At 50.4% G+C, this 71,216-nt stretch overlaps 3 protein-coding genes across 3 annotated transcripts in view; 2 read left to right on the forward strand and 1 right to left on the reverse strand.

Moving 5' to 3' along the window:
* Positions 1-2,387: 2,387 nt before the first annotated feature.
* LOC131207370 (uncharacterized) lies at positions 2,388-57,461 on the forward strand. The gene is made up of 13 exons (XM_058199982.1): positions 2,388-2,471; positions 51,260-51,364; positions 51,435-51,559; positions 51,626-51,723; positions 51,785-51,993; positions 52,065-52,217; positions 52,291-52,436; positions 52,502-52,693; positions 52,877-53,736; positions 53,878-54,034; positions 54,099-54,245; positions 54,311-55,382; positions 57,204-57,461. The coding sequence occupies exons 1-13, from the start codon at positions 2,388-2,390 to the stop codon at positions 57,459-57,461; spliced, it is 3,606 nt and encodes a 1,201-aa protein (XP_058055965.1).
* A 7,762-nt stretch (positions 57,462-65,223) lies between these two features.
* On the forward strand, positions 65,224-69,260 carry LOC131207372 (pickpocket protein 28). Its single transcript, XM_058199983.1, has 6 exons — positions 65,224-65,781; positions 65,847-65,998; positions 66,472-66,596; positions 66,713-66,915; positions 68,445-68,649; positions 68,812-69,260. The coding sequence occupies exons 1-6, from the start codon at positions 65,224-65,226 to the stop codon at positions 69,258-69,260; spliced, it is 1,692 nt and encodes a 563-aa protein (XP_058055966.1).
* A 1,558-nt stretch (positions 69,261-70,818) lies between these two features.
* The window catches only part of LOC131207373 (prolyl 4-hydroxylase subunit alpha-1-like), a 940-nt gene continuing 542 nt past the window's right edge, over positions 70,819-71,216 (reverse strand). Inside the window, exons 1-2 of the mRNA XM_058199984.1 lie at positions 71,153-71,216; positions 70,819-71,082 (exon numbers count right to left, since the gene is read on the reverse strand). The exon at positions 71,153-71,216 is cut by the window's right edge and continues 542 nt beyond it. Of these exons, the coding sequence (XP_058055967.1) occupies positions 70,819-71,082; positions 71,153-71,216 (328 nt within the window). The remainder of the gene's footprint in view (positions 71,083-71,152) is intronic.

The following is a 71,216-nucleotide window of genomic DNA, read 5'->3' on the forward strand; positions in this document are numbered from 1 at the left end:
GGAGTCGCGGAGTTTCTTTGAAATCCGAAACCTGCTTAGCCTCGGACTCGGTGGCCGCCAAAGCTGACACCGCCGACCACGGTGCAGGGCGGGGAGTTTATTTTCTCCAGACCGTGGTCCCTCGGCCTGTAGTCCAGCGATGCTACCGTATCTGGCCCGTCGCGGGGCCGGTATCGAGCAGCATCTCGGGGCTTGCTGATAATTTATTTCAATTACTCGTTACGTTTTTTCTCACTTTCGTACTCACGGCGAGGGTCCGTCGGATGTGTGGATATTAGTCCCGCTACGAGCCGCGGCCGGGGCGCTTCGGTCTCGCGGGCAGCTGTCTGATTGGCGTGTCCGATCCACCGTGGAGATCTGCGGGCGCTGGTTGCTATCGACGTTGCGGCATCGGCAACGGAGTCATCCTTTTCGCCGCTTTTTTTTCAGACGAAGCGTGATAAACGGAACCAACGACCGTAGCCTGGCGATGATTGAGGCACTCCCGCCCGGTGTGTGTGGGGCTGCACCACCCACCGACCGGCGGCGGACGGTGTGCGGACAGGCTGTGCTCCTGACTGCACAGCGAACCGGTGACACCGGCTAAGAGTCCTTTCGCATAATTGCTGTATGATATCGTTTATTTGAAGTCGCTGACAGACTGTCATCGTCGTCGACGTCGGCAAAGTCGTGGGGTTCGGTAGTTTTGCTGTTTGGTTCTTTTCTTTTTTTGCTTCGTCCCGCAGATCGTTAGGGCAGCGCAGGTACGGTACGTAAGGTCGCCAGGATCGCTGGCCCTAGCCATGGTGGCGTCGCTGGAGCGTTTGTTTTATGCTTTTTCTCCGCACCGATGTGAACGCGGATTAATCACGAGTGCAGCAATGCAAGTATGTTGCGGAGGCCTAAAACCATGATGGTTATGGCTTAGCTTTGCTGCTTGTTAGAATCTGCAAAAAATCAACAAAAAATCATTATGTGAAAGGAAATAAAAATTAATGACCATTACAAAAAGTATTAACTTCCTACACCATCGATGCGTTAAGTTTGACAGCTTAAACGCTCGACTGATTCATACCTTCTGACAGCTCCACAAATTATTGTAAAATAATCGAACGTGAATGTCGCGGGAATGTGGAGCGTGACTAGAATTCCCAACCAACCGTTTCACACGATCCATCGATCGATCGCCAAAAGTTATGCAATGGGTCATGCAGTAGTATGTTCTCCTGTTACTTTTGCTTAATTTTTTGTTCACATTTTGCGAATGAGATTCTTTCGAAATCTTTTTTATTGATTGATGGTTCGAAACTTGTCACACTCAACAAAGCACGACGGATTGGAAGAACACTGTACCGAAACGGTATAATGACCGTGGAAACCGTTTTCAGCGCAGTTCGGGCAATTTTGGACTCAATTCTTAGAGTACGATCGCTGGATGCAATTATTTTGGGCTGGGTCGTCGTTAAAATTGGAATGTTTTATTTCGGTACCGCAAACGGGGCTCGGCTGGAAGCGAATACCAAGCCATGGCCTGCGACCAAGGCCGGGCCTTTCAGCAGACCTGAGTGGGGCGAAGCATGAAATAATTGGGTGTGCTACAAATTCCTGCCGCAACAGGTGGTAACAGCCGTGTCAATCATCGGGCAGACATCCTTGCGGTATTGTCTAACAACTCTCCAGAAGCACTCCTTAACACACCGCGCGATAATGGCACGCAGTAGTACTTTTCATTCCGCAACAATTTGCCAGCCTTCGCAGTAACCTCTTCACTCTCGGAACCGATTGCTTTTTTTCCGAGTCCCATTCCCCAACCTGGTGTTTGGTTTTCCTGGTTCCAGGATTGTTTTTTTTTTGGTTCACTTCGCGCGGTTTGTTTTCATTCGGTATGCCATCCAACACTCCATCCAGCTCATGCTTGTTGCTTCCATTTCGATTTCTTTGCAGAGTGGCGAGCGAGATAATTACGCGAGAGTTCCTGGTTAATCGGACGCAGCGCAGCATTCCGGTGTATAATTTATCAGCCACAGCCCACCACCACCGATCGATCGATCAATCAATCAATCAAGCAAGCGGCGGATCGATGCTCGGCTCGCCAAAACCGGGCGGCATAAATCCACGGCCTCGGCGAAGCATTGCCCAGCAGATCGCGCATCATAACAGTCGAGATCCCGTCGAGCCTGTTGACGCCAGGCTGAGCTCCAGGTGGTCCCGGTTCTGAGCCACCGTGTGGCCAAGGTTAAGATGGTGCTAAGCGGACCCACTCGTGATTGAAGGCCGTGCGAACGGGCGGACCTTTCGGTGCGGGTACCCAGTAGTGCCAAGGTGCGCTTGACTGTTTGCTGGAAGCAAGTGAGTGAGAGTGGTTTGTTTGTAGGTGTCCGAAAAGTGGCCACACAACGCAACGCAACATGTACTGCCTCTGCCGATCGTCGAAAACCATCACCGTGCGGATCGTGCTGCTGGACGAGACGGAATTTCTTCACGAACTCCAGGTAAGCCGACTGGGGATGCTCATTAATTCGACCGCGCGGGAGCTGTTCCGGAAGTTGGATAATTTGACCTTCCCCCAATCGCCCCCGCCCCATCCTCGGGGTGGCCCGTTCCGTGGCCGAGGTCCGGGTGGCAGCTGTGGCTGGGCTGGCCTTAAGACGATTCGAAAATTGAATGGAAATTGAGCTCGTTAACAATCGGCACCTGTGCCGCCGGTGGCCACGCCAAGAGCACCTCGTCCCGTTCCTCCCTCCCAAAAGGGGGCCTCCTCGATCGGAACGTCGTGCGTCGGGGTGGACCCGAGACAGGGTAGTCTTGCGCGCCCCCGTTTAATCGGGATACGATCTTTTGCGACCGACCGTGGGCCGAGCCTCATCGGCCCACGGCTTCCCAGAGAGAGAGAGAGAGAGGGGCAATGAGAAAGAGAGAGAGAGGGATGAGGGATGCCACAGAATCGCGGCGCTGCACCGTGGCCAGCGGCACCTGTGGGATGGAGCGAAATTTATTCGAATTGAAAATCAAATTTATTCAATTCCACACAATAGTTATATTATCGCCTCATTGTTCTAGCCAAGATGGCGGCCCCCGGGCAGGCTCCGGACTGCGGTATTCGATCGTAATTTCCGTGCTCCCCGCCGCCGTTCTAGGCCTTCGAGGCAGAGCAAGGCTTGCCGGGGAGCCGGGTTTTGCTGTTCGTCGAAGGAGCCCAGAACGAAGCCTACTTTGCCCGATGGCACTCGGCATTGAATTCAATTGTAAATCCTTATCGCTGACCAGTCCCCCGCGGGGCGCTCAGCCCAACGGTTGGCCCCTCGCGTTGGCCGCCCCAGTGGGCAGCGTAGTATTTTTAATGAGATTTTTGTTTTTCCAGTTTAACGACTTTTTTCTCTCTGGGATGTTGTTATTTTAGAAGCACTAAAATAGTGTACTCCTTTCCCGGTGTCCGATGTCTTGAAGCCGCCACGGTATAGTTCGTCCGAATCGACACACGGCGATGGGCGTTTTACGCCACAAAGAAAGGAGTCGCACCACCAGCGTCTTCGTTGCACAATCGTTACCGATCTTTACGACAAACCCAGGGGGCTCTGGATCCGGTGTGGCTAGTAGAGCCACGGAAGGGCTCCCCGTAATGGACGATGGGCCACGGTCCTTGACCAGCGTGGTCCGGTTGCGAGGACGCCCGATAAGCGGCCAGAAAATCATTGCCAATTGTAATTGTAAAACAAAATTGTCCATCTTGGCCATTGATTCTCTCGTTCTGCGTGCTTCCGTGTCGGGCAGGCGGCTGCGGGGTGGTGCGGGGTGTGAGAATTATGTATCTTAAATTCCAGCATAAAATGGAATCGTTGGCCGCCGGCGCACACCGTCCAGGCTACCCGGCCAAGGTTGGGGCGGGTAGCTTCGAGCGATCCGGTGTATGATAAGAATTTACGGTCAATGTTTTAACCGGAAAATATGCCGCCGAAGAGCGGGTTGCCTCCGACGAGAGGAGTTGTGACTTCCGGAGGCACGCAACGCGGCGACGGCGGCACCCCAACCCGCTATAAATTTGACGTTTTGCTCTCCCGAAAAAGTTCTGCTTTAAAGTTATGATCGAAGCTAGACATTAATTTCATGTGGCTTCCTGGCCTGGTCTGGCCGTTCAGTGGCTTCAGCCCGGGAAGCCTTCAAAAACGTCCCAAAATCTCCCTGGGCCAGGCTCCGGACTATTGTTTCACACCCCGTTGTTGGATCGGGGTTACTATTTACTGATTCATTACGGAACTGCTGTTGCATCAATCCGAGCGTATCCTTCAGGCGCCAAACTCCTCCCGGTGGAAGAAGCATGGCCGCGGGAGCCGTTCTGGGGAGCTTCTTCCGTGTCTTTGTTCTTATTTATGTAGGCGGAGGTCTGTTATCAGGCCCGAGGCAACCTGCAGCGCAATTATAGGCCGACCAGAAACTTTTTGCCCCGAACGCTCGGATTCGCTTTGGCGCGGGACCCGTATGGAAACGGGTCGACCCGGGAAGATGAATAGTCCCGGCGGAGTTCGGCCACCGAGCCCTTCGCTTCCCGTGCCCAGTTCTCACCTCTTTAAACGGAGGGGATGGGATGGGAAGAATTATGTTGTTGATCCTCGGATGGCCCAGAACTTTCGCTAGGTCGCGTGTTGGAGATTGGGATTCTGGGTATATCTGCCACTGGAGCATCAGTCACCGAGGAAACATTATCCGGCATGGTTCAAATGGTGTATGCGTGTTTATGTACAACCGTTCTAATAAAGCAGAAAAGGGTGGACTGTTTATAGAGTTCCCGATCGATAGGTTTCAGATAGCCGGCGCAACTCGAGCCCTATTTTATAGCCAGAAACCTCTTGCTGTAGGTCCGTAAAGTGAAGACGTCTTCTTATCTGGCCTTGCTCCTTCGTTTGTGGAAAAACGTCGTGGCTCGTGGCACCTACCCTTGGGAGTCCTTGGCCCTCACATGACCCCCAACAGCGGTCGGGTCTCCAGTTTATTGCAGCAAAAATAACACTCTTTGTAATCACTTAATCGGATCGAGCGAACATCGTGCTGTAGTAGCGCACAGTGCGAAAGTAGTCCAAATTAATGACAGCCATAGAAAAAGCCATCTTTTCCGCCGGATAAACGCTGTACGGTTTGCGCCGGTGCTCCAGATTATTTTCTACGGGACCGGCACCGGCTTCGGGAGCTAATTAACTTCCGGATTATGGGTTTGCCCATGCTGTCTTATTCACCGACCGAAGTGCAAAGAAGCGAAAAGTATACGCGGGCGGCACCGACCTTAGCAGGTGGCCTATCGTGGGGAAATATGGGGAAAAGTAGGTCCGATCCGAAAGCCGTCGGTGAGAGAGTTGGGGACACCCGTGCGGCGGCAGCCGGTGCTGTCGTCTTAGAAACAATGGCTAAGCCAGATTTCGACAATAGCACCATAATTAGAGGATCGCGGGTGAAGGCGGTGGATAGCGGCGGGATCAAGATGTGCTCAATGTTGGGGTGGCGGCACCAGGCGGGGGAAAATATGACCCCTTTTCGGGGCGAGATAGGTAAAGTAATGGGCGGGAAAATAGGAAATAAGCACCTTGCTAATGCACTGGTTTAGACGGGGCTTCTCGGCACACTGTTTACGAGTCTGTCTCTCGGTAGTCCCATTTCTGGTTAAATCTAGCGATAAAATATGCAAAACAACATCGGAAACCGTTTCGGAATGGCGATGCACACCGGAACAGGCGGACGTGGGAAAAGCTTTTTCCATGCTTTCGAATTCGGCCGCAACCACTTGGGAATAAATCGGTGCCAGGTACCAGGTAAAGAGTTATTAGCGAAAATACTGTCGTCCTAGATTAGAGAGCTTCTTTGTAGTGTAAAAGCCTTAAACATTTGGTTAAAACAACGGAAACCATAAGCATTGGCTGTGATCCTTAAATAGGAATTTTAATTTCAAAACTAATGAACCATTCACGGTTTGTGGGCCATTTTTTACAGAAGTCCAAATATTTCAACTGAGTAAATCTTTCAAACGCAATCTGCTTAGTATGCCGCTTAAAACAGGACTACTGCAAGCCTCGAGTCGACAAATTTGCATTGTAATTTGTTGGTTTGTTGGTGCTTAAATGCACGCTACAGTACATACCGGTTATACTTGAAGTTTGCGAAAGTAAAACCTTGACATAACGTTTCCCCGTTAATGGTGCCAATCTTTTCGAGTAAGTGATTGGCCCTACACGGTGTACTATTTCTCCACTTTTATGGAGATCGCATAAATAAAATTTCTCTTTAACCACCTCGAAAAAAATCGAGGCAGATCGTAAAAGATCAATCATCGCATGCACCGGATTGTGGCCGGGCAAGTGCTTAGCTATCCACTGACTCGTACCACCGTCGTTTATTAAATGACCGTAAACCGATGCAGCTGAATGGGCCAAATGGGCCAAAAGTTAATTATGCACGTACGGATCGTTTAATAAAACTCTTCAATCATAAATGACGCGCGGGGCCGAGTGCACCGGACTAATGGGAAATTATCGCCATTTTAATGAACAATGCCCGAAGCCGGACCGGGGCCGAGACCGCGTGTGCCGCGATTGTTGGCGAAAGCCGACAACCGGAGCGTTATTAATCTACGGTATTTCAGCTTTAAGCCAAACACGCACCACTTCAAATACCGCCAGGCACAGGAAGACCGGGTGCAACGGGGCTGCTGCACCGCATAGAGGTGTGGCTGTTATGGCTTCGATGACGAATCGATCGATTTTTCAATAATTGCTGTGCCGAATCGAGCTTTCTTCTTCCCGGCCGCGGACGAGGCTGACAAGATTTTAAAAATCATTACCTCGTTTATTATGCAAATTTCATTTTTGATCGGAAAAGTCATAGGCCGGGCCGAAAGGAGGGGTGCTCGGCATTGCGAACGGTCACCGCACATTTGCACCCAATTGCAGGAAATTGCATTCCACCGTGCGGTGATGGTGGTGATGGTGGTGGCGATGGTCGCGGAAGGACACACCATAATGTGGTGTCGTCGGTGAAACCGTGTCTCGCCCCGTCCGTGGGTGGGATGCTGCGGTTAATGTTGTGTGATGAGCTAGAGCATTACCGGTGGCCGGGCCGAGGGCACGGGGCGCCAAGAGAACAGAAACGCAAATAATTAAATCATATTTATTTTACCACGCGGTTTTGGAGGCCTTTCTACACCGGAAACGCGTTCCGCGGGAGGGTTCGCTCTCGCCGTATTGAGGACACGATGAATTAAACAGCACGCATTGTTCTCTTTTTGCGTTTCATTTTCATAAAGAGCCTACGAAAATGAGGAATTGCAAAATATATCAAGCGCTTGTTGATGAGCATTTGCGGAATGAAAGCTCTGATCTCTGTTTATCTATTATATTATGATTTTATTGCATATTGATCCATTTTCCTTTTTAAACGAGATAAAAAACTTCAAAGAAAAATGACGAAAAACAATAGGTTTCGCTGCACTAATCAATTTCTGAAAATCATTATGCTTTTTTTAAATGAATTTTTCTGTGTTGACTAACTTTCATGTTGGAGAAATGAACATACGGCAAATTACCACAAACAACTCATATCAAATACTACAGAATTTAAGAATTTAATTATGATTTAATCCCACACTTTGGTGCCCCCAGCATCATCGTAATTCATCGATGGTGGATTTTCGGGGGCCCCGCCATATGACCTTGTGCTGTCGCCGATCGTTCGCGCGAGCATACGTTTCGTCCGTCCGCCGCGGCCGATCGCGGGAATTTGCATATTTTATCGCGCGCCGCTTCGTTGACCTTCACTCATCAATCAGCGGCGATGGGTTACGTGAGCCCATTTTAAAAGCCTCTTGTAAGCTACTCGCCGCCGCACTGCTGTTGCGCTACCATTCGCCCGCGTTGGCGTCCGGTCTTATGTTGAGCTCTGTGGCTGCTTCTTCTCCTTCGTCTTCTTTTTCTTCTTTTTGCTGCCTTGCTTTTTTCCTCGTTTCGTCGAACCCTCGGAGAGCGAGTGGCGGCCAAGGTGTCGATCCGATTGCCGCGCGCGCGGCTTAAAATCGAGCCCGTTCTGGTGAGAGGATAATCGATTTTCGTTCATCCACCCAAAATGCCACGGGCGATGGCGGAAGGGGCGCTGGCCGGCCGGCGGGTGGCAGGTGCGCCGGGTGGCGCGGGCGTCTTGAGCAAAGATCGATGACCATGGCATTGAGGAAAGGAAACCGGCAGCAGAAAAAAAAATGATGCTGCGGCCAGAAATGAGTGCTAGGCTAGGGTAGTGAAGACAAAATATTTACCGATCGCTCAGCCGCTGGCTGGATCGGATCACCGGCGTTTGCATTGAAGCGTTTAATGTTGAATCGTATCGAGCGATCAGCCGGATGGACACAGCGTGATTAAGTGATTGAAACGTTCGCCAACTCGCCAGCGCTCTAGTATGTCGGACAGGGAATGGCGTAATAGCGACTGTAGGTGGACGTTTTTATCGCCTTCACAAATCTCTAGGTCCCGCGCAGGTCCCAAAAAGTTGTGCGTCATTTGGTGGGTGGGGGGGGACGGCGGCTCTTCGGCGCGCAAGGACTCGAGCGCAGGATGCGCAGAGTCCGGCCGAAGCGGATATTGCGGCCACCAGCCATCGACATCGAGACAATAAATTTAAAACTTTAAGAGCCCCCATTTTATTGCGGCCTTTCTTACCTTCAACCCGCCAAGTAGTAGGTCTCCGTGTCCACTTTTTTCTCTTTGGCTAGCCACGGTGCGGCTCATTTGCGTGCAAGAAACCGATCGGCCATGATTACCTTTTGTGTGTGTCTATTTATGACTTGCATGTTTATTTTACTCCTTTTTTCCGGGGGAGTTATGTAGCTTCCAATGGACCTAATGCTGTAGGGGGGACTGCCAGTCAAAAAAAGACCCCCTTTTTCACAACTAAACGACCGTCGGGGTTCGAGTGGCGTCAAATGTCAACACTCTAGCGATGAGTAGCTGCTCAATTTCTTTTGTGCTCGGTGCTGGTCTTCGTTTTCGAACGCATAGAATGTGAATGTTTTTTGAGCATGGTTTAAACAAAACCTTAAAGGTCACGGGCGCCTTGTAAATCCGGTTAGAATTGCGCAAATCGGATAATTATTTGTTACTTGTGTCAGACGTTTTTGTACCGTTGGCAGAAAACAGTGAAACCAATCAATACGGACGTGATGCGATGGAATTTCTAAGCGGAAAGGCTAATTTGATTGTCCGTGTAACTCTTTGGATAAATCAAACATAAAAAGTGTTATTACACACTGATAGGCAAATAATAAGTGGTAGGAAAATAATGAGTCAATGTCAAATGAGTCAGTCAGAATCTTGTGCACTTCCAACTCTAGGATAGACTGTTTTAAACAAAAACTTTTATTCCGCCTTTTACTTTAGAAGTAGATGCAAATTTTTCCAGCGATTCGAACTTGCGTATTTTTCTATCTAAACACTAATATTCGTAGTTTAAAGAATTTTTTCAGTAGGTTTAATTTTGTCTCCAAATGAGCTGAAAGTTTTTTTTTCTTTTGTATTATAGAGGCTTTGGGCTATAATGCCTAACGTTCGTCTCTAAAATACGCTGAAAGTGTCCCTTCTTCTCTGTATCGGATGGCCTTTGACTTTTTTTGTTTCCTCCCTGCAGGTGCTGAAAAGAATTGCATATCATGGGTTAAAGATATTTGATGAAATTCAAAGTTTTCTTTCTATATTTTGTGACCCGTTGCGATGTTGTTTATAAATTTATGAAGTCATTGTTGATTTTGGGACCAAGCTGGTGTAACATGCCCGTACGCACAAGCCAGATTTAAATTGTCAAATAAACCTTAATGTCTACTTTTCGGCAGCTTACAGCTAACTCTATCATCTAACAATTCAATTGAAAAATGCTCCATCGGCAGGTAGCTTCCCTTCTCTTTCTTAAGACCAGAATTCGATCAACTAAATGTCGCCTATTTAGTTCTAACTTACACAAAAGTCCGAGACAATTTTTCACCACCACTAGTTATAAACTCAACTACTCTAATTGACCGACGAAACAGTTATGACGTTTCAGTTTGTAGTTTTATTTATTTTTTTCGACCATGTCTACAACATAACAACGTTAGCTATTTAATTAGCCCCCACTTCCATGCCAACGTATCACAGCATAAATTAATTAATTAAATTTTCCCAAGCTGGCACTGCCGGGAACTCGAACGGTCACACTGCGAATGTATGAGCTGTGAGTCTGAGCCACTCAAACGTCTAGGGAGTGAAGCCCACAAAAAAAAATGCGCAAAAAGCCCACACACTCGAGCCCTGTTTCCATCAACATCAACAACACCGGACACGTGAATCAGCTCATAGGTCAAGCTCGTTATGTGAAGCACGTTGCAGCGCCGTTGGGCGTGGGGCGCGATGCCTGGATGCAACTTTTATCGTTATTTTTATTTCCACCACAACTGGCTGCGCTTTCCGGTCATTGTGCAATTGTGTCGCCAACTCGCTCGGCCCGGCGTTCCGTGTCCCATGTCCTGTCAGCGGCATCTGTTGGACCGGTGGCCTCCAGACCTGCCCAGCGCAGTTCGCAGCGCCACGAGCACAAACGATCAAAACACGGCTGTCCCAACAACGTTGTAGTCGTTCAGCGGTTCAGCCTCAACCCGCCAGTTTGTGTTTATTCTTTCTTATGGCCCATCGGCGCGAGTGGGTCTCTATGCAAAGCAGCAGCACCCGCGGTACCGGTCGGCAAGGCGGGACTGAGCCACCGTGGCCGCGGGTTGTGACCGGAGGTGAGAGAAGAAAGTCGCCCTGGGAATGTGTGCGCGATGGGCCAAGAACCGCCGTGGTCGTCGGTCGTGCCGGAACACTCTAGCATCGCGAGAGTTAGTTGGCACACACAAAAAAGGTACATCTGTCCGGCATAATGGTCGCCGTCCTGGTGTGTCGTCCTCGTCCATTAGCGGCGGCGACGGGCTGTACGGATGCTGTACGGACCCCGCCAGCTTCTGCGCATCCTTCCCACCCGAACCCCCGGGTCGATGGCTGACTGATGCTGGGAAGATATGTTTTTCGCCGAGATTGCAATCTTGCTCGATTGCGCAGCACCGGTGGCGCCGGTCGGTTTCCCTCTTTTTCTTTTCGGTTTGGCACACCATCAAGGGCCGTGGAAATTCGTACAACATTTTCCGCCGGTTTGTTCCGTTTTTTTTTGCGACTCGCTGTGACCCTCCTCCGGTGGGGGAAACAAAGAAATGCATCGTTCATATCATTGTTTGGCTGTGGCATTTTTCCACCACGCCACGCCGCGGAATCGCAGAAACGGATGAAATAAAACCATCAACACTAACATCTCTGCTGCAGCGATTCGGAGCCTCCATATTCATGGTCGGCCCGGGAGTTGGTTCTGCGGACGCGGAAGACCTCCTCAGACGGCAGGCATTTGCCTCCGCTTCGCTTGGGAACGGGCCGAGCTGAAACAATAGCGAGCGAGGAAGATAGGACCTAATGATTATTTAATTTTCTCCACTGTTTATCGACTTTGAGGCTTGATTCGAGTGTGTGTGACTGTGTGCTGCGTGTGCGATCAGTTACGACCCGTTCTGGAAAAGGCGCAACTCCGCCCGTGCCCGAATCTTCGGTGCCCGAAGAGAGAGAATATTGAATATAAATAATGTATTAAATCACTCGTGCGTGAAAAGCGCCGATGAGGCAGATATTTACGACCGGTAGGTAAACCCAAGCCCCTCGCTCGGGACGATTTTCCGGCATCAGGCTCATCATGGGTCGGTTGAGAATTTCCACCTGACTGAAGGAGGCCGCTGTCGACGGCTTGTCGTGTTTGCGTGTGCCGGACGTGCTGCTTTTTCCAGCAAAAATCTCTAAATCACTGAAATATTAGGATACCCGGGGGCTATCAGCAACCGAAAGGTTCGTGCCGTAATACCTGTTGCCTGCGCTTCGCGATGATTTATTTGATAACAGGGTCGTTTAACTAAAAGATTTGAAATTGAAATAACCCCTTGAGCGAGCTCGTAAAAATTGCTCATGATTTTATGGAACATTACTAATTATTTACATACTATCATGGGTAATTAGGCGATAGAATCGAGTCATAGGTGAGGGTGAACACTATTCAGTGCTTTTTTTTTCTATTCGAGAACGATTAAACTAAGGCTGCATTTTGGCCCCACTAACAAGGCTAGCATCTTACGTCTAGCGTATTTTGAATTATTCAACTTGCTTTTCGTGTCACGCTGAGTAGCATTTGCATCATTACGTCGTTTGTCTGACACACAACAGATCCCGTAAAGCTATCCAAACAAAGTCGACGTAAAGCCCCACACCACACTGGCCACAACGAAGGGCGGTGCACCATGGCTCGGCGGGCGGTTGAAATAATTGACTTCGGTAAGAAAGTCGGTGGCAGATTTTCCGCCCCCGAATCGGAACCAACCGCTAGCCCGGCGCGCTACCGTGGGATTGTTTTCAGGAGGCGTAGGAAGATGGCTCCCTCCAATGACACGGGAGTCAAGTGAGCAAAACACGGCTCCCCATCGAAGGGCTCCGGCAAAGTTCGCCCTCCGAATGAACGGGCGGCGGGCCCACGGGCGAGCTCGCGCGGTGCTCGGTGGATAGTGTTACCTTTTTTCATAAATAATCATTAACAATTCAAAACAACTACATAAATTATTTCGCAAAATGACAAGCCGGCGCGCCCTCTGTGATGGGCCGCCGTCCTGTGGTCGCTTGGCCCACAGTGTGGCAGTGCCAATGGTACATGTGAATAAATCGTGCCCCGGGGGTTGTAAAACAACGGAAGCACCGCTGCCGGTGCGCGAGGATGTTGAACGAATTCAGATCTTGGCGCTTTTTCATGATGTATGACGAGTCTCGCCGGCCGCAGAACGATGCGACTCCATTAGCCTCGATTGTCGGGCGTCTGGGAGACTGGGACGTGGACCTCTGCGCTCCACTCTGTGTGCCGGCCCGGTACTGGTCTGGTTTTGGGGAAAAAGTAAAACCCCCGTCATGCAGTAATGTGTCGGGGAGACACACGGTTCCAAAGTCGGCCAAATGAAGGCCGACATGTCGACGACGACGACGACGGTGTCGAGTGTCAACTTGTAGTGCAGTCGCAGACGTGTTTGCCCGTGAGCATTGCCGCACTCCAGTTTTTCCTCCTTTTTTGTAGGTATGCTTAACTTAACAAATACCCGAGTGTGCTTTGATCGTGTGGAACAGCTCGGTAGGGTAATGACATGAAAACATCTTCAAGCTTTCGCGCTCAGCGAATAAGACAACCAGAGGAGGGAGCTTACCTTTCGGGATCTCTTCGCGAACAGCATCATCAGCATACGGCACGTATCCCAGAATTGGGACAAATTATGGTGGTTTTCCATAACAATAACTCCTCGGCACAGCAAATCGATGTGAATAAATCGAAATACTGAAGAAATGGTTACGTTGAGAGAACTACAAAATCGCTTAGGTCATGCGTTGGTAAGTGTAGAAAGTTCATGCAGTGTAGAAACTCAAAATTGGATCTTTATTATACAGAAATGTTTGATTACATAAGAGTACAGAGATACTCCACAATAGGATTGCAGCTATGTAATAATTCTAAAGTATCAAAATGATTGAAATGAAAATATTTCGATTAAAATCTATTTAGATTACATGTTATGCCACGTGGCATTGAGTCATTATATCATACTTATAACTAATAACTAATAAGTACAAACATCTTACAACTAGTTAACTTTAAAAACATCAGATAACTAGGTCTTGTATTGTTGGGTGGATAGAATTATTGCATCTATTGATTAGGCCTTCTTTTAGTTTGTTAATTTCTAACGATAGTCTAAAACTTTACATTTAAAAAATAATCATTCATTCAGAATGGCGATTTTGACTTAACAAGTAAAGAACGTTGGAGGACTCCAAAAAATGACTTTCTGATGGAACAGAAAGGTGTGGTGTATCACAAGCTCAAGAACCTGTTGAAACCCTTAATTCAGATCGCTACTGACAACGAACGACGAAGAATTATTTTGATTTGGATTACACGATTTATCAGAGAGATAGGAGATATTCATAGCAATAGACCTGATAGTTTCAGTTTGTTCGTTTCAGTTTGTTCTTAACACTACGACGTTTGGCGATAGTGTCTGAGCGGTTACAAAATCTTGTTTTACAGCTTGGATATTGTTGATGTTTTAAATCACTAAACACAGCTTTTTTGTTACAATGTAGCAATAGTTCCATTTACAGAACGTATGAGATGTGTTTGCTTACCTTTGATAACTTTTGAGTTAAAAAAGTTACAATTCTTTCTCGTATTTTATTTAATCAAACTCTTCGTTGATGAACTATTTCAAGTGCGCCCCAAGTATTCGGAGTGGTATTTTTGTTAAGTCCTAGTCCGAGAAGAATCCCACTATGGCTTTGGTTCGCTTTCAGACCTTAGTTGATGTATTAGTATAAGCTCATGTTGCTAAAACAATCCTAGCTGTAGCCGTCCAGATAATCCTCCATAACCAGCAGACCAACATCATCGAACCCGCAGCGTAACTCGTGGGCTTAATAGGGCTATGTAAATAGCGTTAGCATCCCCCCGGCAGGCGGCGGGCTGGAGAGTCCCTTTCGGTTCTCGGAGTCCTAGCACTTACTTCCCGACCGACTGGCGGGCGCACGAGGTCGTAATAAAATGGTATAAACAGCGATAATGGCCGTCGATTATATGCGATTTCGTATAACTTAATATCGGCAATTATCATTCGTAATTATGGTAGAACACATGCGCGCCCCAAAACCGGATACCGCGAGGGGTGCGCTGGTGGAGACCAGTTCAAGAATCGGCCCCCGACGGCCTTTCGTGCACCGAAATGTGCGCACTGCAACTCCGACTCCTAGAACCTAGCGTCGTCGTCGTCGTCGTCGATGTCTGGGGCTGTCCCTTGTGGCTGGGCGGCACAATCACCCCCCTCCGATGCCAAAGTTATGTTCTGAGGCCCGCAATTGCAGTTGCATATTAAACAAGACAAGAAGCAATTCTTCGCGCCCCGGCGACACTCCAATATGTACGACCGCGACCGCAGCCGTCGACGTCGCGGGTGAATAAAGTGCGGATAATGAGCTATAATTACACCCTCTGCACCTTCCCCCTCTGCCCTGTTACTCTCTGCGCGGACAGACTTGATTAAACGCTCGGGTCTCGGGCGGGTGGACCTGATTGCCGGCCGACCAGTGTGGGGCACACCATTCCCCGCGAAACCAGGGTTTTTCGGCATTCCTAAACTCTAGCCATCGGCAGTCGGAGGTGTGTGTGGGTGGTAGCACGGTGGACTCGTCAGGAGCAGTCGCGCCGGGGATGAATAGCATTATTATCGGCGGGAAATTGATGTTGAAAGCTAATGGGATAATCATTAGCACGAAGAAGGTGTTGCTCCCAGGATCGGCCTCGGCGGGAAGAAGTGTTTAATTAAGTTTAAGGCGCATTCACTCACACCCACAACAGGCCCGCTTCGTAGCAGGTGCCCCGCGTTCTGCCCACCGGAAGTGGAGTAATCCTGTGCGCCCTAATTGGATCGTTTGGCACAACTGGCGGCCACCCCCCGGGGGAGGGCGGTTTACAGACAAATGGGTCACGTTTTGGTGCTCCTTTGGAGAATCGCGATACTATCAACACTTTCGCCCGCCGTGGCCGTGTCTCTGAAGCCTCGCAGCCGTGCCTCGCTAGGCTGCTGCCGGAAAGGTTACAAAGTGCCCTGTTCCCTGTTGTGGACTCTTTCTCCTGGGGCTCTTCTAGGGAGTCCCCCCGGGGGGGCCAGCTTTTGTAGTTCTGTGCGAATGCGTTTTGGTCACGTGGCGAAACCATTGGCCATGGGGGGGTCGTATACCGAAGGTCAAGGGTTATGCGATCGTCTGGCGTGTGACCTTTTTTTCTGTTGCGCTCCCTCTTTGAAGTCTTTGAAGTCCCTTCGGGGAGATCGAACACGTACGGCGTGCAGGCAAGCGTCATCGTCAACCCCACGATGCAAATCTCACGACCCATCTCGAGAGCCAGGGCGGCCGAGTTCGTGGCGTGCCGCGGAACAAAAAGCGCAACCATGGGCACCACCAACCCCTCAGCGTGGCTCTGCGGTAACTGAAACCACCCATAGCTCATTGTGGCCGGAGTGCATCGCGTACGTACGCGAGAGGCCCGCGTCCCCGTCCGCGTCCGTGGCAGTGATGTCTTAATTATGGCACTGACTGCGATCCCACGGCGCCGGTGGCGGCTCGGGACTCGGTTATGAGTCGCGGGCAGCGACACGGCACGATGGAGCCATTGATAGTAGTGTGGAGTGCAATCGTCGGGCCCGTGTAATTTCATGCTGTGTTCTGTTTCCCTTATTTATTTATGTCCGTTTTTTTACGTTCCCTTCGCTCTAGCCCTTTTTTTTGTTTCCAGCTCGTATTTGGGAACGTAAACTGACGACGATCGCCGCCCCCCGGGTGGGGAACCGCATCCATGAAAGACTTGAAGTGCACAAAGCCATCGGCGGACGAACAAAAAAAAAAGGGAGGAAATACAGAAATATGCCTCCGGGGTGGGGGCGTGTAGGCATAAGCATGCGATAGGGTGACCATGGCATCAGCGGAGCCTGTTGAATGCAGCTGCCATTCGCCGGCCGATGGTGCCGAGAAGGACGCAAGGAAGGACTCGGTACACACTACTTCCGTTTCGCACCAAATCTCGCCATTTGTCGGCCTCTCGGATTCGATCCGGCCGTCCTTTCTGGGTGGAAGCGGTGGAGTGCCGTAATGTTTTTCCGACAACCCATTGGCACCTCCAAACAATGACACCACTTCCGGCCACGGTTTATGTGGCCTTCATTGCTGGCGCGAAAGGGGGGCCCTTCAACGCCGCCACCGCTGGGTCTAATTTTCCGTTAATAGCATTAGATCTTCGTAAGGATCGGTGGCGGATGTAGGATGCCGTACGTGTAGGGCATACGAGATGCCGAAGGACGAGATCCCTCACGAGATCCAGTGTGTGTGTGGCATACACAAACAAATCAAGCGCTTTTTGCATTTCGCGAGTTGTTAAATGTTTTCGTCCTCGCGTTCCGGGGGGTGGTCGTCGGATTTTTATGCTTCATGGGGCGGCCTCGTTTGCCCGCTTGGTGTCGCTGGGGCGTTTCGAATGTTTCCACGGGAGGGTTTATTTTAATTAAACGACACTTTGGGGGGGAGGCTGTGACGGGCGAGGTTGTAAATTATACATAACATAGCGCGGTGAAAACGAAGTTACATTTGATCGTGTTGATCGCTGTCACAACCCTACGAGTCTAAACTGTTCCCAGTGATTGTTTAAATTGGAACACAACTCGGTTTATTCAGTTCACTTCTTCTGTGTTTTAATAAATTTAACCATTCCTTTTGTTACATGTACGATACGTTAAATTTAAATTAAATCTTCTCATTTGTGTGTATTTTTCTTCGACGTCACGGTAATCTTGTTAAATGCTGAAAAGTTTACATAATAGCGTCTGTAACAGTGTCATATTAATGTCTGTAGGCGAATAATTTTATTTTTATCTCAAGGAACTATGATCCATTTTTGAATAGTTCCTATAATGTATGTTAACGCAGCTGTGAGATCAAACAGGGTAAGATCTTGGAGCTGAATGGTGTTCCTACTTGAGTCAATATCTGCTTAAAAACAGTTTTTTTTAAATATTTTCAACATTTCAATACTACAGCACTACTTGGCAGGGAGCTTTTTGGGTCCGAAATTGTGACCAATGTGACCTCCAATGACACTAACGGCCCCAAAAAGGTCTTGGTTTGATAACACAATTTGAGACCAAAAGGACCACGGAGAGAGAGAGAGAGACAGCTTGGCCACCGAAACACGTGCCACATTGATCGATGGTTTGTGTGTACTTCTGACAACACTCGCCCCAAACGGTCACCCGTCGGAGATGCTGGCCGGACTGGAAGTTTGGTCTCTGGTCCTTCTGGGCTGCTAAACGCGTTACGCGTTTCGAAGCTGTCAGTTTGACAAACAAGTTCGATCACTCACCTCACTTTATGACAGGCACCGCCGCCTGATCGTGCTTGGCCCAAATGCGTCGTTTCACCTTCACTTTCATCGTGCGGACCGCTGCCGCTCAGATCCCCGCGGTCCTGTCCCCCAGAAGCATCCGATACGTTGGTTTGTTGCTTTTTTTATCACCCCTGCCGGTGGACACATCCGTCCGTGGTTGCGGAGAGAACGCACGCCGATCGCGAGTCGATCCGATGCTTGAAAGCTTTAGCCTATATGGTTCAAGGCTCCTTGGGTTTTGGGAATCGCGGAACGGGTTCACGAGCCCGAGCCCCGTCAATCGCACAATTTATTATCCAAGAGCTACGTCGCCATGTGGGTGTGGGTGTGTGTACGTGTATGGCCCATGGAAAACATGGCCGGGCGGCGATGCGGATGACGGATCACTGACAGGCTTTTCCGCGTTCGCCGACCAGCTGCGCGCTGCGATTAGCTGCGGGGCATAAATTAGCTGCGATCGGTTGTGAAACCAACCGGAGCTGGCCAGGCGTCCGATCGGCCGGTAAGCACACCGCCAGCGCGCGTCGTAATCGCGGCCGGCGATCAGATTCTGTGACTGCTCGAGGGGTGACTCCGTTTTGGAAGAGTATCGCGATTAGAAGCGATCATTACACAGGACTTTGACGGGCAGACGTTGGTGGACGTTACGGAAACCTAGCCGCGCACGGAACCAGATCAGTGCCGCCATGTAGCTCGCAGGCAGGCAGGTCGGCCGCGATGCCTATCTGGTGCGCCAAGGATAGGTGCGCGGAGTCTCGTGCGACTTGATTGATGTCTAGCATTTGCGAGAACAGTTGTTGAATTAATTATTGAATACCCACCGGCGGCCGTCCCTCGGCAACAACATTCTTGTAGCGGCCAAGATTGAAGTGTCATTTAGCCGCCACTCGCCACGGGTTGACAGTCCTGCGCCATATTAGCTCCCCCCACCCCCATTCCATCAGACCTATGCAAAATGACACCCTAGTTCCGTTCGTCGTCACTTGACTCAAGGACACTGCCGACGCGCAGTGAAAGCTTTCATCCCCTTCAAGTCCGTCGGCAATATTTATGGCTGTCGGGCTCCGATAAGTCCGGCTCAAGTCCGCAACACTTTTATTGAGGAAATGAGCCAAATCTTATCGCGGCCACCAGAAACTGCCAACGGCGAGACGGCGAGTTGAGGCCGGGCGGCTGTTCAAGGATTGGTGAAGTTCAGCTCAGCTTTAACACCAGAGTCACCGGAGCATTCTGTTTGACCGGTTGTGTAATTTCAACTCGAAATTACCACTACATATGAAATTCGATGAAGTGAAGTTATTACTTTCGTAGCTATAAGTAGAGAACACATTTTATGCACTTAATGTTACTTATGGTATTAAAATAATAAATATATTTTAATGTTAGGGACATTTATACGAGTAGCGCCAAGGCGTCTTTCGTTCGTTGCGTAATCGACTCAATGCGCAATACGAAAAAAATACTTTTAGGCTTCAATATTTATGGAACAGCAAGTGGGGTCCATCATTTTTCTCCGGTGATATGAGTACACGTGATTTTACTGAGATTCTGCGATAAATTCGTTTCGACAAAAGAAATCAGAGGGTTCAACGTTTGCAGACAAACAAATTCGGCGTAGTCTCAGCATTTTGGCACAAATTATTTAAAAACAGTCACAATTCATCAAAATATTCAGCTTATATTTGTAGAGACGAAATACGAGGTAAATGTCTCTCAGTGTTAAGGAAAGGCGAGGCACGAAATGCATTAACCACCTTTAACGAATTTGTCGTAATGGTAGCTTCTTGAACCGTGTACCATGAAAGGTAGAACTGTAACAACTAGAAATACTTCGTTGCTTTAAACAATACTTCAAAATTGATAAAACTGCTTAAGAAATTACCTGGAACGAACCTGCATCGTTTTATAATAGAACTAAATTTAGCGTTGATATCACTGATCAAACAGTACGAAAAATCTCACGACAAGACTTTATGTTTCGATTAGCAAAAGAACTTGCTCCAGAAACCCCACGAAGCTGGTATATCAACCTTAAATGACACTTCAAAACATTCAAAATCTACCTACCAGTGGAAGAAAATATGTAGAAATTTTGACCGACTTTTAACTGTATACTATTAGGTGTTATATTATTTGACAATGTCTATAAATCATTTAATTTTTACGCATAATAATGTTCAATTTTTTTAAATTTTTTTCTTAGAGCGAATAAAGACTGGAAGTCATAATAAGCCTTTTCTGCGTATACAGCAGTCATTTTGACTGGTTTGGGTAGAAAAAGGTCTACATGGGCCGGTGAATCTAGTGTTACACGGCGATCGGTTGAAGCCATTACCTTGGCGGCCAAATTATGGCTTTGGGTTCGGTTTTATTACTCCTAACGGCGGTAGCGCGCGAACCAGTCGGGATTGTGACCATTTTTGGGTAGTGCGGCGCATACGTTTTGATAACGAAGTGCGATTTGGCGGTTTTATGGTGGCTCCACTATACGGCGCGTAGCTCTCTCTCTTGTGCCGCTACCAAATCTTAATGTTTGCTTAGTCTTTTAGATTTTTATTGCCCTAACGGGGCGCACGGGACTGGTTCCAAGTGGGTTCCACACACTTGCCTAACGCGGAGTCTCGTTTCGGAAGATTTTATTGGGATGCAGAAAAACAGTGTTAGCGTTCGATCACTGTTCGCCTCGGGACCTCGTTGACCTTCATCGCCCGGTTCGGGCCGATAAAGGATGTTACCGACGGTCTAACCAATAATCACATAACAGTTGGCCCGGGTTGAAACAGGAGCAGGTCCTGTGTTCTTTTGGATGTTTCTACTGGTTTTTGGGCTTACAAACGGGGTAGCTCAGATTAAGACAACTTTCCCAAAGAAGCATCACCTGTAGAGCGACTTCTTTCCATCCCACCCCGTCCCGGGTTCGATTCCCGAGCTCCCCAGGCCAGAGGTGATAAATGAAAGAATGTCGGACCGGACGTACACACACCTTCGATAATTTAACAAATCTACTTGTCGTGTCCGGTCCGCCCTCGAGAGGATGTGCACCACTTCGGTCTGCTGCTGGCGGTGGGCAGACGCGCTACATGACACAAAAACGCACATTACCGCCCGAACGGCGTCGGTCGGACATTAACTAAATTAGTCAACCGCAGGCGAAGGCGCGATCGTCCTCTCGACGCACCGTACCGTTTGTTCCGTCGTCCGCTCCCGGCCGCTCGTTAAGCCTTTCTCGCCGAATGCAACTCTCAACTCGGATCTTAAGTACGTAAGAAATGAGTGTTCCACCCACCTCGAATACATTATCCCGCCGAAAGCCGACCGCTGCTCCGCGCCGGCGGCCCAGCCGAAAGACAAATGTCTCGCCATTTCTTCTGCGCGCTGCGGTTCGTTGAACGCGGCGCAGCTCGACACACGCGTATCCGTGTTGCGGGTGCGTGCGAGGAGGGGTGACGCTGGGGCGATCATCACTCTGCCGGGCCGAAAATGGGCCGGGCCAAGGGTTGATAATTCGTTTGTTGGGAACGGAATTAATTACACCATTAATCAGCTTCCAGTGTTGTCGATTGGCCGGGGCTGGCGGTGGCGGTGGCGGGGAAGGCGGCGGGATGCTGGAACAGATTTTTGGCCGCGCAGTAGCCGCGCTCGCACGTGCTCTCTGCGGTTGCCTTATCGTTTATGTTCGATCGGTTGTCGTCCCGGCTGCGTGTGGGTCCAAGTCCCAAGTCCGGCCGGCCCACACTGACCGGACCTGTGTTCGGTTCGAAGCGCTAATAAAGCGGTTTCCGCTTGCTCCGCCCCCGTCACCCGTCGCCTCGAGGTGGCTTGTCGGACAAGATTGTCAAAGGCCGGCCAAAGGCACAGGAGAACGCCGCCGCGTGAAGGCCGACGCGAACGTTCCGCAACACAGAATACTTGCGGTGGTGCGGTTTGCAACCCGTCCGAAAATCATGACCCGCCGTCGGCGAGAGACAGAGAGAGAGAGAGAGAGCGGGGAGTCCATTTTCTGTGCGAGAGTGATACTCGACAGAATCAATACTGACAGCTGGTCATAAATACTCATTAGCATTTTCGGCGGCAGCTCTGGACGCGAATCCATTGGCAGCCCACATGAAGTCCCGGACGTGTTGCTCTTGGACCTCCGAGCCCGGGCCGCCGGCTACAACAAAGTTACCCAGGAATTCTAAGAACCACCAGCTAGGACTCTCTCCCCTTTTCTTCCTCTCTCTCTCTCTCTCCTTCTCTCTCCCCCCCAAGTGCCTCACTTGCAAGCTGGGTGTATAAAGTTTGCCGACAATTTCCACTTCCTCGCCAGCCCGAGGGGCCCGGTTCGATAAGCTGCCCCGGGCCTGGCTTTGTTTACAATGTTTTATCAATCTGTCGGGCCGTCGAAAAGGGGTGGTGAGACGGACGGGAAGTATGCTCATCTGGGCGGGCGAACGGACCTGCACTTTGGCCGCTCGACGACCGGCTGCGCGCGCAAAAGCAATGCATAATTTATGGGCGAACCTTTTACGACGAGCGCGGTGTCTCGGTCTGCAGTCCAGTCCGAGAACGCTTTGTGGCGGCATTCCGGACGGAATTCTTGGACTACGCAAACTCGCTGGGGCCGGCGGAAACCGCCACCGCCGGTGGCCACCTGTGGGATGCGAGAAAAACCCACCTTCGCTCGCCGGCACCGGATGCCGGTGCACCTGCGGGATAAGGATCGGGGTTGTGCGTGCCTTACTCTGGCTCCCTCGCTCCGGCCTCTTTGGCCAATGGTCCTGGTTGTGGAGCCGCGTGCCGCACTATCTCTCGCGGTCGGCCGGGTTCATAGGGGAACACGGACAACAAGTTTATTAGTGGTGCGCTGTGGCTGGCCATTTTTAAGCCTCGGTTCCACACGAAATAAGTCCGGCTTGCCGAGATGTATTGGGTCCTTTTCGTGATTAGGGACAAGGGGCATACACATATTCCGGCCTATTAGCGGTGTAAAAAAAAAAACATATCGATCGCGAGAACCGGGTAATCACAACAAGTTTACAATGTTGGCGAATCGCTAGAGCTCAGTAAATATGGTCCAGCGAAAACTCGTGTGCCGGAGATTCTCCCCAAAGCACAATGGGTGGCTGGCGCAAAACCAGTAGGTGAGAAGTAGATTTAAATTACAAACAGTCGAATAAAATACAGTCTGAAAATACGAACAAGCTACTAGAGAATTTTGATTTTGATTTTAAATTTGTTTATGATTCCGATAGTGACAAATGTTTTCATTTCTATGTTGGCATCAGTGTCACCAATATCTGTGGTAAATTCTACGTCAAAATACTAATTAGTGTCCTGTTAATACGATACCGGTCCTTTAGTGAATTCTTAATTTTTTATGATGTCTAAACAACGCAGTTCCAATGAATGTTGAATGCGCAATGAACTTTCTGCTGCCAAAAAGGCTGAAAATGTTGCGAAAGACCTTCGGTGAGCAAGCTCTATCGAAAACGAGAGTTTATAAGTACAAAATGTTTAAAGACGGTCGGGAAAGTGTTCAAAACGAGCTACAGCCAGGCCGTTCGCAAAATCGACTGATGAGATACAAGTCAATACAATCGAAAAATTAGTGCTTCAAAATTCAATCGATCAACAGTGAGAGATCTTACTGACCTTGTTTGGAATATCGAAAGGAACAGTGGAATCCATTTTGAGTGACCATTTGGGGCTCAGAAAAGTGAAATGTCTACTGGAGCCAAAAGTGTGATGTGTTCGCATCACTTTTTCGTGATCATTTCGTCACAACTTTAGAGGCCGTTCCATGGACATCGTTTTGTATCTTTAAAAAATATAGAAACCCTAACGAAGGGGAATGAAAAGAGTTTAGAAGAATTAGATGATTTTGAATTATAAGAAAATTTAGTTAATTTCTAGTCACAGTAGTGTTTTTTGCAACGAACTTAAACGTGTTTGCGCAATTTTCGGCTGCAGAAATTAACCTAAAAATTTTAGTCAAAATCTGCAGTGTTCTCCCAAAATACTCATTTTCTACTACACCTATCACTGCTCACATGGCACACCACTCTGCCAGACAGGCCTACGGTCGCTTGAGTATTTAAGATCATGACTTGATATTGACTCGCCGATGCTCCTAGCCCAATTTCCCTTTTTCGTTTTTTTGCGATGTTCTGGTTGACGCCCTGACCTGAAACTTCGAATTGCAGCGCGGTATAATGAACCGCTATTAGATTAGTTTTGTCTCTTCAACTACGATTAGTTGTGCTAATACCTCTAAGCTCTTCCTCCAAGTTGTTCCTGACAGGTTCAGGTTTCCGGTTTTACCGCCTGTTGAATCTTTGAATAAATAAATAAAACAACGCCCCATTCGGTACCAAACAAAGAGAGGTTATAAAAACGGTTGTTACGCTACTTTTGTTACCATCTCACCGTCCCATAGTGACTGACCACGCCGGGCTCGGCGGTTGTTGGTGGGCCGTGAACCGAGCCGCCCCGCGAACTCGCCTTGTTGCACGTCCACCGACGCGCGCGCCAGGAACCGCGAGCACATTCGCGGGCTATCGTGATTTATTGTTTTCCACTCGCTGTTTATAAATAAAAGCGATGCAAGCGATATTTTATTGGCTTCTTATTATTTTTTGTTAATAAATCCCACAATGCACTGATTGTTCGCGGCGCACGATGGTCAAGAGCTGGACGGGTGGAGCTGGCGTGTTGTTTTTTTTTCACTCTCCCGAGGTTTGTTAGCCAAACGCCTAGGCCGGACTTGTAACTAGTTTCGCGGGTGGCACGGCCGTGATCGTGGCGTCGTCCATCGCGCGCCCGTTGGAAGCCTTAGGGAAAGGATTTATGGGCCCATAAGAGGCGGCCCGCCATGAACCGCGCCCGTCGCGGACTACGAGGCGTTCGGTGCGCTGGACTGTTGTGAACAACTCGCCCAGGTCTTCGGGGCTCGAGGGAGGACCTCTCCCGACCGGTGCGGTCCACCAGACTTTGACTTTATTATCTTATTACGCTAATCAATTTGACTTATAATTGCAAATTGGAGTAATTGTTCAATGTCCGCCCGGAACGATGCCCGTCCCCGGCGAGAGCATTGTGTTTGTCTGGGTCCAGGGGTGCTGGGGGGCTTCGCTTTTTCCCACCGGCGGAAAAGTAACAAATTCATTAAAACCCTTAAACAGTGATTTATGAACCCGTGTGGGAGCCGGACTGCCGTCGAACGTGGAACGCGGATCCCCGTGTGTTGATCGATACGCCGAGCCACCGAGCTGCGCCCGGTAGGCAAGGGGGGGTACCACTACTCCCGGCTCTCCAGCCGAGAGAGTAATTAATACTTACACTGAGTGGCTGCGCTTCGAGCTGCACTTGGCGAAGATTTGCATTTCCGCAGCGCCCGCCTGTCTTGCGCCCGTCTCCTTGAGCCGGCAGCAGCAAAGACGAAGACGAACGAGAGAAAAAAAAACACACCCTATCCAGGCATATGGAAAAGGAATCTGCTGCCTGGGAGGAGTGGGCCTGGCGGCAAACTAGAGCCCAACACAGAATCAAACGTAGATAAAACAAAGTTCCTCCTCGTTGCCCCGGTGCCGCTCACTTTTATCTTTCGTTCCGCCCGGTTTGGCTTCCAGTCTTCTTCAATTTATGATAAAATTGTTTAAATAGTTTTAATTAATACCCCGACCGAGCCGCCACTGACGCCGCCGCCGTCGCCGTCGCCGCCGCGAAGGATGCAACAGGGGCGTATCTTCGCTGGCACTTGAGACCGCGCTCCAGTAGCACCAGACCTGCTTGCGGGAGTCGCTTTTATCTCCGGCTTTTATTTAGCCGAAAGCTCCTCCTTTATGCAGTTTGCACACGGGCCAGGACCACCGGGGGGGATCTGGGATCGGGTGGGGCCCTCTATGCTACCGGGGCCCTTATGAGGGGCATGGTCGATGACCGTTTGCTTGAGTTGTTTAAGACGTTCGCTTCGGACGGCGGGACCAAGTCACGTGGCTCTGAGTGCTGTGCGGGGTCGACTGGTCCTTGGCCAGGGTTCACCGAGCCGCCCGGACTGTTTGAGGAGCATCGGGCGCTCGGTTCGAGCCATGTTGGCACGGCAAACGGGCTGGACAAATGTTGACCAATTTACAGAGTTCCACGGATCACCGAGCGAGCAGCGTTAGTGGGAGGATTAATGTTTAATTCCAGCTGAATCAATAACTTGTGGCCATGTCTGAGTGATTCTGATCCGGTGGTGATGATAGCAAATTGCTATCGATCACGATGCTACGACTTGGATCCGCGAAAAGTTTTGTTTTATCGATTTATTTTATGATTTTTTCTCAGCGTGTAATGAATGTTGCATCAGCAGCTCAATTTTATGAAAAGCACAAATCTTTTAGCGGTGTAAAATAATTTTAAAATGGTCGTCTATTGTCTTATAAAAAGCTTCCGGTTGTTATGGTAAGTTTGGACGCAAATTCAACTAAAATATGTCGATTGCACTGAAAAGGTGAATCTGAACAATAAACGTGACTTACTTGGGAGAGTAGAATAGAAGTTTTGAAGGATGATTTGATTATTTTTTTTGAAAATTCCGGTAGTTTATCTATTTATAAGCATCGTCCTTAGTGATCCTTATTGATTGAATTTAAAAGATTGCCTTAAGCATTATACAAATATGCAGATTTACAAATCACTAAGCCTTCTACACGGCGTCTACAGGAATTTGAGTGAGGACCCAAGGAATTTCCTGGGAATTCTGGCAACTAACTTGCGGGCGAATTTGACTCTAAATTATCTACCCGCTTATTAACACGCTCTCCGATTGACTATGTTGAAAGCAGTGTTCACCGGCATTAGCCGGCCGATTATTACCGGGAACCATGTTCAATCAAATAGCGTGCTCTTTCCGAGAACGTCGATTGTAGTACACCTTTTATATCCCTCCCAGCGATAGTTTCTCTTCGGTAAGCTGGGTCCGATTTCAAAACCCAAACCCACGCCAAGCGGAAACTCATTGGCGCGCTGTAATACACTCGACGGCAAGCGTATTGTAGCGGACAACAACATCAGGACACAACACCGTATTATCTCCCCATTAATATATATATATGTGCGTACGTGATATATATATTTTTTTACCCATTGTCCAGAATTCAATAGTTGGTTGGTCCTGGGGCCAGGAACTGCGCCTGTCCCCCCTCACTGATCGATTGAAATCGTATCGACCGGATCTACCCGGCGCCGTCACTCCGCGTACGGAGGTGAAACAACGTTTTTCCACCCCAGCGACCAGACTCAAATGGGATATTCTCTGGGTGGGAGCGGGTGGCTCCACCGCCACGGGAAACAGTAATTTGTATTCATCGGCGCCGATGAAAATGTACGTTTTAATAATACGCACCCCATTCACGGTCGAATTCACGGGTTCGCCGAATGGCAAGAATGTGGTGGTCCGAATGTGGTTTTGAACTCGTGATTAAAACGGGGAAAGGACTCACCTTGCCTTGCGCGTATCCTCGTATCCATAACGCTCTGATACTCGATATCCGTAGCAGCAGCGCGCGTAACGGCGATTTTGACGCTCCGGGTGTAACGATTCGTTAAATTTTCGCTAGCCAGGAAGTCGTTTTGTTTCACCGGACTCGTTTAGGAGTCGATTTTGCACATCGTAACACAGAGTTGACTTAATGAGTGATTCGGATTAGCTTCGCCGCACTGCTCGACGCTGACAATTTTCATATTTTAAGCGTTAGAAGTTCGCTGTCAACTTTCGGGCACTTTCGTCCTTGCTCGCACAAACTCCTGCTCAAGAAGCCGGCACACGGTTCTGGATTATAATCCCCTTTATCGATACTTCACTTTCATGCGGTCCATATTTCACGTGAAAATGCTCTACTTTATAGGTGTATTGGGGCCAAAAGTTTGGCTCCGGGTTTGCGCGTGCAAGCAAACCTCCGCTCCGGACCCGGAACCCCGGACGTCGTCCTTTAGCACACCGGCAAATCCTACTTTATGACGCATCTTTCGGGGCGCTGTGCCCCTGTCGCCAAACATCGCCAATTGCCGCTGAAATAACAGAGCCGAAATGTCGCAATAAAAATTCATGAATTATTTTATGCTTGCCGGAGCCGGCACCCAGAATGTAGCAAGGAACCGACCTATAGGAGTGAAGTTAGTGGAGGGCGGCGAGAGGGGTGCGTTGATGTGAACCAGAAACGCAGCGCAATTCGGGTCCCGACCGCACCAAACCCACAATAATCGTTAAGTTTAATTTCACTCCCGCACCGGCAATGTTTTCTGGCTCCGAATGGCCGTCGGAAGAAGGACGTGGTACTTCGAGGCTCAGTTGCTGTGTTTTTTTTTGTGTGTTCTAGTTGAACTAGTTGAAGTACTACAAACCGGAGTTACGGGAAGCTTTTTCGCCCGTCAGGTTTGTTAAACCGTGTTCCGAACAACTGGAAGTTGGACTAACTTTGTTTTGTTGCTGGGTTCGCCTCAGCTCGGCCGCCATTGCGAGCCCTTGTCACGGCTTACGTGTCGTGCCACTGAGCAGGACTCGTGTAAGCGCGTGGGCTAAATACTGGCGGAAGGAGCCGCGCTAATGCATTAGAGCACGGTCACTAGTCGTGCGGCACTTTAATCAAGAGCTGGTGGCCGCACCTTTTTTTCAGGCTGCAGCACGGACCCGGAGTTTTATGGGCACAGAGAGAGGGTCGTGGACCGGCAGTTGGGTTCCCCTTGCTTGACGACGTACCATTTTTCGCCCGTTACGTCGGTGCGATATGCTGCGCCATGTGTACCGCGGGCGCGAAGATTGATTTGAAAACTGATTAAACCAGCTCGGTTGGCCACCGGGATTGTAACCACTTCATTTCGCTGAAGCATCATGCGGGGAGCGTAGTGCTAAATGGGGGCCACAAATAAGTGATAAGACACTTACTCGGTGTGATGGAGAGAGCTTCAAACAACGGGCCAACGGGGGTGGGCTCTTGAAAACCTCGGCGAAGTGCTACCGAAAACATCGCCACCGGTTAGTGGACTTCGGCCGGACGGGTTTTCCACTCGACCGGCTGCAATAAAACCGTACCGGAGCGTGCAGTAAGGGCTTCTTAATAAATAATTTGCCAGCACGACGACGGAGGCAACCATTTGGTTCCTCGAACGTCACTGAGTAACAGGAAAAATATAAACACAAACACGTGCGCATGTGTGTGCGTTGGCAAAGTAATTGAGTAACCGAACGGGAGCGAACCGGTACGGGACCGAAAATAGGCCAAACGGAAAAACAGGCGCACAGCTCGGATTGAGCATCGAAAAGGAAATCTTTCCCCCAGGAGTTGTTGCCAACCCCCCGGCACACGTTCCGTTCCCTTCGCAATCAACTCAGAATGTTCCTTCTAGAAGGTCCTTCGGAAAACCTGGGCCACAGCCCAACCACCAAAAAGGGTGCGGCGTCCATCAGCCGGCCGGAAGTGAACATAAAATTTCCTTATGTGCAGCAATGTGCGTCGTCGTCGTCCGCCCTTATCTTATCTTGCCCGGAACACGTGCGCTGCCTGTGGGGAGTGTTCCGACTTCCCGCCACAAAATGACGCCGACGAACGAGAAAGTGTTATCCAACAACAAATTGAAACTTATTGCGGTCAACCTTCGGAGGGAGAAGGCGCTCACGCACCGGCAGTTGACGTGACCGTTGGTTTGACATTTTGAAACAAGTTGACGCCACGAACGGCGCCGGTCGTAGGCTGGAAAAATCCTTTCCGATCGACCTTCTCCCGGCCCCGGTAAAGCCACAAGACGTTCGACGTAAACTTTGCCAACCGCCCCCCAGGGCTAGGCCGAACTCTGACGGTCGACTGGACTCCGAACAGAAGTTGGGCTGAGGAATGAGGGTGTCTCCTGAAACGCTCGGTGAAAACCTTTTCAATTAACGGCCATTTCCTGAGTAACTCGGTGCTCCGCAGGAATCCTCGAGCCGTCCTCGGGTCGGGACTCTTTTTCCATTACTTTCGATTTTTTTTTTGTAATGCCGCGTGCGAATGTGAGAGGGCGTTTGATGGCCACTCGGAACGATTATGATGAATCGTGTCGATAATAAAATCAAGTGTAATTACGAAATGGGCGTTTGCTTAATTACTCGCTCGATTGCCGGCTGTCCGCACGCCGAGCCTCGGCCATCAGTGGGGCTGTGCCGGTTTGGATTTCCTTTCCGCGCAAAGTCCGCGCTTTCCAATGCGGATCGAGTCTGGCACGAACGTGATAATCTGGTTTCCGTTGTTTTTTTGTGCTTTAAATCGGTTCATTTCCTTTATATTGACCATCAATTTCGCGCCAAGAGCAACTGGTTTCGATTTGTTTTTATTGTTATGCTGTTCCATTTTGCACGATCTTCATTTGTAATCCGAAGAAGAAATCAAATTGTTTCAACTCTGGCCATCTACCGAGTTGTTGATAACGATATAGTGAATTTCCTTCATTTGATTAATTTGGCAAATACTCGTCGCAAACATGTAGAAGAAAAAACCATAAACTTTAAGGATTACCTGATCCCCGGCCAAAGCACTGGTCGACCGACAGCCGTGAACAGCACTCCCTGACAGGCCGGTCGGCGGGTAGCCATCGTCCTTCGGCCATCGTACCGACTCTCGAGTGCTCCCTCGTTCGGATGTAAATATTTCTCACTTTGACAGCTGGTACAACACTGACTCCCCGGCTGTCAGAGTGACTTCAGTGAACCGCGTACAAAGCAACGAACACCCATTAAACCCCCGGTTTGATCGGTCCGTCGAGAATCGAGGGACCGATCGAAGTTTATGGCGGCAGCGCCGGACAGCGAAATACATGCACCACGCGAACCACGGGCCAATCCACGAACCCATAAATTTCGCACCCTCAAACCCTCGCGCGGATTGTGGCGCGGGCCAGACGCCAGCTTCCCGTTCCCGGGGCTGCAATGGCCGTGTGTAACGTGTCGAAACTGCTTCGATTACAATTAACCTTGTTTGTCGATCCCCTGAGCGCCATCATTGGAATTGTCTACACTGCTGGCCCGGCCCCTCCCGGTGGCCCACCGCTTGCTTTCTTGCTGGCCTCGCCGCTCCTCCCGCGGTATCGGCACTTTTTCTTTCCTGTGCCTGTGCTTTTATTTCACACCGGCCGGATCCAAATTTATGTCGCCCATAAAACGGTGAGGCGGTGCTCCGGTTGCTTTGCGAACGGCCAAACTTTTGAGCGAAATCCCCCGAGCGCGACCCTGGCATGTTTTGATGGTGATAGAAAATGGTGCTGATGGTGGCCGATGGTAATGAGGTGATGGTAATCAGGTAAAACCGGAAAAACTGGCCATCAACTGGCTCAGAAGTGCCGCCGCCTGATGTGAAAATGCAGCAAAGACAGGGACCGGGGCGGGGTTTGGGTTTTTGGAGAGTTTCATAAATTAATGTAAACATATTTTACAGCAACCAAACAGTGAAGTTTATAATCCCGGTAAAGACGAAAACCTCTGTGGCGCGTCCGAGAGGAAGTTGCTCAGATTGATTTTTGGCCCCATATTCGTAGAGCCCGTATGCCTCGGCAGGCTCCGGTGGGCTGGTCATGTCATGAGAATGGCGGTTGAGACTGCACCGACTGAACGAAGGTGCTCGATCGCGAGCAGTGGAAGAATCTTCTATTAAAGGCCACGACCGCACGCCGGTTGTGATGCCGGATAAATGAAATAAATGAAGTAGGGCCAAAATCAAACTCAACTTGAGTCGGTGAAATACTCCTAGAATTGGACGCTAACATCAAATCACTTGCTCCTAGAATTGTCTAGTTTTCCAATATGTGCACAAACATTCTAAAATCGAAAGCAACCATTCACCAATTTGTGAGATGTTGCCAGGTTTCCAGGACTGCAACCGTGCAGCCTCGAACGTGTGCTCGTTATGAAATGACGTTCGACATGATATGGGCAATATGGGTGCAACTTTCGAGCGTATTAAAATTTAAACCCATAATGTTCGCCTCTTGAGCTGCGGCTCCAAGGTGCAACATTGTCGGCGGTGCTCGGTAGCCATGGAGCCATGGCACCGGCCGACCTGGTTGTCAATCACATGCATGTTACATGGTCGGAGTTACCTGCCCATCAACTCTCAACATCAATGGTTCGGCGTCGCTGGCACTGGTAATTCCAGAATTAATTATTTGCTTCCCACCGCTCAAACAACATCCCGAATTCGTCGTCCCGGCGCGCCCCACAGGACCCGGGGAGCTTAGATGAAAGTAATCCTACGCGCCATTTTGCAAACGGCAAACAGGAAACGCGACTGCGGTTACCGTGTGGACGGCGGTAAACCACATTAAATACGTTTCATCATGCCAGGCACACCGGGGCCAGGCCCCACTCATTGTCTCAAGACCATCGACAGCGGATGTCCTGGAACCTCGGGGTTCCGGGCTCCGAGTTGGTCTTTGATTTGGATTTTGAATTCGAAAACGAGCCAGGGAGCAAAATTGATGGCAAACGGGACGGAACGGGATGCGCTGCGACTGCGGTCGCTGCGCACCCCCGGGGCTAGTAGCTCACCATGCCCAGCCGAGCCGAGCTCAAGGACCGCGCAATGTTGAATGTCCCAAGACCCGCGCACGCGCGTGGCTAGCGGAAGCGGTGCGAAACTGCACCTGCGAGAAGTCTGGGTTTCGGAATTCGAATAACTCACAATACGCATGATATTGTGGCGCGGAAAACTGCGACCACCAGCAATCAGCAACACGCCCATCAACAGGTTCGCTCGGCAAAACGGATGAAAAGGTAAAATGGACTAATGAAAATTATATTACAGCGTTGTTTGCGCGCGCCGCAAAAGGGACACGCTTGCCGCGGGCCCACTTTCCTGCCCTGGCTTTTGGCTGGTCGGTTATTGAATTACTGTTGCGCCTCCATTCCACCGCTGCCCGGCGGCGCCAGCGGGCCCGGGTCTGGCCGGGTCTGAAAGCTTTGATGTAAATAACCGTTCCCGTGGGATGTCTGGTCCCACGGAAAACCCCCGCGGGCGGAACGGGAAAAAGAATGAACCGAATAAAAACACAGACTCAACTTCTTTCAATAAATTCACTTTATTACCTTTATGCCGGGGCGCGCTTGCCGCTTCGGAAGGGCCCGTTTGCCGGTTCGTCTGTAAATTACTAATACGAAAAAGAAGGGATCTGTTGAGGGAGAAAAAATTTGCTTCTGAAATGGGCAAAGGAGAATAACAGAAAAGCAACCAGAGTGCCACTCGAGACCCACGGCAAAGGATCTGAGTTTTCTTTTTTCCGGTGGAAGACTCGGACACCACGGAAGGATAAGCGCCGGGATCCCCCGAGGCCCCAGCAAGGATCCCATCTGGGTGCGTGGTTGACCGTTCCGTGAACCGCTGAACCTGACAGCGTTCAAAGCGGGCAGCGGTGACCTAACTTTCAATTAAATATCATAATCTAAACGGTAATTCTAACCAAACCCGGGCGGTGTTGTTGGAGAAAATATTAAAAAAACATTAACCGCGCTCTCCGTTTGGGGACCGCCTTCCACGGTTTGTTTGTGTTTTCGTGCTTAAAAACAAAACTCAAGAAAGTTTTGTCAATTTCTTTCACGCTCCGCTTGGAGTGTTACCTGCAGTGGCTTCTCGAGCAGCTCGAGCGCCTCGAGAAACCTCACCGCGGCCGTTTCACCGAGACTGTTTGTTAATAAGGACGAAAAAAGGACACACCGATTCAACCGCCATCGAAGACAAGCGCGACACAGTGGGATTGAGGAATGAAAATAAATATTTACTAAAACTGGCAGCAACACCTAGAGAGAAGCTGATTCGGCTGAGTGGCTCGGGAATGCTGACCCTTTGAGTGCGCCCTACAAAAACTGACAACCGGAGAGTGGAACGGAAACGGAGCACAAATGCCGCGGGAAATTGAATGCATTTTCATCGTTTTCTTCAAACCCTTCGGGCCACGTCCGGGCGCTCAAGTAGCCAACGTTCGCGGGGGAAAACACAGCGAAAACCGAGAACACAAACTGGCGAAGGTGAACCGTCAAGTCCACGGACGCAAAGAGTCTCGGCACGGGCCACGGATAAATAGCAAAACAGTGGATGAAATAAACGTAGCAACAATAACGGAATGAATACTGAACGTGGGCCTACAAAGCGTAGCACTAGCGGAACCAGTAGACCGGAGAATGGCAAGTAGCAGAGCGCGCTTCGCAGGACTCTGCGGACAGGATAATGCCCGATGTTAACGTAGCTAGCATCCGGCCTTCTCCAGGCCATCTGCTTTGCCACTCGACAGCGTCAGCTTCCGTTTCGACGTTCCGCTCAGTTCTTCGCGGGGACATGCACCACGCTAGGTCCGTTACGCCGAGGGTCCCCGGGTTGCTTTGTGACGTTGCACCGCTGGCACTGAAGTGCCCGGGGCTCACCGGGGATCGTCGGCTGGCAGAACTGCACAGAATAAGCCCCAGGAACCGGGAATGGATGTCACCGCACGTTGCGGATCGTCACGCCACGTGTTGCATACATGCGAGTTTAAATGCTTGGCTGGGCCGGGATGAGCCGTAACAAGTATTTACTCGAACCCATCTCGCTTGCAGGTGAATTTAATCCATTTAGATGTCCCCGTTCGTTGACTGGCGGATGGATCATTATGCTTTGAGGCTGGAAAGCCAACATCTGCTTTAAAATATTGCAGTACAGTCGATTGTGTTGGATGGAAGCTTCGTCCAATAAGGAACGAATGGTAATATGGTTTGAGTTCGTCCCGTTACTACCTACGAAACACTGCTTCGTGGCTGCTCTACTTTTTAGTAAGATTAAAATAAAGTGCGACTAAAACAGTAACATGGCCATGGTATGACAGCATCCTTTTCCAGCATCCATTTGATGGTAAAAATCCAATACCCTTAACATCCAAACTTGTCGCACCGCGATACGAATTCTGTATTGTATATTAAAATAGTAAATTCCGAAACTGTCCAATCGAGAAATCGGTGCTTTCGGTGCAACAAAAGCGAACGAACTCGAACGTTCGGAGCTGAACCATCGATACGAGGATGCATTTCGGGCCAAGTGCGCTGGCGTAAGATGTGAAGAAACCTGTCTCTCATTACCATAAATTCGACGACAAAGAACCAAACCGAACCAAACCACTAAGCACCGAGAGAGAGAGAGAAAGAGGGTTCCGGCTCTCTGGTTGCGGTACGGAACGTCGTCCGGAGGCTGGGTTGGGTGGCGCAGTCCCACAATTTATGCCCGAACAATGCAGACATCCGGTGGCCCCCGCCGGTGTCACGTATTCCGGGACCGGGTGAACCGGCAACCTTTCTCGATCGGGGCCGTACGCAATCGTACGGCACAACCGCAGCATTATTGGGGCGGTATGACGCCAATCTGGTGCGGATGGTCTGTGGATACATGGGCGATGCCATCGATACGCCGACATTCGACCTCCCTGAGAGCGCCGAGCTTCGAGCGGTGCATGCTTCGTAGTTCCGGCGAAAGGATTAAAGAGCCCGTTGAGAAGCAGCATGTGGGCGCTTCTCGTCTTGGGCGATTATTGTCCTGGCGAAAAATGGACCCATCGAACCGAGTTCGGTGCGACGACAGCTTGGGCCAACGATCCACACACATTGTGGAAGTATCGCATTAAATTGAGACCAATAAATTTTCGCTCCTGAGGACCTCCTGGCGTTCTTTGTGTCCCCCCTGTCTGTCACCCGTCGCAGTTTACAACTTGATCAGATGTCCAAGCCGGCCAGCCATTCAAGATTCCTGCCAATGAGACAGAATGTAAGTAAGCACACGTAAGCTCCACACTGGATATAAATGTCCATTGTTGTTTGGCTTCCTGTTGTTTGGGGCTCAGAGCTCAGACATGCTGCAAACCACAAAGCCCGTCCAGGGCCGTCCAGCAATAGATTCGAACCTACAAAGGAAATTCGATTGGGCTCCGGCACCGGGCCAGGCCGGGCCGGAAAGCCGTTCGACAATGGCATTACAACAACGGTCGCTGTTGTCACCCTGTGTCAGGTGATACCCGCCGATGTGTGCTAACAAGGTACAGTTCCTGTTTTGTGGTCACCTCCTGGGGCTCCTGGGGAATCTTGGATTGGTGCCCAATTCCCGGACCACCGAGTACAGCAATTCAGAGAGGGAGACGGGCGGGGAAACCGTTGGCGTTGTGGTCCCCAACATCAAATATCCAATTGATGCCGTTTGACGTTCGCCAGCTGGGGGCGCTGCATGCTAAGGGCACGCAAGTGGCGTTCCGATTCGGTGACCGTGAACGAATCCGAGGGCCGGATGAAGATGTAACGGATCTTGAGAAGTTTTCGTTGGGGACCCACGGTGGACCTGTTCCGGATTCGGGGCGTTCGAAGATTTATTTCCTGTTTGTGCGCTGGATAAATCAGATGGGGAATCACAGAGAGCTCCACAGTCTCCGGCCCTCCCGGGGGTTATGCCGGAAGAATTATGTTACCGCATGCTACTACGGGGCAATCGGATCGATAAATCGGGTGCGTAACAAGAGAGCATTCTCCAAGCAGTGCGCTAATTCAGCATCATAACGATTTCCGTTCCGTAGTGGCTGCCGGTAAGCCGAGTTTGAAGAGGGGCACTCCGGTGCGCTGAATCTTAACAGCCTGCACCATTATTTGGGTGCTCGGTCAAATATGGCGCCAAATGAATTTGATGCCAGCGAAAACAATAGCGCACCGGACGCTAGTCTTAAAACTCTCATCTGCTGATGACAGCAGATCGTTTGGCCGGCGTTCTAATTAGTCCACGGCAGAGTTGGGAGGCAGAGTTTTGCGAATTGTCCTACAATTATTTCCCCGCCCAAACCGTGTCATCAATGTCAAGTACAGGACACCACCTTATGTTCCCGGAAGCCCGTCTGGCCCCTCATTTAATATTATCTCACAATTCTTTAGGAAACGTTACGTTGCGAGTATTGATTATGTTTTCCTGTTTTGTTGCTCTCTTTTGCAGGTAAGCTGTCGGAGGCAGACGGAGAAGGACTACTGCACCAATATGCTTGAAGGCTCGGCCACGCTCGGCAGCTGAGTAAAAATGGCAACATTATTATCAATACGTTCTAAAACTACACTCGTTTTAACTAAAAGAGGCTAAGAAGATATTTTCCGCTCTTGCCCAATTTTTATTTATCAACAACCTATAGAGAGACAAAAAAGCTTTCTGTTCATTGTTGATAATATAATCGCCGAAAGGTTTCGATCTCAGATCTCGATCTTCGATCTACACGGCTCCAGACATTTGTAAAAATGGAGCGTGGTCGTAGGTACGGTTGCTGTGAGGCATTTACAAACAGAACTTAAGGTTTGGGCTCTTACACCGTAACGAAAAGATAGCAAAAGAAAATAGCGACGGAGAGCATGAAGGAAAGTGTTTATTTTCCGAATATTCCGAACAGAAGTGACCGATAGACGCTCTCCAATTGCTTTTTTCGAGCCTGGCCTCAAAATCAAAGCGATTTATTTTTAAGCCCGTAAACGTCGCTAAGAAACCATTTCGTCTCCCCCAATGAGTTTCCAATTCCGACTTTTCTGACTTATTTTGAAGAGTAGCGGGAAGAAAATCTACCGTGGAAAACACTGACAATCAAATTGATGCAACGCATCGTTCTAATCTTGGATCGTTTTCGCACATTGTTTGACTTTTAAATCGCGCAACTTTAATGCCCAAACAAGAGTGCGATTTAGCGAAAGCATCGACTTTAGAAAATCACCCAAGACCCGCTTCCGACTCGATCGGGATCGGGATCGCAATCGCAAAGTGCAGGTGCATCGGCGAAAGGGAACCGCAACTCCACTCCCGTCCGGACGAAGGCGAATGCGTAATGTCCGCTTGTGGTGCAAAATTAATGGTTCCGATGCCGCCGGCCAAGCTGTGGCCGGCTGCGGGTTCTCGGCCGACATCGCGCCAACGTGACTGGAGCATCAGCGATAGCGAGAGATGCTTATCGTCGACGATCACCGTTTACCGTTTCGCACTCGCGATCCGTGCCACAGGATGCACGCGAGGGATGATATGAACCCACCCCGCCGGGCCGCGCGCACTGGCCAAAGGAAATTGACTATTGACTTTCGATGTTATCTGTGAAGAGCCACAAGAAGCTGTGCAGGTTGTGGCGTCGAGTCGAGAAGAAAAACGCCACCAACCGGGCGCTTGTGGAGCGCGCTTCTGAATGGGAGCGCCTCTGAAACACTGGGTGTGGGTTAGAAGCGACTACCAGACCTGGCCAGAAGACCTGGCCTGTGATGGTAGTAAAAACTACGAAGGGATAAAAAGTGCAAGCACGAGCGCGAGAGGGAGCTGGGCCATGGCGAGATGGCGAGAGGGCCATGGAGAGATGATTAATCGATACGCGGTATGCAATTAACCGGCGTCGTTTGTAGGTTTTTAATAAACTAGAACCGTTTGACGGAGAACCGTTTTCCGGCTCTCCGGCTCACCGCGACCGCTTCCCCTTTGGTCGCCACAGCCGCGCAACGGTAATGATGCCGACGACGACGACGACGACGACGACGATGATGATGATGCACTCGGATGCGTAATGCGTAACAATGAATGAGATTTTCTAACGGTACCCGTTCCGCGCTAGTCCATGATAAATGACGACAAAATGAAGTAAAACCTTGTTAGGTGGTGGTGTGGCTCTTCCGACGGAAAAGGTTTTCGTCTTGCAGCGTCCACCGGCAGCATCGCCGGTTAACGAACGCTTGAGTGATGCTGATGTTTACGGTCCCTTACGGAGTGCTGGAGGTTCCGAGTTCCGAGCTTTAATCAATTCTTAGCGTGCGCTCGTGTGTGTTTCAAAGGAAGTCATATTTTACTGTAATTACTATCGAACAGACCCACCCGGAGAATGGAGACCGGCCGTCGTTGGCCGCGACTCCTGCCGTTGATTGCAAACATTCGATTGCCTTTTGATGGTGGCCCCGGTGGTCTCGGAGGAACCGTTACAATGAAACAGATCGGACATCGACGACAACCGATGGGGCCACAATGGACTCTAAACTGACTTTGACATGCGTCAAATTAGTCACCCCGAGCTCGGTTCGCGAGTGTCACCGAGGCGTTCCGAGAGCGCCACCGAAGTGGGCGAAGTCGAATTGTGGTCACGATTAATTTTTCAACACCCGTTGTTGGGCCCCGCTGGGGAATATCTCAATTGATATTAGCTTCATTTGTGGGCAACTGTACACAAATTCATCATGTCACCTAACCCGCCAGTCGGCCCACGTGGGCGCCCACGGCTGCTACCCGTGTTTCGAGCGCCGGCCGAGTTTAAAAGCGTAACGGTCGCCACGTAGGGCCCTCGCAACGGTGGCAAAAGTAGACAAATGGACTCAATCGTTCGCTCCGCGGTAACCTAATCGAAGTGGTCAGTCGCGAGGCATCGATCGCTTAGGGGTGCCATTTTCTTAGCGGCAACAGCAGGAGCTAGGCGGTACCAATCGATTTCTACCAATTACGCTCCCCGAAATGGACCGTTGAATTATTAATGGGTTCGGCCCCACGTCTGGGGCCTGATTGGAGCTCGCCCTTTTTTCCACTGAATCGGTGCGGCGTGCCCGCATGCCTCGTACTTCGTCGTTGTTTTTTGTGCCATTCAGTGGATACTTTAAAAAAATAGTAGAGTGATTTCGCTTTTCCTCCCGGCCAACCCACCCAGTTGAGGGGGGGGATACATAATTTTTATCACACTTAAGGATCGTTTGCGAGCGACAAATGAACGGCCGCGAACGCTGGCGGAATCACATCGCTGATAAATGAGCGTTACATTTGAGTAAATATTGTCGTTTTATGTTACACCGAGGAGCTGGCGCGTAATTTATTGATAGCATTAAATAAAGATACCGGCGACCGGCCAGCCGCCAATGTGGATCGATTTATATCGTTCCGATGATGTTGTACTGGGCTGGGTTTTTTTTTTCTTTTCGATTCGTTCAGTGCCGGTTGGCGGCACTCGTTCTCGCGCGCGTTTCCTTCAATTACCGTGGCCGGTCCGGAAGGCTGCGAGGTGGCAAGCCTAACCACGCAAACGCCGGCACGCTGGCCGTGTCTTGGCGCGCCCTCTCGCCGATCGGCCCTGCGGTCCCTGCGCTTGCACGCCCCATAAATCAAGCGCGGAAGCACAACGTGGCAATTGCGCACTGCTGCAGCCGATCGAACTGCAGCTGGGGCCCCAGGACCCGGACTACGCTGCAGCAATGTAAACGATTCCATTAGGCGAATGGAAAAGAAATCCTATTAAACAGTGGTAAATAAAGAAGATTACCACCGTTGATACAGCATACAATGACCATAATTATGTCGATCCACCGGTCGGTCCCGATGCTCGTGGGAGAGTGTTCGGCCCCGGAGATGGTTGTGGCCGGCCGGCTCCCTGATTGAGATGCTCGGTGGATGGCCACGCGCGGCACAGACCACCGGCTGGGGGCACACCACCCACTCGATGAAAACCTGCACCTTATGCGCCCGCCGCACGGTCCTGGCGACCTTGTGCTGGTCGCGAACCGACGGGACTGTTTTTAATTAAACCTTATCGAATCCCGAAGTGAATCATCAACCACGGAAACGGAAGATTTACGCAACTCGCGCTGGACATTAGTGTCAAAAAAGCAAAAATGTGTGGCGGGCCTGCGTACGCGTATGCTGACAGTGCGCAATCAATTTCCGGTTGGAAAGGCCGTACCAGGGTGCCATATTTTATGACAACCTTTTTACAACCGACTCGGTAATCTGAAATTAAATTTCAACGCAAAGTTATGGCGCGCCTTTTTGGTGGAGCTCAAAGCTTCAACATCCCTTTGGCGACTGACAACAGGCTAACAACAATGGCGCACGGTGCTAACCCGTCTTTTTCCCCGGCTTTAATTAATCTAATTCATTTTGCTCCAATTCGCGCTGATGTCGAGATTCTTCCGCTGCAACTCTTCGGCTTCACAGCGCGCACGGAACGGTGTAGAGTGTCTTAAGAGCGGGCACCGGTTGCACCGACGGAATGATAACCGGATCTCTCGGCACTTCATTATCACAACCCGAGTAGCGCCCATCCCGAGTCCGGGTCGCGAGCCCCCGGAAGACCTTGCGCCAATCCTTTCCGGTGCGAGATGTAAGAGGTCCGTGATTTTTTGCCTGCATCCTGAAGCACCCGCCCCAGACGGAGGCTCGAAGGGCGACGACCAACTGAAACACAATTTGCACACTTCCACTTCCGGGAGCACCACCGACCCGTGGCTGTTAATAGTGTTGTTGGTGAGAAAGTTTTCCCAACCTCGCCCACGGATCCGGCCATCCATCGCAGGCGTCAGGCGTGTTTCCATGGTTGCTCTGGCTTTCGAAGGATCAAGTTGGTCAAACTGAAAACACAATATGCGAAGCGAGAATATAAATTCCTTGCACCGTACCCCCCAACACCACGCACGCTGATGGGCGGCAAGGATGCGGTGCGCAACGAGCAGATGAGCCTACGTACGGACGTATCTATATCCTTCTTCGACCCAGCGCCAAGGTAGCGAAACTTTGCCGGTATGGGCTGGCTTGCATCCGAAAGGGATGGTTTCCATGTTGCGTTGCGTTGAACTTTTCAGCGAGCAGGTTCCCGCGGGACTGATGCTCCCACTGCCAACTGTCCTCGCCCTTTCGTGGCCGTTGCTTTGCGACGGTGTGTTATGTGGAATGTGCTGAAGTAACTCCGTGCGCCACTTCATGGTTGCTCCGCGAGAGGTATACCAAATTTTAAAATTACATTCTCGAGCTGGAGAATGAGCTTCGACAATAGTGCACCAGATGTGCAATATTCTAAGTGCTAATATTTTTATAATAGTATGATTTTTTCTTGTCCGAGGTGGTTGAGATCAAGGATCTACCGTGGAACAAGCCATGGAGCACCAATGTGATGAAATGCTCTGCCATGTCGACATCCATGTGCATCTGAAGCTATATCTAATCTTTAGAAACCACAACAGGAGAAACTTTTAATTACATTCCGGCCAAAGTTGGTCGGAGTCCTGACCAAAGATTTTTTCAATTTCACTGTCCGAATGCGCACTTGCCATAAAATGATGTTTATTTCGGATGTTCTGATTCCAGTGTTATTTCATCACGCTCGAACACTTTCCCATGACGAGCTTCTGTAGCATTTCGTACCCAAGAATCCGTTTTCGACCGTTTCCGATGATGGAATGAAACATTGAGTCAATACGATATTAGTAATACCGTATTTTTCCGTGTATAACGCGCACCCATATTTAAGAGAAAAAAATTGGAAAAAAAGTTTTCAGATATGTGATATCCAACAAATATCAAATGATAATAATGTATTATTCTAAATGTTCTTTAAATATTCTAAAGTAGACTAAAGATAAAATGCGTATAATTCTCATTGTCACTCTCTGAAGAGTTCTCATAAATTGCGATATCTTCAGATCCATCCATAGCATTGCTGCGTCCACATTTTTTAAATGATTTCACAACAACTTCTGTTTTAACTCCCTGTCATGACTTAATGACAATATTGTATGGATAATTATATTCCTAACAAATGTTTCATTTTGTAATTTATTCAATAATACCATAAAATATGTACCGAAAAGGGCACATTTATATGTTTAGAGGAGACAAAATTTTTACTCCCCTTGTATAACGCGCACCCAGATTTTGGAGCTAAAAAAATTGGGAAAAAGGTGCGCGTTATACACGGAAAAATACGGTACTTTTGACATGGTTTTTTTAAATTTGCGGTCTTTTTGAGGACCGTCTAAGAAAACTTTGCGGACTGGTTCGTCGTTCGTCATTCTCATGACATGACCAGCCCACCGGAGCCTGGCGAGACGTATACGCTGCACGACAGCCAGGTCGTCGGATAGCTCGTATTGAGTTCGCTGTTCCTCTCTCGGAGGTGGCTATTAGTAGGATGACCTGTAGCTAGCACCCAAGCGCGAATCTCCGCAGTTGTGTCGTCAGGCTAAGCCAGGACCTGGCTGGAATTAAAATAAAATGGTCCTATTTATTTTAGGTTTTAGTCCCGAATCAAGCAATTCTTCACGAGCGAATGAATTGATCAGATTGCCTATATAAAATAATCTACAAGCTGCGCTCGATAAATCGGTCGAACATTTATCGATGAATTTCGATTTCAATACGTAGAACTCCAGCTTGATAGGTTGAAACGACTGGATCTGTTAGTTAGAATTACGATTGTAATATGAAACGAACAATAAAAATTGTGTTAAGGCTTGAATATGCATTGATCAACGTATATAACAGGAGCCGACATTACTTTGGCGGAATAAAGAACCAACAATAAACATTGACCCCAGGTGCTAACCGGCGACGTGACTGGCAAGCGAAAATGTCCGTTCAGGGGAAAAATGGACCCAATATTGCCAGATCGATTATGCTGGTGCTTATTTGATTATCAATTACTGCATCGAGATAAACATACGGCGCCACCAAGCCCGGGAAACACTCCCGGGTCGATTCTTCCACAAAACTACATAAACAAGTACCCGCTGGGGTGGGCTGAAGCTGAGATCGTGACGTAGCAGGGCGCCGAAGCCGATTGGATCGAAGCCGAAGCTGGCAAACGGTTCCCACCGTGGCTGGCGCAAGGCCGGGCTCGGAATGCACACTCTCGACTCGACACCCTCCGAGTGCCACCGAATCGCGCAATGAATCGAGCTGTCAAAGCACTTGACGGAGCGCGACGGAGCCTCGCCGGACGGAGACGGACAAAGCGCGACGGAGCCTCGCCCATTGCCCACACGACTCCCCGGGCCCCCCCGGCGGACGGTGTTTAGTTGAAATGATCAATTAGCGTCGACGAAAGGCTAAACTCAGCGACACGTCTCTCGATGGCGCAAAAGCCGCAAAAGCCGGCCGCCGCATGATTGACTTCGGATACCGCAAGTGCCTCGACGGACGACCGTTTTGCAATCGGTATTAGTGTCGGTGGGGGGGGTGGGCTCAATTGTGATTAATGTTTAATTTTCCAGTCCCCCGTGCGCAGGGTATGTCACTCGACTTGCCCCGAAGGGGTAACGGTTTTAATGAGCTTTTACAATATTAAATTAGAAACCATATGGCGGCCCGATCGCCTTTACGGCCCTCTGCGTCCTTAAATGGTACCGAGGATCATTGCACGCATCGGAGGTGTCGTCGGACCGGAAACCTCCCTTGATTGGCCGCGATCGAGATTAGTGCGGGACTTTCGCAATCGGCCTCCAAGACACCGACCATCGGCCGGGACATCTGTCGTCGAACGAACTGGGTGAACCTGGGCGGCCACTCGCGTCCGCGCTCGATTGGTTATTAGCATCATTAGCATTGACATACGATGGAATTGGACGTGGTGCGTAATTAAGACGTTTGCAGCCGGCGCTCCCGAAGCCAATCCCGCGCGCTGGATCGATCGGATCGGGTCGAATCGAGAGACATTCAATGAGTCGCGCCGCAAGGACACCGCGTGCGCCCGCTTCGGTCAAGGCCGAGCCACAAAATTGATGGTTGCGAAGCGAGACGACGCTGGGCCACTAATGAGACACGAAAACAGCTCTCTCTCCCTCCGGATGTGCGTACGTGTGTGTGTGCGAATCCTGGTCCACAAAAAAAAACCCTGGAAAACAACATTAAATAAAAAATGCAATGGATTGCGCTGCGCACGGGATGATTTTCGCGGGCCCGGGGTCGTGGGTCAAGAGCGTAATGAGAGTAACGCGATTTAGCAAATGGGCTCCCCCATCCTATTAAGGCTCCGGCGAGGCTGCCATCGTGAGCCATCGCGCGTTGTAACGATGCCCTTCCGAGGCCTTCTGGCTGCGCCCGCGTGATTGATGCGTTTAAACAAATTATGCTTCGCCGGTCCGGTGTCTGGTGCAGGGGTGCAGTTCAGAGCATCCGGGCTCGCAACCCGGATTATATGCTGATGATCTGGCATCTGGCTGACGAAGGCGGGGGGCCCCCTAATGATGATGAAGCATCGCCAGGGGTGCTTGTACCGAACTCACCGGAACTAGTACCGACTTCCTTCCGACACTGCTCCGATCCGTGCACCATAGTTTTGCTCGGCCCAATAAGAAGCAGCATGATTGTCAGCATTTATCTTCAACACTTTGTTCCCAGCGTCACAACGCCGGTTCGGTGCTCCGGTTTTGTCAACAATCAGTTCGTTTCGGAGTCTGACTTTTAACAGCTTTATTATCGGCCTTCCATCAAGGAATGTGGTTTGGAACTGGGTTGAGAATTTGGCCATCGTACAGAGAACGGGCATAGGGCATTCGACACTATCGTCTGATGCTCTGGATAACCTCCGGGATGTTTCAATTCGGTTAATTCTCTCCCAGCGTCACTCGGCGGAGGCCGCCCATTCAATGCTAATTCGCAGCTAATACCACTCTGGGACAACTTTGTTTGTGGCTTGAGGGCTTCCCCGGGCGGCCGAAACAACGAAACAAAAATTCCGGATATATTAGTTAGAACAAAGTGCCATCTTTGGACGCTATCTTGCCAGTGGAAATGATTATGACATTTAATTCCATTCTCGCCATTCGCGCGCCGTTATGATGTTCTCACGCGCGCCTTCTAGAACCCCCACGGGGGGAGAGCCGCAGGCGGTAAGTTATGGTTTGGAAGCGGGCCGGAACCTTTTTCCTGCATCTCCCGAAGGGTCATGCATATTCAGTTTTTGAGTTTTGAAATTTTAACGTCAAAACTCGTTACACTTTTGCTGCAACGGTGGCTTTTTGCGGTCGTTTCGAAGCATTAAAATTTTATATTGCACACAATTTTTTCAAGTAATAACACTCTCTTTGGCCAGAGCATTTTGATGCTGTTAATGCGGAAGATAAAATCGGTAGGTTAGGGTTCCCAATCGACTCGCTGACTCGACACAATGGGTTAATGACGCTGTGATTGTTTCCTTTTCAGTACGTTAAATGGTTAATTTGGATTTCAAGTATTTTATGGATCCACTTGTTGCAACCGTGAGAGCTCTCGACATTTAGTTTTGGCCACCATGCAACGAGCAACGGTGCTAATGAAATTGACACCGTAATGCTCATCAAAAACAGATCCGTCCAGTGATGCAATTCAAGTGGAAAGCAAAAATATTCCACAATTAAAACTCAAGTTGGACCCCAGTACGACTGATCGCAATAATAATCGTCTTAAAGTTCGATTTCTGCATTCCCTTTTCAGCCCTTGTGCGCTATTCCAAGCTGGGCCCAACTTTGATTATTTTGGAGAAAAACGTTAGACCCTTCAGGGCCTGCGACTTTCTTCGTCCGTTTTCCCGCAGTCCCGAACGGCGAAAAGCGCATCCGTTCGGCAAATTGGAGTGCAAAGGTTCTTCCGCGCCAGACGACGATAGTCCTTACGGTGGAGCGACGTGCCAGTTGTTCGAGAGATCGAAAGTCACAAATCTTCAACCACCTGTTAGTTCTGGGAGCGGATTCCGGTCTGTGTGTTCGGCGACTGTTGACGGCCGCCAGGGAATCGTCTTTTCGTCTAACGCTTTGCAGAAGGCAAAAAACGAGGGGAATACCCGGGATCTATCGGAGTTCTAGATCCCAAGTCGCATTCGAGCCGGAGGCGAGCGCAAAAAGCGGTTCCACGTTTTCAATTACCGGCACGCTTTTTAAGATGATTAAATGACACATCAAAGAACGTCAAGATGGCAACGATGGGGCCATGTTTTCTGTTCTTTTTTTCAGGGGCAAATGTTTGCTCATTTCTAGTTCCGGGTTATTTTGTCGTGCAGTTTCTCGTGCGGCAAAGAAACGACAGTTCTATTTCAGTGTGTAAAGTATTGCGGTTTAATTTTCAGAAAAGCGTTCGGTAGAATTGTCTTAGCAAATTCTACCTTCGCCTTTCGCAATGCCCTACGGGGTCTTATATATGTACAAATTTCGTTGGAAAATGTTAGCCGCTGAGCATATCAGCTGACACACCGGTGTGCATCTGAGCATATCAGGCGGTCGATGGTCAGCTCGAAGGCCAGCCAGAAGGCCGTCGATTAGTTCCGCTGCTCCATAATCGATTACGGCACATCGCTTCCGGGAGTGGCGTTTGATGGATGCACGTTTGCATCCATCACGCAGTTAAAATCTCTCACCTCTTGGCTCTCATCCTTACACGACACAACATCCAGCGCACGGCCCGTCAAGCGAGACATGCGCGTCATTTAAGTCACATCAATATTAACGAATGCCTTCGGCTGTAGCTGGTCGGTTCGCCGCACCACGAGGCCGGTGCATGTAGTTGACCGCAAAATCGCAAATGAAAAGCCGGTCAGAATGCAAATAAACATGGGACGCGGTTGGCTATCGATGCTGTAACCTCCCGGCAGGGGGGCCACGGCCCAGCGCAACCAGAACGACGCTCATTAACGGCGGCCCCGGTACTCACAATGCTCACAAATTAACCTGCCACTGCCAGACCTTGACTGGTGGGCAAGTTCAGGAGCAGCAGCAGCGGCGAAGCCGGAGAGCAGTTTTGCGAACCGTATCCTTAATGTTCGGTTTCGATAAAAGCCTTGTTTATATCGAGAGCAGACCGAGATGGGTCAATTTTGAAGGGTCCCACAATTTTTAGTATGTTAAGCGAATTTTATATTAAAGGCTGACTAGAGCATATTTTTTAAGAAAAGCTGACAATTCATAAAAGTGGTGAAGTCCGGAATGGAATCGAAAATGGATCACTTCCAGTTCGACGGTCAAAGCATAAATCATGTCCCATATTTACCATCATTTGAATTTGGTAATTAAGCACCATCCAAAACCATTGTTTCAAAAGCTCATAAAAGCGGAAAACACTCACGCAAAAGTATTGGATCATCAAATGAAAAGTATAAATGGGACACGCAGTTCACTGCTTAACTTTCCATAACCGAACGCGAGACAAACTCTATTCTCTGTGTGTACCAATCGCGAAATTATGATTTAATTTCCCGTTAGCACAGAACGTCTAGGGTGCTCATAAATTAGTCAGCTGCCGATGTCGGGCGCCAAAGTCAGGTAACTTCATGAAAAATAATTCCAAACTTTTATTACCCACGAAGTGCTCTCCAGGCGCACGTGGCGAATGCACATTTTCATCAAGTCGCGGCCCTTTGTAGTCTCGGGCAGGAACAGTGCGGCCGCGAGTAGTGGATGCTAGACATCATTGCCTTCTGTGAACCCGTCTGTAGGTACCACATGTAGAATCGCGTCCTACATTCCGGCTGGCAGCCCTGCGCTGGCGTTTTGAAAAATGAGTGCACAATAAGTCTTGAAAGAAGATTAACGATAGCGAAAACTCGACTCCGGCTTACAACGTAAAAGGACCAAATAACACCGGTTCGTGTGAGAGAGAGAGCTCGGGGCGATGTTCTGTACTGCACTTTCAACCCTTAAAGGATTCGCACCGGATGTACCCATTTTTCGGTCGGTGCCGGAAACCCTCGGAAAGGATTGTTTGAAAGGACGAACGGGGCTGGGCGCCGCCACCGTCGAGCGAAGTTAATTTGCACTGATAACGACAAAGTTGTGCATTGGGCCAACCCGATGGTCCTGCCCGGCGGAGAAAGCTTTACGTTTCTCTGTCTGCGGCTGCCGCCTAATTGATTTCACCGGAGATTACATTAATTAAGTGTTTATGTAGAAAAGCATGTCACAACCCGCGTTTACCGGTTAGCTAATTAGGGTGTGAAAAACTTTTCCTTCCGTGCCGGGCACGGATTCTTCTTCTATTTGCGGTGTCTGTGGGCACTGAGAGGAGAAAAAACCAACTCCGGTGCGGGTACCGGTGCAAGCCAAAGATGGTCAAAAGCGATGCTGGCTGCTGAGACCGAGGCGACTATTTATCATCTGCGCCAACGCGACCGGCACCGGCCACCAAGAGGCTGCCCCGTCGTCGTCGTCCATCTTCGGCTCAATCCGGAGCTGAATGGCAGCAGGAGACGGCTGAAAAGCCGCTGACTAATGCAGCAGCAGCCCGAAACAGGGCCGCCTTCCGGCACACAGCGGGAAGTCCTAGTTCTCACACCGATGCAAGGTTCTAGCCGTCATCGGTGGATTGGTTAACTCTGCCGCTCCGGGGGGGCTGTACTCGTAGTGACTCGTCGTATGGCGTAAAATTTATCTCCCAAGTCTCGCTGGCGTCGAATGGAGCAAACTTCTTGCTGCGCCATTCGGTGCATTCTGGTGGCGCACCTTCGCCAACAGCACGAGCGGTGCGCCGAGTCAGCGGTTTTACTCGGTTGTTCAAAAAGCTTCGATAAGAGAAACACAATTTTATGGTTTGAAATAGATTTTATTATTCAGCATGGTCTCTCTGAACATTTGTTTCAACGTGATTCCAATTTATGAATTCCATCACTGAAGTGACAATCTGGAAGGGCTACAAACCGGGTTTTTTCATGAATTTTCTCTTTCAGCTGGTCTAAAAGGTTACAATAATAATCGAAATTTTTGATCAACCAGTTTGCATGTAAACCGCAAACATAATTCCTTTCGCGTCCAAAAAAACTGTTGGAAAACTGACACTTTCTGGCCGATTTCTGGCCACGCATTCGTTCCGAAGCTGAAGAACCCCGTTCACAGCACTCCTTAATCTCTTGTTTTGATTCAGGATCATGGTGACACATCCAGCTCTCATCCACAGTGATGAGTCAACGCACAAAATCCACTTTATCCTTTGCCAAAAGCTCTAAATGTCGGCGAGTTAATTATATTGGTTACACTGCTAAATGAGATGGTTAGGCCTTGTGCTCAATCTCTTCCAGTCATTCGACGTTTTTCCAATACGATATCCTGTATTTTTACTACGATTTCAGGTGTTGTCTCTGTTTTTGGACGTATTTGACGTGAATCGTCTTGAAAGTTAGTACGACGAGGTTTAAATTTCCTTTGCTTTTAAACAGTAAAAAAAATCAATCACTGCATCATTCAAATTGATTTTTGCCATTGTAAAAAATACGATAACATGTCGATACTAAATAGATTGTACAGACAGAATCAAGTTACCGATTGAAATGAAACTTCAGATACGTTCATATGAAGAGTGTACCAACATAAAAAAATAAACTAGTAACAGGGCCCTTTGTAATTGAAGCTCAAAACTTATTGAACAACCTAGCATATTAGGCTCTTGAGCCTCGGAACCCTTTTTTTGTGTCGGACCACAGCGGAGATCGGTGGACGGATACGAAGACATGACGCGAGATGCGTACGTTCGGTGCACCACCACGCACTGTACCGGTTGCCACTCTGGGGCCAGACTCAAGAGACCTGAGCACCGGTGTCAGCTCGCCCCGGCCCGACGCCTGATCCTATCGATCAGGAAATGCCTCGGTGCGCGACCCTAGCCCGTTGAAAACATAACGCAACTCATAACGGGGCGGATGGGGGCGATCCGCAGACGCGCGCATCATCTATCATGGACAGTGGACAGCGCGCAGAAATGTGGTGCGGCGAGCGCTGCACAATGCAGTCAACCCGCACCGCACCGCGGGTGGGACTTGACCTCGTTTCTCAAGACCCGTTTGCGACCAAAATCGAATTAGTTCGCCGGTCGTGCCGACGCGGAACCCTTCGCTCTCGGGAGCGCCATCCGCGCACTGGCCGGAAATGGAATTCCAAGCCGACCGCGCGTTTCGCTTCGCTTGCGGGAAACGCGCGGCCATAATTGTTGCTTTTAATTGCACCCATCGCGCGCCCCAATTTGTTGTGCATTATTTGACCGGTTTGTTCCAACGGTCCAGGAGCAGCGGTGCCAAGTCCCGGCCGGGATCCACCCGTGGGAGGGCTACGATGCAGAAACAATCAATTAATATGGCCGCGCGGTTTGGATTTACAGTTCGGTCCAGCTCATCAGTTTTCCCAAATTTATCACCGAAACAAATGGGACCGGAACCATTATTTCACCGAACCCACACCGGGCATCGGCAAACAGAGACACCCGGGGCGGCCGTTTCTGGTGTCGGTTTCGTTGCTTTTCGCTTCGCAAACAGCAGCGCCGCGACTGGCCCGCCACCACCGCAATCGCCGTTTCCTGAGCCCCAGTCGCCTGGTCGCCGTTGACCAACAAATCATTAATTTCTGATTTGCTCATCCGGTTGTCCGGGCCCGACCGGTTGTTGGTATTGTCAAATATTTACCTTTCGTTTCGTCTGCTCCTTTATCGCTGCCTGCTACGACCCCTCCCGACAGGATGATTTGCCCGGGCAAGCGTTGCTGGACGTGGTGTTCGCCCGGCTGAACCTGATAGAGACGGCCTACTTTGGGATTCGGTACATCGACCAAGACGGCCAAACGGTAAGTAGGCGAGCACCATAGTCTTCTGGTCGGTTTTTCACCACTCCTTCCGTCACATCACCATACACAGCACTGGCTGGATCCGTCGGCCAGACTATCGCGGCAGCTGAAGGGCGGCAAGGTTCCGTACGACCTCTACTTCGGCGTCAAGTTCTACGCCTGCGATCCCTGCAAGCTGGTCGAAGAAATTACTCGGTATGTCACGCCAGCCCAACACACACGCAAACGGGGACGCGCTCTAACTCAGGGGTTCAATTACAGATACCAGCTGTATTTGCAAGTTAAACAGGACATCCTCCAAGGCCGATTGCCGGTGTCGTTCGAGCTTGCGGCCGAACTGGGAGCGTACGTCGTGCAAGGTAAGAAAGGAGCTATGTCCTGCAGTTCAAGACACTCTTGTGTGACACTCTCCCCTTGCAGCCGAACTGGGCGACTACGATCCACGAAAGCACCCGCTCGGGTACGTGTCGGAGTTCCGGCTGCTAAACAACCAAACGAAGGAGATCGAATGTCGTATCCACGAGCTACACATCCAGCTGGCCGGCATGTCGCCGTCGCAGGCCGAGTTCAACTACCTGGACAAAGTCAAGTGGCACGACATGTACGGAGTGGACCTACATCCGGTGCTGGTAAGTCTTCTGCGTTGGCCAGTGCCAGGGTTTGAGGTCCGATATAAACTGCCTGTGGTACCGCTTTACAGGGCGAGGACAGTGTCGAGTACTTCCTGGGCCTCACGCCGGGCGGCATTGTGGTGCTGCGCAACAAGACCACCGTGGCCCACTACTACTGGCCCCGGATAGCGAAGGTGTACTACAAGGGGCGCTACTTTATGCTTCGCGTCTGTGATAAAAATGTGAGTATCATCTCGCTGGGGAACGCAAAACACGAGAACCGTAGCAGTAGTGACCCTGTGTGACCCTTTCCAGAATGAGGTTAGTACGTACGGTTTCGAGACACCAAAAAAGAGTGCGTGCAAGCACCTGTGGAAGTGCTGCGTGGAGCATCATTCGTTTTTCCGCCTGGTGCGAGTGGCTCCGATGCAGGCCACGGGGACACTCGGCAGCAAGTACGGGTATGTCCGGCCCCGCCTGTTGCCCTAGCAGCGCGATACTTTAACGCTCCGTTTTACGTTTTCAGTGGCCGCTCGGAACGCCAGCCGATGAAGGATATTCCGGGGCAGCAGCGGATCCCACCGGCGTTCACCAGGACCCCATCGCGCAGACAGCCGCGCCGGACGATGGTCGAACCGGTGGAGGAGAAACTGTTTGACGCACCGAAGTACATTCAGCAGGAAATCAAATCCATCTCAATACCTCAACCGGCCCAATCGTAAGTCCGCGTAGATCCGCCTGCCTCTCCACCTGGCACACAACGTTCACCTCACCTCTTCCGTTCTCTCTTTCATCACTCGGTTCGCGGTTCGCTGCACCACGCACTCTCTCCTGTCACACCGATTTAACTCGATTTGCACAACTCGGTCCCCGGGGGTCGTCTGAACCGAAAATGGGTTAGATTTGACAGTCCGTATCGCTCTACTTGCAGCATACCGGCCGCACTGAACGGTATCGCTGGCACGGGCGGCAAGTCTCAGGGCACGGTACAGCCGCCGGACTCACCGCGCAGTACTCGGAGCGCCCCCTGGATGCGGTCACAACAGCGGGGTCTGTTCGGGATCAACTCGAGCCCCAAGTCGGTGCGCTCGGCATCGACGAGGATGAGTGCACCGGCCAACAACGCCCGGATGCGCTCGAGTTCGGTCGAGAGCCACTCGTCGAACGAGTCTCGGTCGGGCCGTAGGCGCCGACACCGCAGTCGCCGGGTGTCGGACAACGAGAGTGAAATGAGCCGCGGTTCGGGGCGGTCCGGACGGTCGCATAACTCGCACCGGAAGCATCGGCGACACCGGTCCAAGAACCGGCGCAATCGGTCCGATACGGAGAGCCGTGATCGGAGCTGTTCCGGCCATCGGCGGTCCACCGATTCGATCGAGCTGGTCGACTCGGGCGAACAGTGGCTGGAGGTGCAGCGGAAGCAACACTCGGATGCGGTACCGAAGGCGGCCGTCATCAAGAGCAGCCAGGTGATGAAGGGAACCCACCCGGACTCGGGCATCGTCCAGCATCACCAGCGAAGCCGGCGGCACCGCAAGCACCGGTCGCCCTCGGAGAAGATATGGTCGAGCGAGCTGACGAAGCACCTGCAGTTCGATCTGGTTGACACGACCGGCATGACGGAGGACCAGCTGCGCGAGATTCCGTACACGGTGGTGGAGACGAACCATCATGCGGCCAAGAAACCGAACACGCTCAAGGTACACAAGACTAGTCATCACTCGTCGACATCGCTTTCGAGCCACCATCATCATCATCACCATCAGCAGCAGCAGCAGCCTCAGCAGCAGCAGCCCCAGCAGCAGCAATATCAGCAGCCCCAACACCTGTCGCAGCATCAGCTACAGCAGCCGGTGGCACCGTCGCAGCAACAGCAGCAGCACCACCACCAGTACCAGGCACAGCACACGGTCGGCAACAATCGGATCGACCGGATAAGGGAGTACCCGAAGGGGGACGCTAGCAGTCTGGTGGAGAACGGCGTGAACGGTGGTTCGATACGATCGGCCAGTACGATCAGCTCGTCCAGGGAGTACGACCGCAACTCGGGTCTCATCAGGTAAGGCTGCCGGACATGCAGGCGGACGAAATCGTTAACGATCCTTGCCCCCGTTTTTTTCTAGGATGATGTCCAGCATGAGCATGGGTGACTTTATCTCGCCGACCGGCTCGAGCCTGAGCCCGCTCGACAGCTCGGGGCTACGGGTATCGCACGAGCACACCGATTCCGGACTGGGAGCCGATCAGGACTACGCGTACTCGTCGGAAAGGTTGAAAATCCCGCCACGACCCTTCGGTAACGCGGTTTTTAAAACCCCCACTCGATCCATTGTAGGTCCAGCGATAGTGCAAAGTACGGCACGAACAAGTCGTCCGGAGCGTCCGTCACGTCCGGCCACACGAAGTCGTCGTCGTCGAACAACATGAAGTCGCATCACCACACAGTGAGTAGTCGGAAACCTCCGCTCTGTCCCGGTCGGTCTGGGCCGGGGCCATTGCCAGCGGTTACTTCTGCCATCACACAGCAACCGTTGCTTCAGCAGCAGTCACACCAGCAGCAACCAGCACCACCAACTCACCCGAGCAAGTTCTCTTCGGTACCGGGTGTACATAGTGCCAACGGCAGTAACAGTCGCTTGATTAACACCAGTAACACTCACTACCAAAACAATCATTACACGTTTAGTCTAACCCGAAACCCCACCCAGACCCACCATCAACATCAACATCCGTCCCAGCAGCAGCAGCAGCAGCAACGGCACCTCGGTGTCGGTCACCATCCATCACTCGGTAGTAGTCTCGGTAATGGGTTAAGCACTAGCACCTACCTGGACACGACACTCGCCACGACGCTGGCGTCGTCGGCCGCCACACCCTATCACTACTTCTTCGACGGGACCGGCTTCCGGTCGAACGTGGGCCCGTCCGGAAGCGGCTTCCACCACCAGCCGGTGACGGTCGGCGGTGCCGGTAGTATCCGTGGCACCAAGTCCGACATCGGTGTCCCGGTACGTCCGAAGCGCCACTACCAGCAGCAACACCTGCAGCACCACCAACCCCCGTACATCACCAGTGTGCACCACGTGGGCCGTCCGGTGGCGGCGAGCAGTGAGCGGAAGCGGCGACTCGGGGCGTCCTCGTCGCTCGGCAAATCGATCGACTACCTGGAAAACTATAAGACTGGCGTTGAGCGGCTCAACCAGAGCAACAACAACACGGCCGTTGGCGGTGGTGTGGGCGGCGGGAGTCCGGAAGCTTTCACCGGACTGCTCGGTAGCCAGAACGTGCTCAATAACAATCACTGCCCGTCGCCAGCGGGGGCGGAGCCGGCCGCTGCTGGCTATTTCGATGCCAATCGCAACCAGAACGGCGACGGCGGGGATCTGGGGCCCGCCAGCACGGGCAGTGTAAGTACACAGCTCTCTTTCGGCCTCTTGGAATGCCTGCACGCCTGAACACACCTCCTTCTGCTGCATGCGAACGTGTCGTCCTGTGTCGCATGTTTAGCTGCATGTTACTTAAGTAGTCCGTGATGGGTTGTCCTCCATTAGGTGGCGTCCCCCTTAGCTAGCCGGTAGCGTCAGCTAGTGATGCCCCTGAGAGTTATGCAACCCGCTTCGCACGAGACCCGCTCGCTGTAATTGTACCGCATTCCCACACTCTGTCCCCCCATGTTCCACATGGCTTTTCTTGCGTAAAAATGGAACGAACCCCACGTGTGCAGCGCCCGCGTGTGTGTCGAAGTGGGTTCTTTCCTTGTTTCAGTGATGGCCTTCATCTCTCAATGTGGCGATGGACCTGCTGGGGCGGAAATGGAACCCTTACCTAACATCCCATTGTTGCCAGGGCGCCCGGGGTCCTGGCCGGGTGCAGGGAGCACCGGGAAAACTTTCTCCCTCGAGTGGAAAACGCGGAAAAATCCGGCTCCCGGAATCATGGGTGAAAATCGGCGAAACAGCTTACATTGTACCTGGCTGGCTGGCTGGCTGCTGCCGATGTTGTTGTTGTAGCTGGAGCTGGAGCAGAAACACAAAAAAGTGGGGAAAGAAAATGTTGCTCCATCCGGTGGCGGTAGCAGCAACAACAACAAACGGAACAGCCATTCACCGCCGCCGCTCCCACCCACCGTGCACTCATTATTGGTCTGCTCTGCCTTTGTTGCACCGCATCCTTCTGCTGCGCTCTCTCTCCCCGTGGCGGAGCGTTTGATCCGTTTGTGGTATGCTTCAGCGAACAAAGAAAGCTTTTCCGGCATTCCCGGGCCCCCAGGTAAAAGGAAATGCGCGCAGAAAACCATCCCAAACCCCCGGCACCCAAAAGCAGTGTAGACCACAACACGAAACAAACGGATAGGAAATGGAATGCAAAATATGCGCACAGATTCTGGGATGGCTGCGCGTGTGCCCTCACTATTATCACCGGTGTACCGCTGCACTCTACCCGTTGTGCCAGTTTTTCCGAGATTTTCCACGTAGCGTGTGTTTCTTTTTTCGCTATACAAAGCCCAGTTTTTCTTGCTTCTGAGTTGGATGGGAATGTTTTAACCTCGCCCATCGGCCACACCGGGGACAGACCGCCAATGTTGTCACACGACCCCGGGACCGCGCTGTTCAGTAAGCGGGATGTAAAAGTTTTCCACCACCCTCCGGTAACGTTCCGGTAGTTGGTCCGACCAACTAACCAACTCTGCACGGAGTAGTTGTCGAAGGCGTCGTCGTCGACCAGTTTCCTCTTCCTTTGGCTGTCCTCGAAGTCCTTCAATCAGAAAACCGAAGAACGGGTCAAGCAGTTCATCAACAATTTTTATTGTTTTCCACCACCGACTCGGCTCGCTCATTCGGCTCAATTAACTGGGTGAAACCGGTCAGCACCGTGGGTTCTCCTCGTCTGGTTGGCTCCTTTTCCTGCATGCACCCCCGGGCCAGAGTTGCATGCTTCCGACCCCGGGTGGAAGAAAGAGGAGTTTAGTGTTTCGTTTCTGTGGTCTTTAGTGTTTGTCGTATCGATATTTTCTCGCTCGCTCTCTCTCTCTCTCTCTGACTGATTTCCCGGGTCACCCGGTGTCACAATGTGTCTAACAACTGCATGTGTATGTGTTCCCTTTGCTTGCGGAGCCTGTTCGGTTCCGCTCTTTGCACGCGAGCCACCACCACAAGCCCTTCCACGAGCGTTGTGTGGATTGTTTTTAATAAAGCGTGCGCCACGCGCCCTATTTTCCGCACCTCTAGAACGCGCGAACGCCGGGAGGCGGTAGTGAGAATGGCAACCGGCACCCGGAGGCAGGCGTTGCGTCGCCCACCACCACCAGCCCGTCGTACGCCGGCCAGAACGGGCCGGCCAAGGGCGGGCCGGCTGCGACGGTCGGCCGGGGACTTTCGGCCGGTTCCGGTCCCGGGACCTGGTTCGGCGGTGTCGGTAAGCACAGCAACCACCGTTCGTCCAGCTTAGAGCTGATACTAACACCTATCATACAGAGCCGACGGTAAGTAGAAACGGGTTGCCACACGGGAGGTTGAAGTTGCGTCTTGCGAAGGGAAGCGACGGGCCCCTCGCCATGACCCTGTTCCGGATTTGGCCGATTGGGCATTGGGCAGTTCAGAAGAGTGAAAACGTTTCATCCCATTGTTCAAAAGTAATAGGGGACCATACTTTGTTGCGTTTATTAGCCACAGTTCGGGTGTAACCGATATTGCATACATTCGGGCGATTTTCCCTTTGGCACAGCGCGGTGTGGAATTTACGACGCCATTCGGTATGTCACTGTAATCCGGATTAATTTATAATAGAGAGGGAAAATAGGCCATATAGGGATGGAAATGTTTGTTTTTATGTGTTCCAAATGCTCACATAATAAAGTCTACCGCCGCGCTTTCATTAGGCTGTCAGCATCCCGCCGATTTTATGCTTGAACGAGCGCCCGTAAATTGAGCATTACTTTCAAAGCGAACCGCTGGCATTCAAATAAACGTCCAACTTCTTCCAAATCATGCGCCATGGTTTTCCAGGGACTACTATGGCAACATAATCTGGCAATCGAGGCTCGTTCCAAGTAGCTGCCGCGCCAACCCCCTCTGGTACCCCAGAACGCTGCTGATTATCTTCTCGTCGGTGGGGTCTAAATTTGTGACACAAATCGTACGCCTCAATGCGCCATCGTCGCTGCCTCTTAAAACGACGAATATCATACACGGCGGCGCAATTCACGGTTCGCGATTTCCCATGCCAGCAAAGCTTTCGGTTTCAGCGTAAAATACCTTATTAAGGAAAGCGCGTATAAATGATACCGTTTCCACCGGATTTTGTGTGTGCAAAGCCCTACAACGCAGCGCACGTTATCATGTTTAACACTTTTGACGGAAAACTCACCTCAAGGTGCTCCCCGACGGCGGTAAAGGGCAAATTGTTTAGCTTCGCCCACCACGGCACCATGTTGGGGCTCTCATTGTCTCGCTTGGCTCGTTTAATGGAAATTTTACCTCATTAAGAGCATGGCTTTTTTTTTTTGTTCGGGGGAACTGAAAACAAAAAAATTGGAACGCCCAATACCCGGGCGGTGCTCGAGGAATTTGCGGCCCAAAACAGAACAAAGTGCTACTTGGCAAATCAGTAACCCGGGGGCGCCCATACCGCCCAGGACGCCACGACCACCATTCTCAGTTGCCCTTTTGCCAGCGGGCGGCCCTCCGCCTCGGCATAACGCTCATCACCGCGCCGAACCGACCGTCGAAAGGTTTTTGTGGGCTCAACTTTCGCCGAAAGTTGGGCCAAATTCGAAAAATTCCTCAAACAAACATAATGACCCGACACAACATCCTTCGCTGAAAAATGGGCAACCATCCTGCCGCAGCCTCGTTCGGTCCGTTCCGGGAAAGGGAGTGTCAGGGCGCACGTGGGCGGCCCAGTGGTGTAGCATGTTGTGGAGTGCTTGAAAAAATTAACATTTCCGAAGAGGGTACCAATGCACTCCGGTGGCCAGCAAAACCACGCCGTGGTCGCTCGGAACTAAAAGTGGAACCACACAAACGATTTGCAAAGGCCGGGTGGGAAAAACTTGGCCGGGTTGTGCGCTAGTTTGAAAAGCCCCGGCCCCCCGAACCGGATGGGGCCCTTTTTTGGTGGAGGATTTCCGGGTATTTCAATACCACCGTGAGGGGTCGGCAACGGATTGCCGGTGCGCTCTGGCTGATTGGTTGGTGGCCGAGCCTAGCTTCATGTCGGCAGTTAACCCTCGCTTACGGTGCATGTATGCTGTGATAACAAACTTATCACGAACCTGAACCCGAACCGGGTCGTGGTCGTCGAAATGCTGCAACCGCAGCGTGAAACGGATATCACATGTTCACGACGAGGGGTACACATCCTTCTGCCTCGGTGCAGATACCGGTGCTGGAAAAGCATGGATCGGGGCTGCGCTTAGTGATAGCGCCCGGGAAAGTTCCCTTCAATTATTGTTTGCTTTCCACGATTAGCTGGCTGATGAAGTTAATTGCCGCGTTCTAAGGCGCAGCTGAAATTCAGGGACCTTCGTCGAGTCAGCCTTTCAAGTTTCCCGTTTACAAACGGAGGTTCTGTAGGCCATGCCTAGGGTGCCGTATCGTCGAAAACTCTCATCAGGCGCATAATGGCAATCCGTTGCAACTGGAAATAGTGAATCGTGCGCTCTTTTTCGGGACTAACAAAGCCCCATTTTGTTTTGTGCCAATATTTTACTCTCGATTGAGCCCACGTGAAACTGAAGAGTTGAAATTTGAGGTTCCCGAGCTACCAGGTTGAGTTTACACACGGTTACAACCTTAAAAATTCGAGTGTTACACCTTCGAGCTTGGAGCTCTTTTGGGACAATGTTTTGTCACCTTACTTTTGGTATCCACCACAAACCTTGTTATGTACTTTTGAATGCTCGTCACAAACTGTTTAATATGAAACTGTGCCACTTGATTACAATTTTTAATGTTTTCCCTGAGATTACGCGACCAAAACGGCTGTTGTAAGCAAACTAATTGCCCCACTCAATTCACAAATGGAAGGCCATCGGCGATCGAAAATAAGCTCCTGGGAAAGTTGTGTACTTCATAAACATTTAAAGTCCGTCCAACAGTTCACTTGTGCACGGGACAATGTGACACCCGCCAGCCAGCTTAGCCATCGCAGTAAGCAGTCGCTCGCAACATCGTTGCTTGGCTACAAACTGAGGCTGGCTCACCGTGTGCTAAGCTCACCGAAGACAGGCTAAGCTCTCGTGATCAAACAGTCTGCTGCCTCCCTGCCGGCCGTGTAATCTCAGGTTCACTGCACGACCTTTCCGACCCGGATCAGCCCGGGGTGCTGCTCCTCTGCACAAAGCACCAGGCGTCCTCCATCGGCGCCCAACATAAACAATTATACCGAAATCAATTCGCTTTCGGTGCGGTGCAACGGTCCCTCCCCGGGGGACCGGGGCCCGCAACATGACAGCCGACTAATAGAGCAATCTATTTGCTTTAAAACTATGATTAATTATTCACTCCGTTCCAGCGGACCCGGTGGCGACAGGACAGGTTCCCGTGGACACACGCTGGGACCTCGATGTCCTGTGGTTCGCCCCGACATCAGCCTGCCATTTCATCATCGCTTCACTTTTTCGCTCGCTTCTCGAGCGTTCTCTCTCTCTCGCTCTGACTCGTTCTCGTTTGCTCCTCCAAGCGATCGCCACACCGTTCATCGATACAGGATTTTGCAGTCCGCTCCGTAGTCCATGGTCGCCTGGAACGAAGCTATCCTTATTGGGGATAGGTTTCGCTCCCGAGCGATAACAGCAAAAATTGCCTTTAGCCTGTCGTAGTGAATTGGGCGTAAGAGTGGATCATTATTCACTTACTATTCACACCGCTGCGGAGCGTAAATTTAGTTCCAATTAGTAGAACAAATTCAATTTAGTCCATAGCCTCTATTTGCATACACCGGGCCCCGCGCGTGTACTTGGGCTACGCCTCGTTGACTCTCGCGCTCGGTACGCACTTTGCGGCCAAATTTACGACGGCGCTGACGGCGTTACATCCATCGGTGCCCGTCGATGCCCGTGTTTGTGTGGTATTCCCTCCCAACGACGACGATGACGAGCCGACGACGGCACGGCTGGTTTTAATTTCGATGAAAGCCCGCGCTTTCAGCATGATTTTCCCGTTAATTATGTCGACCACGAGAGCCAATGTGCGAAAAAAAGTATGTGTTTACCGTTTAAAAACGTCGACTTTTAATCTGTAGCTCATTAGAGGGATAAATCATGGGGGGAGGCTGGTATGTAAATAGTCCAGGCGTTTCGGCGCGAAACGTTTCGAAGTCAGCTAGCGTCCCGAACCGACGCCAGTAGCAGCCACCACTCACACCGACTAACCTAGCCTCTAGACTGCTCCTGCGGACCGCTTTGAAGCGCGAATAAATAATTTAAGCCTTTGCGTAGTATCGGGCAGCCACTAGTTTGCTTGTACAATAACAAAGCCCTCGTCATTCATATCAGAATTAAAAAGGTAGCAAATGGCGCTCTCGCTGATGATGCCGCAGGATCCATCAAAGGGCGGTGCTTAGCGGCTCGACTCTGACGGCACCCATCACTGTGTGTACATGATAGCAATTTGCGTTAAATTAATTCTCCCTTTCACATCGGCCCCCGGTCCTTTAGGATAGGGTATCCTTTTAGCTGGCGCTGAACATAAACTGCTGCACGGTGCTGGCGGGTAGTGTAACTACATGTAAACGGAAATTAATTTACAACACCCCCTACCGAACAGCTCATTAAAATCACACAATCCGGTCAATACACTGAATACACTGTCGGGTGCTTGAACGCTGCTGCGGCGCTCTCGAACCCATTTTTGGCAGACACGCTGCAGTGGGGGGACTGTTATGTTGGGCGCATACGTCCCCCCCCCGTTCGGTTCGGTTGCATAGTTTAACCGGCATTTTGCGTTGGATTTTTCTGCTTCCGTCCGTTTCTTTACAGGGCTCAGTAATTATCGGTGAAATGAGCACGGAACTGTAACCGGACAGGGCCAGCAGCACTGACGGTGACGAAACCGGAACCTGCTATCGGAGTGGAGTCCTTCATCGATGGAGAAACTACTTGCCTGAAAGAATGGTGCAACACGGCAAACCTTTTGCAGCCGAAACGCGTATCTCGGTTTTCCATTTCGATGTTTCGCGACTGGTGACTTACGTACGTTAGTGTAAAACTTCAAAAATCGATAGTTCTTAGAAGAAATGAGGGGAGACTTTTTTCGATGACTCTACACCAACGAATTAGCATGGACAGTGTGGCCCTAAGGCCCTAAGGCCGCACCATCCTGAACACAGGAGTGAGCCAAACTTTTAACTCGTAGTGAACCGTAAACCGTATTTAAATGAACACTGAGTGCGGCCTGAGCGACGACGCAAGCGGCAGATTAGGATTAAAGAAAATAGTTTTAAAACGAAAGGAAACTGTATAATGTTCTTGTACCACTAATGCAATCCAGAACCAAAAAATATGAATCACAACACTCAGTATTTACGCCTCGACGGGGACGCGTGGAAAATACGAACGAATTATACTTAGCACTAAACGCATAGCCTCTAACCAGTACTTAAAGTGAGTGAGAATGCGCCGTTCTCCATGAGTCGCGTGTAGTAATGTCTGCTCTTGTACGAGGCGAGTTGGGAGGTGGTCCTGCGCGAGAAAATAAGGGTCTAGGGTCTAAGTTTCGGTGTTTCTACTCTACTCGGATAACCAGGCTTAAGCGGTAGTCTTTTACTTAACAAACATAACAATCCGAGCATAATTACGCATTCTGTGTGAGCAATCTCATTGTTAGGTGTTTTAAGGATCGCGTGTACACTGTGTTCCGTACGTTTATCTTCGTAATTATTATCATTAATATTATGTGTAACACAAGCTGCAATAATCGCTCTCTAATCTACGTTCGATGATGTTAACTTTTGAAGTTTAATTGTCCCCACAGTGCACTCACTTTTGTATGACTGTAACATTTATAGTACCTCCTTAGCAGTAAATAAACCGTACGCGTGGATTCGAGCGGCTCAGCAAACCTCTTCCTGGATCTTCCGGACCACAATTCACCGCGAGCCAGCAGCAATTGACGGTTGCAATAAAGCGAAACGAAGAAATTATTCTTGCTCCGGTTGAGCAATCGGAAGATGGTACCCCCAAAAAGCACACAATAAATATCAGAGTTGAATTGTAACCCACTTATCGGAGCGTTACGTTTAATCTTCCATATACGAGTATATAAAAGAAAGTCGTTTTAGTTACACTATTTACTACTCAAGAACGGCAGATTGGAACCAGGAGACGGACATAGGATTTCTCCGACTCATTTCTCGATTATTCGGTGATTCAGAGGATCGGAGTTCCTGGTGATGTATACCATCGGCTTCTCTTCTCGCTTCCCTTTGCTCCTTCGTTCCAAACAAACGGGACTCCCGGTGCCGTATTCGATCGGCTTCCCTTCTCGCTTTCGGTCCAGGCCGAAAAAAAATTAGAAAAAATCCGAAATATGACTAGGGGACCAGGAGCGACTGCTAGGTAGCACCAGTGACTTGCACGCAACATTTTGTGGCCCTGATGGACGAAGCCGACCGAGAGACCGCCGGCGATGGTAAACAGGGACCCTACCTATCGCGCTCAGCAACACCGGAGCTGTTTCCGCACATTTTCAGCTAGCCGCGTCCGAAGCGCGTCAGAGGACCCTCTGCGTTGTTTGTTCTTTTGCCTGATAATAAAACAAAAATTGTAGATTCGATTAAAGAATCATTACAATACTAAATATTTTTATTTGCCCCAATCCTAATAAAACTATTAACGTGATAAAATTCAAAATCTGCCTTTTCTCTGATCTCTGAGGCGGAACAAAGTTTGTCGGGTCAGCTAGTCCGGTTATAAAATTACATATCACAAACGTCACTTCCGTTCGGTTCGGATTACAGGGGTTGTTGGCCTTACAAGGATTTGTATGCTCACAATGTGCTGGATTCTTGTTCCAAGGTTGGTGTTTGCTTTTAAGAGAAAAAGAGCGTTTCGAAAAAACTTATAACTAAGCACTAGGCCGTCTCATTGGAGCCTTCCATGTAACTTTCGTTTGTTCCTGATAACGCATTCGTGTTTAGTAATCCGACTTCCAAGCAGAACATTTGTGATTGTCGGTGATTTACGGTGTCTCTCTTTGCTGTGGCCTTGCTTGAATGGGGCATTTGGCGAAAGTGGCATCTTCGCGAAATTCTACCCACTAGTCTTTTTTACATGGCGAGTCATACACGACGGTCAGCTGGACCTTAACTAGAACTTAACTAGAAATGGTTGAAGTATGATGAAAAAGAATTTGTCATATTTCTACTACACCATTCCATTTGTATTGTTCAGCGAGCAGTGACAGCAACAACAATTCACCCTTCGGGTACGCAAACTCAGCCATATTAAACTTACTTGCGGCCCACAAAAGCAAACATCGTGCATTTATGAATAATGAAAAAAGCCATTTCGACTCAAACGCTCGTGGCTTAGCGCGAAGTACGAAGGGGCGGTACGGGAGCACCGGGCTGAGCCCCGAAGGGCCACGACACCGATACGCCGAACTGTTTTCCGATTCATTGCCCGTGAAAACGATTGCCGCTCGAAGGCGTCGACGGGATCGGAATGAATATTAATGTCTAGGACATCATCATCAGGACTACCAGGGTTAACCAGGCTGTCTGTTTTACTACTTGTCGTCGTCGGCGTTAGGTTCCGCCATTACCGCCGGACCATTTCGAGGGTCCTCTCGTGCGACTGCGAATGAGAACTTTATATTATTTCTTCGCACACAAATCATCGGTAATGGTTTTGCTGCTCATTATCATTCGAACCCTGGCCTCTACCTCCCCGCGGAGACCGGCAGCAGACGTATGATGGCGCACAACACGGTGACGGTAAAAAGTAGACAGAACCAGAATATGTTCAGAATATCCTTTGCGGCGGCGACACAGGATTTGATCGGTGGCGGGCAGGGTAAATATTTGATAGCAAACCAAAACGATCCACCCTCGTCGGGGGTGTAAATACCAGCCGACAGCCAACGCGCAGAACAGTCGTCTTTGACGGGTTAGTCTGCCGTCGCGTGCAGTTCGTGCTTTGAAGTCGAACAGGACTTTGGTGGTGGTGGGGCTGAATTTTAATAAGTGTGTATTTCAGTGCGAATCTAGCTGACAGTTCGAATAAACCGAATAGCTCCTTGGTACACGATGCTAAAGGACCGCAAACTGTGGACCATCTCCGCCGGAAGCTCCCATTCCCGATCTCGGCAGCAACCACGGTACAGCTTCAAGAACGAGCTCTTTCAGCTGTTCAGCTCAATCACCGCGCATTGTTACCGCCAGTTGGCGCAGGCGAATCGCAGCATTTGGGAGCGCCTGTTCTGGCTCCTGGTGCTGATCCTGGAAGTGGCCACCCTCGTCAGCATGACCCTGTCGGCGTGGAACAAGTTTAATGCCAACCCGCTGATCACCACGCTCTACGATACGATCTATCCCATCGGAAACGTGCCCTTCCCGGGGATCTCGCTGTGCAGCAACAACCGCATTTCGCGTTCCGCCGCCGTACTCTACGCCCGCAGCCTGGCGCAGCGCGACGCCGAGCAGCGCAACGAGAGCTACTTTCTCGAGCAGATCGCGCTACTCGGCAAGCTGTACGATTTCGACTTCGAGAATCTGCACCAGATGACCAAGTTTCAGGAGTTTCTCGATCGGCACGATGTGAGCAACGCCACCGGCATGTACAACGCTCTCGACACGCTCAGCAAGGTAAAGAGACCAAGGGAGGGGGCAGAGGTTACAGCTGCGTGGCTAACTGTGGCCCTTCCTTTAAGCTGTCGCCCCGCTGCGAGGATATGCTTCTGCGCTGCTTCTGGAAAAGCATTGAGTTGCCTTGTATGCTCCGGAACGACATGATTGAAGTGCGGCGCACGCAGTACGGCTTTTGCTGTACGTTCAACTTCGTTGGGCACAACGAGGACAGTGAGTAAGTGTCTCCCGAGGTGAAGATGTCCAGCGATCTAGAGTTGGTCTGGTTCACGCTGCAGCTTGACCGCAACTTCTTTCTAGTTGTAAACCTTCTCCGTCCTAAGTGTTGTTCTTAAGGCCCACTTGGGCTCATTATTACCAGATATTATCCTTTTCTTGAAGTTCATTTAGTTAGTTTATTGTGCCGATTTTTGTTTATTCACTAATAAACTTTTGAGTCTGAGAAAATTTTGAGTTTCGTGTCCATGCACTTTTAAAGTAAGAACTAAGCACAATTTGTAATTACAATGTAGAAAGAGTTTTAGTTTCGCTATTTTTACTACTACAATAGACCTAGTCACCGATAAGGTGCAGTTAATAAACATACCTTCGCCACAGTGGAACAGGGACCAAATCCGACCAAGTTAAGCACCGCAAACTAGTAACCCTTCCGGGCTGTCGTGTCGTTTCTCTTCGGTTTCTATCCGTCAGAATTCATCCGCCACCGTACCACTTGGACGTAGGCGGACCGGAAATGGGGCTCGTAGTGCTGCTGAATGGGTCCACTAATGACTATTTCTACAACTTGTTCAACAACATCGGATTCAATGTACGAAGTATTTCCAACGCGCAAAAACGCGACTTAACCCGAAACCGTGGCCCCGGGCCGGGCGCCTGTAAAACGTGGGCAGGAACCCTCCCCAAAACCCCTGCCACCCAGACGAGTGGGGAGTTGATGCGCTTTCTATTACTTTCCGGGCCGCCGGTTGCGTGGTTTCGCCACAGCTTCAAATTTTCAACCCCAACGAAGTGCCGGACATCACCGCGGGCGGAGTGAGCGAACAGTTTATCCAGCTCGGCATGGAAACCTTCGTCCGCGTGGATGCCATCACCATCTACAGCGAGCCGGACGTGCGGCGCTACTCGAGACAGAAGGTAATGCATCGAGCCCCGAACCGGGGCGCCGAACCACATGCACCCGGGCATGCGAGCGTCAGGTAATTAATTCATTTCGAAATGCTTCACGGTGACCACTTGGTTGCGAAACGCCCAGGAAGCGCGCATGGAAGGTATTTTTCGCGTACCCAGAACGCGCATCTCGCTCCGCTCGGTGAAGGACCCACAGCGCGACGAAATGCCGCGGACAGAATGTACCGTGGATCGGGTTGGAATTTGGCTATCAACAAATTCTGTAATCGCCCTTCAATCAGGCACCGGGTGAATCGAATGCAATGAAGTGCCTTCGTGATGTGGCCCGCCGGTTCCGCTTGGAATTTGGACTGATTTTGCGCGACGGACGGATTATTGCCAGATATTGGTGCTACGACCGGTGTGGTCCAATACGGATTAGCAAAATACCTAATGGTCGATCCATGATTACACGTTGGAGTAAGAATCTGTTCAGCCGTACCCGTTACCATGACGGGAATGTATTCATTTGAGTATTGCCTAATGTTAAGGTAGTTTTCAAACAAACATAATATTCTCTCTTTTCCGCACAGTATCTTTAATATTGTGAACAAATATTCCCGTTTTGGGAAAGTCCTGCGAAAGGAGACTTTTGTTTTGGGAAGGAAAGTCCTAGAAAAGTATTAAATATCACATTTTCTGGAAATGTATTTTTAATAATCCCACAATTTGGACGAAATCGACATAAAATTACTGTGCGGGTTCTTATATTATCGAACTTAACGACCCCGGACTTAACCATTACTAAATGCAAGAAAATGCACAAACCCAGTTTAGACAGCCAGAGGCCCAATTTGCATAGTTCGTTCGTCTCGATAGAAAAATGGAGCAAATTATAGTATGGCTCTTCCTATCGTTCATTATTAATCCGCAGAAGATTAGCACGAATACCCCAATTTGAAATTTATTGTACTGTTTACAGCGTAAGCAGAATTTGTAAACTTTCTTTATTACGGGTCACGTTGGGAGCGTAAGCAAATCGTTAGCAAGTCGCTCGCAGAGTCCACAACGAGTGGATTGAAACAATTTCAACTTTTACACAGAGAACAGACAGCTGGGTCCGCTGGTGTCATGACGTTCTCCTTTTTTCGTTCCCCTGCTACCTATCGTCCGCTCGAGTTGCTCCGTCTAGAACGTTGCAAACCACATCGTTACAAGGGGAAAGTACCACTTACGGGTTACCTACCGAAACAGTGAACCCTCGAGGACGGGGGCCAGCCGAGCGAGAGTGCTGAACGCAAAACTAAAACCACAGAACAATATTTATGTACCGTACGCCGGACACATGTAGAGTAACTGGAAGCCCTGGCCTTGCACCGTGCCATTTCAAAACCAGATGGCACCGAACCGATCTCCATCGTCGCGCCCCGGTCGTCCTGTGGAAACGTAGCGGAACTTCCACGGGAATCCTCCTAATATGTGTTGCTAATTTTCTGTCGACCACCAAAAAGCGGCGGCTACAGAGCGAGTTTCGGCTTTGGTCTCCCACTCCGCAGCGCCAGTGTGTGTTCCGGGACGAGGTGCACAAGTACGGGGCCAACTACGGGCGCAGCAACTGCGTGGCCGCCTGCCGCATCCGCAGCGTGCAGGCCCTGTGCGAGTGCGTCCCGTTCTTCCTGCCCATGGCCCGTGGCCCCGCGGGTAGCAACTCGGTAACGATCTGCAATTTGCAGCACATCGCCTGCCTGAACAAGTACAAAAGTAAGTATGGCCCCACGGACCCCGTTAATTATCCTCGAGCCGCCCGAGACCCGTTGAGGGTTGTGATTTTTGTGTTTAACATTATCTCCCCTCTCCTGCATTTATTGGCGTGTTTGGGGACTGCGGCACTTTCACATACTTAAAACATGGCCCCGGCGCCAGTCAAATGGTCCACGGTGATAACGGAGCTCGTGCAGATAGCGGGCCTGGAGAAGGAGATGGAGGAGTCGCTGTACTGCCCCGAGTGTCTGCCGGCGTGCTCGGACAGCAAGTACGAGACCAGAGCATCGTCCCTGCCGCTCATACCGACGCACCGGGATGGGTTCGGCGTGATGGCCGGCATCACCGACGTGCGCGATGTGGGCCTGGTACGCATCTTCTTCGGCTGGTCGGAAACGTGGCTGTACAAGCAGAGCGTCGCCTACTACTGGTTCGAGATGCTCAGCAACTTTGGCGGCATGTTCGGCATCATCGGCGGCATGTCGCTGGTAACGCTGGTGGAGTGTGTTTACTTTGTCGGCCGGCAGCTGGCGCTCGTGGTGGCGGGCCACGCGCGGACTGCCCGAGCCCGAGTCCACCATCAGCAACGCACTCTTCCGCTGCTGCAGTAACACTAATGACTGGCCACCGAAAACCCACCAATCCTTCGATTATTAGCGGCACTTGCAACAGCCAACACCGGAAGCTGCAGGATCGGTAAGAAGTGATCAATCGTTTAGCGAGGGCCATGGACGTTCAATGTTCAATGTAAAAATGTTTAACAGAACACCAGAACAAAGTACTGGTTTGTTATTTTTCCAAAGCAAAGCAAATTTATGAACAACTATCGAAAGTGTATAAGAACTTTTCGCCTTCAATTAGGGGGTTAACGACCTGTTAACCCTGATTTCTGATTTTAAACGTGGTCAACTCATTGAGCAGTATAACCAATATTTTGGCTGATGTTTTGGGTTTCTGGAAAACGGATGTCTTATTCGCTAAAAATGGAACAATGCACAATGCAGGTCACAAGGGTAATTGGAAAATGTTCGAATTGTTGGAGTATCCACCGTATTTACTAGATTTGGGCCCTAGCGACTTCCATCTATTTTCAGACCCAAAAAAAATCATGCGTGAAAAGCGTTTTTCATCAAATGATGACCTCATAACAGCCATGGAAGCGTATTTTGAAGGCGTTCCAGTCTCATAGAATCAAGTACATTGATGTTCACGGAGGCTATACTAAATAATAAAGTGAATTTCAAATCATTAAAATATGTTTTTCTTATTGAGGGATAAAACTTATTGAACAACCTAGTAGTTGAGCTAACTTTGGGCTGTGAGCTGAGAATAGCATATTGCTGCAGCTTGACTTAAAAACCACAACCATGTACGACAATGAAGGCGAACCGGAAATGTGAGGCGCACCATGGAATTGCACCAGAGTGCAATCTAAATTGAAGTGCTTGTAATAAAGCTCGACTCTGGTTCCATAACTCGGGTCTTACAAGGACTTGTGCTTATGCGAATCCGTTGAATTCTTATTGTCCGAAGAGCATAGTCGTATTAGCCTCACGGTGAAATTTTTCACATAAGTTGATACTCCGTCAATGTTCGAACTGACGCCTGAAGCCAACTGTGTGCTTGAATGTCCTCAAAGTTGAAAAAAAGAATTACAAATAAAATCGTTGATGAACCACGAAAACACTACTCCCATCTCTTGTGTTTTCCAACACAAACTTACCCTTACAGCATCATATTTTGCCCCCGTGACCCACAGCACGGTGCATAAGACAATTATTAGACTCGCACCGACTCGTGCCAGCTGCACGTGTAAATCACAAAACATGTTCATTGTAGTTCACAGTGTAGTACATCACGGCCGGTGGTTCCTGTTCGCTCTCTCGGGGGGAGGGCACTACCAACTATCAGAATCAGCAGCCACTGGTTGCCGGCGCTGACCGGTCGGAGAAATGATTAAAACTTTCCGAAACACGCGCAGGACGTGAGCACGTGTGCCGCGCCATTTGTTGCATGTGACTTCGTTCGCACGTCGCCCTCTTGCTCGAAGGACGAATGCTAATGAGTGGGTTTTACACAGCGCCGGATGGCGGTTTATTCTTGGGTAACGGAGCACCGACGAAGGTATGGTTGCGTTGCGCCGATCACGTGGCGTCCCTCGCGGCGCTCCTACTGTTCGGCTGCCTCAAGGAGCGACAGGATGTTGCCGGTCGGTTGGCACGGCTTCCGGAGTTCGTTGCCCCGCGTGTGGATGATTTTCTTGGCCGCCCACTTGGAGTCCTCCTTCAGCGGGCACATGCTGTACCGCAACCGGTCGTCCGCGTCGCCCGTTTCCTTGAGGTTATACCAGAACGCGGCGTGGCCCTTCCGCGGCCGAATACTCACGCGCAGCCGCGGAAATATAAGCCTACCGCCCTCCTCGACGTCACTCATCTGTGGACCGAGGCGGAGGCGGTTTAGCGAAGGAGGAACTCCCGCGAAAGCCGATGCTTCCGGTACTTACGAAGAAGAACACCGTCGCTAGCCGATCGCCGGCGTACGCAAACTTGTGGCGCTCCTCCGGTGTC

The sequence above is a fragment of the Anopheles bellator genome, chromosome 2, assembly GCF_943735745.2.
Source record: "Anopheles bellator chromosome 2, idAnoBellAS_SP24_06.2, whole genome shotgun sequence".
Lineage (NCBI taxonomy): Eukaryota > Metazoa > Arthropoda > Insecta > Diptera > Culicidae > Anopheles > Anopheles bellator.

Bases quoted from the DNA above. Each gene is read 5' to 3' on its own strand.
- LOC131207372 (XM_058199983.1), top strand. From the start codon at position 65,224: ATGCTAAAGGACCGCAAACTGTGGACCATCTCCGCCGGAAGCTCCCAT. The intron at 65,999-66,471 runs GTAAGTGTCTCC...TCTATCCGTCAG, and splicing joins GGGCACAACGAGGACAGTGA to AATTCATCCGCCACCGTACC. The intron at 66,597-66,712 runs GTATTTCCAACG...ACGAGTGGGGAG, and splicing joins CATCGGATTCAATGTACGAA to TTGATGCGCTTTCTATTACT.
- LOC131207370 (XM_058199982.1), top strand. From the start codon at position 2,388: ATGTACTGCCTCTGCCGATCGTCGAAAACCATCACCGTGCGGATCGTG. The intron at 51,724-51,784 runs GTAAGAAAGGAG...CTCCCCTTGCAG, and splicing joins GGGAGCGTACGTCGTGCAAG to CCGAACTGGGCGACTACGAT. The intron at 53,737-53,877 runs ATCAGCAGCAGC...AGTACCAGGCAC, and splicing joins CCACCATCATCATCATCACC to AGCACACGGTCGGCAACAAT.